We start from the raw sequence: 60948 nt of genomic DNA, 5'->3' as shown, positions 1-60948 counted from the left end.
CAAATTTTTTTTTAACAGACAATAACTTACCAACATTATTTAACAAAAGAAATAGTGAAATCATTAAAATTTCTAACTGGTTTAAGTCAAACAAACTATCAATAAGCATAAAAAAAAATAAATGGATTCTTTTTTACCCAGCTTCAAAAAAAAATTTTATTTCGAATATACCTTCCTTGTACATTGATAATACTGAAATAAAGAGAGCTAAAGTTGCTAATTTCTTGGGTGTTTCCATTGATGAAAACCTCACATGGAGAAATTATGTTAACAACCTAAACAATAAAATTGCAAGAAGTATAGGAATGCTATACAAATCAAGACCTTTTTTAAATAAATATACTTTAATTCAATTATATTACTCATTTATTCATTGTCATATTAATTAATTAATCCTGCATGGGGTGGTGTACATAAAAGTATACTAAAACTTCTTTATCGTCAACAGAAGCATATTGCACGTCTTATAAACTTTAAAGACAGTTTTACTCATGCCAGACCTCTTTTACTTAAAATCAATATTCTTAATGTATATCAACTTAATGTATATTAACTTAATGTAACCTATATAATATTCCTTGCTTTATGTATAAATGTATACTAACACTTTCCCTTATCCTTTTTATAATTTATACTCGCATAAAAAAAAAACAAATACTGTCTTCGAAATTAAAACTTTATCCAATAACCTTTTTTGCATACAAATTTTGGTAGATCCTGTATCTCTTATCGAGGAGCTTTTTTATGGAACAAATTAGTTTTGAAATATTTTGATTTTACAGATAATTTTATCTATCGATAACATACTCTAATGTTTTTAATTTTTATAAAGTAAAATTTTTAAAATTCAATTCTTAGTATATACATATATGAATGTTATATATCTTTTACGTTTATTTATTTTTACTTTCAAAGAGAATATATATATTTAACACAATAAATGTAACGATGTAGTTGAAAAACAAAGCGGTTCTTGACAACAAGATCTTAAGGTCTTTTACGAGATCCCGCGTCCTTCCTTACAAACTTAATTAATCTTGTAATCATTATTATTTATTAATCATTATTATATTGAAATTATTATAATTGTAAAACGACTAATGTTGTAAAACATTTAAAGAAAGAACAAAAAATTAATTATAATAGAAAAAAAAACATCTCAGCCATCTCAGAAAATTAAAACCTAATGTTCAGAAATTTAAAGCCTAATAAAAAATAAAGCCTATGCTCATGCTGCAATTTAAAAAAAGAAGAGCCAAAAAAAAAGAAAAAGATTATTACGAGAACCATTGAGCACTAAACAAACAGTATATACTTTGATGTTATCTAAAGCAACCAAGCGCTGTCAAGAGTGTCAAAGGATATTTAACTCAGATAATCAACTGTGAAAATTAAGAGCGCCTCTTGAAACTCAAACGTTCCAGGAAGTAAAAACCGTAAATTTTTAACAGCGACAACGAAATCTAATAACAGTTCGAAAACATTTTTTTTTTAAATAATTCAAAACATTTGTAATATTAACTGTATGATGAAGCTAATTTTTATTGATGTCATTCTGTTATTGTTATATTTGTCATATTGTTACGCTCTTTTAAATTTTTTCTTCGACGTTTTCTGTATGAAATTTTTTTGACGGTTATACGTAGGTTTTCGATTATACTTATGTCTGATGACGGTTGTGCAAAATTAATTAAAATATTACGAACACAATAAACGATCATTTTATTTTTAACCCTTATTAATTATAATATAAATATTTTTAAATATAAATTTAAAATTTTTGAGAACTTGAAGTCAAGTTTAAATACCAGAAAGCTTATACAAAATATTTCGGACGCTATTAATTCACAAAAAATTAAAAAAAAAAGAACGATTGACATTTTATATAAATATAAAGCAGTTTTTGTCTTATTTAAAATTAAATAAAAACTCAGTTATATATTTCAAATTGGATTATAAATTCTTAACAATCAAAGTTAATCTCTCATAGATTGCGATCAAGACTGAGTCCTGGGTAACATTCTAATGTCAATGAGCTGAATCAAACTTTATTATTATCAATTCTGTAATAATAATTATACAAAAGAAAAAGCATTAATGAAAAAAGATTCTAGCTGTACTAATGGGATTACAACATAATTAAGAAAATCAATGCGGAAACTTTTTTGCCACGTCTACTGCAAGACAAAGCATTTCTTAATACAATCAATCTCAAAGTGGTATAAATTTTTTATTTGATAAAAATACTAGAATATTTCGAAAGAAAGAAAACAAGTAAAGAAAGAGTAAGTATTATAAAGATTAAGCATTGTAAAAAAGAAGTAAAAAAAATATAAACAAAAACGTTAAAGAAAACTTTACGCATACTTTAGTATATATATATATATATATATATATATATATATATATATATATATATATATATATATATATATATATATATATATATATATATATATATATATATATATATATATATATATATATATATATATATATATATATATATATATATATATATATATATATATATATATATGTATATATATATTTAATTTTTTATATATATATATTTAATATGTATATTTATATTTAATTTTTTTAATTTTAAGTAATTGGAAAATGAAGGAAATATTACTTATTTTTGCTTTACTTGTCTGCATCCACGGAAGAAGCATAGTAAAAAAAATTGATATGGAAACTTTTGAAGGTAAAAAAAAAATTAATAAATAAATTATTTATACAGATTTAAACATTTTTTTATATTGTTTTAAAACCAATTTGTTGTATTTGTTTTAAACCTTTTTTTTTATTTAAACATTTAAATATTATTAAATCATTGAGCCAACAAACCTGGTTGCTATGATCAAATTGGTTACCATTTCTAAAAAGGGAACTATTTATTTATTTTTTTGTTTCTATTTTTTTTTCTATAAAGTTGCGGTTAAAGATATTTTACAAGAAATGACAGAATAAGTATCTATTAGTGAGTACCCAATATTTTGGACTAGGAGGTATGGGACACTATGTTTGAACTTACCTAATTTCTCAGTAGAACTTGCAAAAAAACGTATTCCCTATCTCAGTCTCAGAATTTACCGAACAATAAATGAAATTATAAGAAAACCTTACATTTAATTAGGAATTTTCCGCACAACAATATGAAATATAAGAAAACCTTACATTTAATTAAGAACTTACCGAACAACAAAATGAAATATAAGAAAACCTTAATTTCAATTAAGAACTTCTTAGCTTGAGTTCGTGCTTTTATATAATAAACATTATCAAAGTCTTCAATAACTACCCCTAAAACAATTTTTAAGGGTTGTTAATTTTGATTCGATATTATTTAAAGTATTGAATCAATATAAGTTAAAAATTTATATTGCTCCAATTTTGAAATGTTAACAATATAATATAATTGCCAATTATAAGCTTTACAGTATTGCATTTCTTATGAAATTTTTATAAATTATGAAGATGACGAATAAAACTGATAAAAAGTATATAATTAGTAATAAATATAGATTTCGGTTTTATTTTGGTTGAATAAAAAAAAAGCAATTGCTACAATAAAAATTTGAGCGATGTTGCTGTAAATTTTTATTTACGTGAAGATAAGCAATTACTGGGTGAATAAAAAAAAACAATTACTTTTACACTGCATTTTTGGAGTTATTGTTAAGCTTTACTAAATTAAAAATTTGAGCGATTTCGCTCAAATTTTTAATTTAGTAAAGCTTAGCAATCACTCCAAAAATGCTGAGTAAAAGTAATTGTTTTTTTTATTCATCCAGCCCTATTTTTATATTTAAATCTATTTTAACTTTTTGTTTGCATTATTTTCTTTTAATAAGTAACATAATTTTTTTTTCTTTTTAATCTTAATACAATAAAAATTAAAATCTTCAAATATGTAAAAGTGATTTTGTTCGAAAACACGCGAACAGGGATTATATATTCAAAGATAAGAGATTTTTTAAATAAATTTTAAACATTAAAAATATTTAAATCAAACTTATAGCTTTTTTAATAATGGGACGAAATGAGTTCCACAAATGTGGCCCTCGATATTTAATTGAGAACTTAGATATTTTAAAATGTTTTGTACTTGATAAATATGTAATCAATACTTTTTTGGTATTTCCGATCTATGATTTCGACATTTTACTTAATAGACTAAAATTTTAGACAACCTGGGCCAAAATGAAGACTTTTTGGAAGGAATGTTCATATTTTAAAAAGAATCAAGTTTTACAACTGTTGCCTTACCGTGTTAATAATTTATTACTACTTTTTGAAAGTTTTCAATTCGTCCTCCATTTTCACAAGAAGTATTATATATACAAAGTTAAACTCCTCTAAAATTACTTATAGTTAAAAAATCGTTAATAATTACTTTACGGTAAACATAAATTACTAATGTGACAACTAGAACGTTTCTCTTGACAACAAATACGTAAAATATTCATTCACCAAATTCACATTAATCTTTACTTTTTTTCTTTGGATGTCTTTAATAGAGTATCCAGAATCAGTTAATGCTTTTCAAAGCATTTTCGTAGTTTTTCTATTTTATGATGGCAATGTTGTTTTCGGTAGAATTCTGAATGCCATTATTTCCATGTAAAGCAGACTTTAGCTTGGTTCTTATGTAAGCAGGTCTTGCATGTTGCCACATAGTCCCGTGCGTAATCTATAAATTTTCCATAGTTACACATTTTTAACTAAATTATACGCCAATGCACAGATGTCTGAAAAACTTGATTTTTAGCCACAAAAAAAAAAAAAATCTTTAATATATTTATTATTATTATTTCTAAAAACTACATTATCCGAGCTATTCAAAAATATATAAGTTTCATATTTTTTTCTTAAAAGTCATTAACAGTATCAAAAAGTGATTAAAAATCGATGACCTATTTCTACTGAAAGTACAACATTTTTTAATTTTTGTATAAATTTATAACTATATAGATTTTTTTTTTAAACAAATATATAGTATAGAGTTTTTTTTTTTTTTTTTTGTTAATTCACCTCCTCAAGGCCGAGAAGGTCACTACAGACAAGGAGGCTACTTTTTGTGGTATAACCTTCTCTCAACTCTATAACTCCGAAACACGATCTTTGACGAACAAGGCCACTGCGCGTAGAAACGAGTTGAGCGCGGTTACTACCAGGAACGTGGTGGGGATCGAACTCATAATCATATATATATATATATATATATAAATCATATATATATATATATATAATCATATATATATATATATATAAATCATATATATATATATATAGGGGAGAGTGGGGTATTGGCGAACACCTAAGCGGGAATGCAAATTAAAGACACCAGTTATACAAAATTGATCATATTTATTGCTTATCAATTAGTTTAACTACTCAGTCACAAACCCTCAAAAGGAATTTTTAAAAATCTTATTATAAAATAAAAATTTATGCCAGAAATAAAACCATTGGTGTTCGGAATTACCCTGCCTACGTGGGGTAATTCCGAACACATTGGGGGGCAATCACAAGCACTGTTGTGTAATAGCGAATAAAAAGCTAATTGTAATAACTAAGTCTAAAAACTATATTATGCAACAAAAACAAAAAAAAGGAGTGACTTTATTTCCATAGAAGCTACAACAGAGTGTTACTCAAGAAAAAAGTTGCATAAAATTATCAGAAAAATTTAAAATCAAATTATAGTGAACAACATCCGCAGCTTCATTACACTACTGCACGTCTGGAACTGAGCATAGGATCCCTTCTCAGCAGGTAAAAAAAAATTGTCGAATTTATTTTTTTACAATGCTGTTTTGACCATGTTCGGAGTTACCCCGCGTTCGCCATTACCCCACTCTCCCCTATATAAATCATATATATATATATATATATATATAATCATATATATATATATATATATATATATATATATATATATATATATATATATATATATATATATATATATATATATATATATATATATATATATATATATATATATATATATATATATATATATATATATACTTGAGCTTTAAGGTCAAGGCCAAGAAAAAGAGTTTCAAGGCCAAGGCCTACGCAAACATTTTAAAGACCAAAAACTTAAATTTTTGCCTTACGTTAAAGGCAATTATTAACAAAACTGTAGGTTACAATTGCTGTGACATAAAAACCATATGTTATAAAAATAAACCAAGGTTATACGCTGAATTCAACGCTGAAGTCAATACGAAAATATACATGTAGATATATATGAAAGGCAAAAACAAAAATAAATAAACATAAAGAAAGAAAACTTTACTTTTGTGAATTTTTTTTGAAGGCTAAGGCCAAAACAAGGCCAAGGCCAACAGGTTTAAGGCCAAGACCAAGACCAACAGTTTTAAAGAAAAGACCAAGGCCAAGGCCTGAATTGTTGGCCCTAAGGTAGAGCCGAGGTTAAGGCCAAGGCTAAGGACTAACACCTCTGCATGGGCCACAACGTAAAATTATAGTCGGGGGAGGCCAAGGTTGTAAAATTATAGTCGGGGGAGGCCAAAAAACCTACCCAAAAAGAGTACCCAATGAAGGACTACTATAAACTTACTTTGCAAACAAACAAACAAACAAATTTTTCAAAAAGTTCTGGGAGAAGAAAAGTTCTGCAGGATCTAAACAACAAAACCTTAAATCAAAAACTGTTTTAAGATTCAGATTTAGCATGATCGATTTAGTACAAAAAAAGTCAAAATTTTTTTAGACCACTGTGCAATGTAGTGAATCTTTTAACATATTATCATTTTTTGAAGCTTGTTTTTAATACATCTACTTTGAATTTACTTCTGATAGAGTATTTCTCATGTCATCTTTGTTCCAGTTATTAGCTTTAACATGTAGTTTCTCATTTAAAAATTTTGGTTAACAGAGATTCGCTTTATATGAATATTTTATTTTAATAATTTATCTACTAAAAATAAAAGAATAAAAAACTATTTTAATCAGAAATAAGTCACTGAATAACACCATAGTTTATTATTTATATAAAAATATATTCTTTTAAAATTTCTTATAATACTATGTTCCACTTTTATATGTAATTTATAAGTTTAAACTATTCTTTAAAATGACGATTACAAATTTAGAACGTTTTTTACGAAATTTAACTCAAATCTCTTTGACGATCTTTTTTAGTATTACTGATGAAAAAGTATTACTCTTTAAAGGAGTGCTATAACACGTAAGAATGTAAACTCTACTTTTTACGGGCTACAACACTCGTTACTGATAGAATATGTAATCTGTTACATAAATATCTTTCAAGCAAAGATGACATAAAAAACTTTGAAGCAAAACTTACATAAAAAGATAATTGGCAGCTATAAGACATAAAATAAATGAAGTTTTTAAATGAATAAAAAATTAAAAGTTTAATATTACATTTTTTCTGAGGTTAAAAATCTGGACGAAGTTTTTGCTAAAAAAAAAATTTATTTGATGTCAAATTGACACAATTCGTAAACTTTAAACTTTTCTACGTCATATAATAAGAATAATATTTCAAGAAAAATATATTAATCAATTTATATTAAAAAATATATATTAAGAAAAATATATTATGAAAAATATCATGGATATTACTTTAAAACATGAAAAATACGTGAAATTTATAAAGTTACATAAAAAAAATGAAACGCCTCGGTTTAATAATTTCTAATCAATCTAGGATAATTTTGCAACTTTTACATGGTGAAAAAAAGTCTTTTCCTCAAAAGTGTTAAATGCATATATATATAGAAAAACGCATTCTAACGAAGAAAATTCAGGTGCGACAGTTTGCTAACATTGAGGAGTCATAACATAAAACAAGACAGCTCTGACGTTGACAATATTTTCTAAAACTTCTGTGAAAATTTGAAGAGAGTTTTTTTTTACATTTAAAAAAAATGTCTTTGATTTTCTGATAAACAGTTTTTTGTGTATGTTTGCATGCTTTTAGAAAATGGTTTCTTAAAATGCGTTTGATGACAGTTCATAACAGCTATTTAAGCAACTAAATTTTTAGGAGACCTACTACCTAATAATAAGAAAAATATCAGTGGTTGTACAGTAAGGTCAACAAATTCGTATATTAAAGTATTTTTTTACTAAGAATCTATAAAGTACGTTTGCCAAAAATTTAGAAGTTTGACCCCCTCCACCTTGTTATCCTGTGTACTTAAAAGTCTCAGCCCCCCTCCACCCTAAAAAAAATGTATGCTTTTGAAACACCTCCAGCCCACACCTACTTTATGAATTAATAAAGGTAAAATTTAGAATAAAAGCACAAAGTACGCCAGCCCTGAATAAAAATAATAAGTCATCAAAAAGTAGCTTTTTACTTTATATTTCATAATTTATATATTTATATATTTATGGAGCATAATTTATAGTGGGTTACAAATCACATGAGACAAAGCCAATATTTTTAATGTTTGTTAAATGTGATGTTCCGAATTGTTGTAAACCTTAGCGAAGTTTCTGAAATAAGTACTTTCCTAAACTTTTTTTTCCAGATCCAGTTTTAATATCTCATAATGTTGAAGAGATTTTTATTTCAGAGTAAAAGTTAAATAGCACGAAGTATTCCTAAAACCTATTTTTCTTCTCCAGCGCAGCGCTTGGGATATATAGGTCAATGGAAGCTTTCTTCGATTTGTATTGTTCATCAATTTTACAACAAAAAATGCAATCAAAACTAGATTTAATATATAAAAAACAGAAACAAGGTTGCCGTATATTAACAAACGCAAATAGAAATGCCAATTCTAAACATTTAATAAAGGAATTGAGAGTTCTTAATATCTACGAACAAAATATCTATTGCATTCTTCAGTTCATGTTTAAACTCAAAAATGATCTGGTCCCTGAAGTCTTCCATAACTTTTTTCGCCTTATTAATCACAAATATCAAACAAAATACTCTATCAAGAACTACTATATTCCGAAAACCTCTTTAAGACAATCTAAATTCTCAATATCTAGCAGAGGACCCCAATTGTGGAACTCATTTCTAACAAACAAAATAAAAACGATAAACTCATTCCAACATTTTAAATGCGTTGTAAAACAACAGCTACTAGACGTCAACATTAAACAATCTCTTATTTTTAAAATTTTTTCTTATTTTTAAAATTTTTCCTTTTTCAATTTAAATCTTCACTTTTTCTTGAAATTCTATTATATTACTTGCTTGTTTATTTAATGAGTTCATTGTAAAAAAAAAAAAAAAAAAATTATATGTGTTATAAATATTTTATTATATTTGTATTTGGTTTATATTTTTGTTATATTTTGTCAACGACAAAATGGGGCAAGATGATAAGACTAATGTCTTCTATTGCTCCAGTCATATATTTCACGGTAAAATGTTGTACAAACTTATATTATTAATGACGAATATATATATATATATATATATATAAAAAAAAAAAATTTATCGAACAACTCGCAAAATTTGTAAAATAGTTATGCTTTCTATAGCAAATCTTAAACGTCACAAACGCAAAGAAGACATTTTTTTTTGATCACCAAGCCCCTTAAGCAACTTAAAGTAGATGTTTGTTAATGCTTGTTGGAAATCTAAAGCAATTTTTACACTACATTCTTGGAGCAGAATTTTGAGCTCATTTTCACAAAGAATGTACTTTTAATTTTGGAAATGGGTTTTACGCACAAATTTTTAATGAAAATTTTCGAAAATTTGCTTCAAAATATTGAAAAATACTCTAAAGCATCAGTTTGAATAAACACTAGCCAAGAAACACTTTAGCTTTAAATAAACAGCATAGCAACATATGACAACATATGTTGCATAGCAACATATGTTAGGTATGCAGAAATCGCGTTTTACTGAAACGAATTTTGTGCTAAAATTCTGCGCTACATTTTTTGAACTTTTTTCTTTAGGGAGTCTCAGATAAATGTTTTTTTAAGTGTTTCCTTTTAGAAACACAAAAAAAGTTAATTATTTTTGAAAATTTGAAAAGTTAAACTTGATTTTTAGGTAACAGTTATGTATGGTTGGTAAATTTTTATTAAGTTCATTGATATTGAAAGTTATGTTGTTGTTCTTATATCAAATTATCGTTGAAGAAATGCCCAGATAGCTTTCAAACCTATCCAGATAGTTTTTGTTTAGTCTTGCGAAGTTTGCATTTTCTTTCCTTATTATTTAGAATATTTCATCTCAGATTTTTTTTTTAATAAAATATTTTCAATTTAACATTGATTTTTTTTTTTAATAAAATATTTTCAATTTAACATTGCTTTTTTAGATAGCCTTAAATTTTCTAGCTGACTCTTGAGTTCCTAAAAAAAGGGGAAGGGGACGTTTATTAATTTTTAGAAAATTTTTCCACCTACCCAAGCTTATTAAGAACCTCCCCCCCCCCCCTTCCTTCGTTTATTAATTTTTACTTGTTATAACAAAAAAAAAAAAAAAAATCAGTGAAAATTTACCTTAAAAATTAAAAAAAATAATCATTTCAGTCATCGATAAAAACAAAAACTTACAGTGTGAACAGGCTTTAAAAATCGCGAACCAAGTCGATTTGTCGAAAATGAGCTTTTAATTTATTTCTTATCAAAGTATAAAACTTATATCAGCATATTAAATCCTACTGAAATTGTTATAAAACAGCTGTTAGAAAATGCGCATTTGACCGCAAGCCAGGCTTGCTTTAAATAGTTTTGATTTAAAGCCACGCTTTGATTTAAATAGTCAAGCCGCGCTTGATTTAAGTAGTTTTATGCATGTTTTGTAAAAAAATATTTGTTTGGATATGTAAATTGAAATTTTTTATAAAAAATACATTTATTGTAAAATAAAAGAACTGTAAAATAAAAGCCCCCCCCTCCCCCACTCGTTTATTAGATCTGTACTAAAATTCTCTCCCGCCTCCCCCCGTTTTATTCCCCTTCTCATATTAAGGACTCGAGAGTCAAGTGACAACGCTATTTTTTTTTTCTTTACAATTTGACAACGACAGTTTAAGTTTTAACAATTTAAAAATAATAAAAAAATCGTGACGTAACGAATAACTTTTAATCATTGATCTTTTTTAAAGTTTTTATTTTACGCGAAGGCTCTAAAGCTTGGTCTCCAATAGCTGTAAAAATGTTGCGCAACAGTTTTGCGTTTATGTTGTACAACAATTGTTGCCGAGATTGGTTTGATTCTGTTTCCGCAACCTTTGTTTTACAACATAAATTTTGTTGTACAACCGACGTTAAGTTGTGCAACTTACGCAAGAAAATGTTTCCATTATAAAGCATTATTGTTGTGCAACTGTTGTACGACATTTCTACAACTATTGGAAACCAAGCTTAAATAAAATCAAAAATTAATTATTATGATCGTTTAAAATAAACGCATTATTTGTAAATTAAATGTTTAATAAAAATTTTTTTTAGTAGTGAGGTATTTTTTATGATAAATTTAAACTTTTCAAATTTTTCCATGTCTTTCTAAGATTATTTTTTAAGTGACTTTAAATTATAAGTTAAATTAAATCTTCCCACAATTTAACTGCTTTTTTTGTTTCTAGTTTTACAAAGAATTGTTTAAAAATTTTTTTTTTTAATTTAAAAATTTTCAAAAACTTTTTAACATTTATTTTTCATTATTTAAAGTGGGAGAGAAGGGGGGTGCAAACATGTTCTCCTATTTTTGTAAAGCATAATTTAAATTCTTTTAAAACGTAATTTTGATTGTATGTATTTTAAATTCAACATAAACTTTTTTTTAAAATAAATTTATAATTTATTCATGAGTAAACATTTTTAATAGTAAGGTGTCTTAAACCATTATCACCACATACCCCTCCATTTCCAAAACACATATTTCTTTGTGGTCTGAAATATAATTTTGGTAACTTTCATTAGTAAATAAAAAAATTTTAATTTTAAACATTTTTAATTTTAAATTTATATTCTTAATCTTTTATATTTAAGGAGGATGGAGTAAAGAAGAAAAGGGGAGATGGGTACACTCTCCCATATAACATATTTTTATGTAAACTTGTGTTATAGTAACAGATTTTTTGTAACCTTGTGTTCAAGTAATAGATTTTTATGTTATCTTGTGTTCTAGTAAAAGATTTTTTTGAAAAAAATCTTTTACTAGAACAAAAGAAATAAAGTTTTTGTAAAACATTTTTATTGTATGCATTGTAAATTGTATACTGATTTCACTCATTTTAATAAAGATAAAGTTATTTGTAAGAATTCAACATTTTTGAAAATAAGGTGTCAACATTCAATTACCCCCCACCCCATCCCCCAACCCAAAAAAAAAATCAATATTTTGAATAAACTAATTTTTGAATAAACTAAAACAAAAAAGATATTAAAAGTATTTAGTGAACCATTTAAAATTACAACACTTGCTCTGAACATAGTGAATAAAAGTAAAAGATATAGAAAAAAAAAAAATTAAACTTTTAACTTAAGAATATATTTCCAGTTGTAATTACAAAAACTTACTTCGAACAAAAAAATAAAGATTAAAGGGTTCGCAAAAATGTATAGACCTTACACGTTTAAATTATGAATATATTTCAAATTAATGCAACACTTCAATGTGCAAATTCTCCTTACTCTAATTTTAGACCTAATTCAAAAAGTAAAAGCCAATTATTTCCAATAGAGGTTAGTATAACAAAAAATGAATTTAACAAATTGTATAAACCAGGGATCGGCAACTTATTGAGATAGAAGAGCTAAAAGTTGCAATTTACAATGTTATAGTCCGCTTAGCAAACAAAAAGAAATATATAAGTACATGATCTACATTATATTATCTAAACATTTATACCAGAGGTCGGCAACCTGGGGCTTTCCAGCCTCTTGTGGTTCTTTCGATGTCAAGATGCGCTTCTTTAGCTCCATGCACGAATATTCATATAATATTGAAATAAAGATGTTGGCAGCACTTTAAAAGCATAATTTTTGAAAAGCTACCAACATCTTTATTTCAAATCTTTTTTCAAATCATCTACCAAATCTTTATTTCAATATTATATTACAGGGTTATTCATTTTTATATGCGTGTTTATTCATTCTTATACGCGCATTTATTCATTTTTATATGCGTTTTAAGGAAGCAGTTTTTTCAGAACAAATGGCTCTTGTTTCCTGTAAAACGAGGTTAAAAATACTTAAGACCAAGACTTTTTACATTTGATGATGGTTATTTAAGGTACAAACTTTACCCTCAACTGTACCCTCTTTTTCTTACTTATTATTATTAGGACTTTATTTAATTTTATTATTAAATTTATTTATTGATTAAGGTGGTCCTATACTTATAAAATCAAATTTTAAAAATGCACTCATGTTTTATAATTTTTATATAAGAAATAGTATTTCATATTTAAAGCACAGAAAGAAAAAAAAATTAAAATTTTTTTTTTTGGTCAAAATTTTGGGTCCATGGGCCCTAAATATGGGCTACGCGCTGCGATAAACAGCCTGTAAACTAATAATGGTATGATCATGAAATTTTCACAGCTTTTTAATATCAGATGATTACTCACCCTGCCAAAATCAAATAATTTAACAAAATATTGAAGCTTTTGTGAGAAAACCGGTTTAAGGCTCTAAAAAAAGCCCCAAAAAGCTTAGAACTTAGACCTTATTTTTAGAACCAGTTAACTAACATGAATTCTTTTGGTAAGGGGAATGTGCATATATCTAATAAACAACTCCTAAAAATTTCAACACAATTAGACAAACCAATCTCAAGATATTTATTGCAGCGTGCAAAAAACTCATGTATTGAGAAAAACAATAATAAGGGTTTTAAATGAGGAAAAAATTTTTCATAATATATAAAAAGGTCAAAAAATTGAAAAACAAAACGACTTGAGCATTACTGAAAACACAGAAAAAAGAAAAAAGTGAAAACTCTAATATTTGAAAAACAATTAACCAAATAGAATTATTCAATCAACAAAAAAAAGCTTGAATATAAAAAGATAATATACAATAACTACGTTACAAAGTTTAATAACTTCCTTAACATAAATTTAATTTAAAAAATAACAAAAGACTAATATCTAAAAAACTCCTGCTTCATAAGATGCACCTTCACTTTCATTTACGGTATCAGCAAAAACCTTTTCATTTTTCACAAAGCAGCTTTCTTCTTTGTTTTATTGAGTCAAGCAACTTCTTTTCCATCATCTTTGTTCTTTCTTGGTCTATTTTGGTACAGTACTGAGTAGCAAATGTACCTGGTGTAATATTTAAGTATTCAAATATGTTCAATATACCAGAAATACCATCATTAAATGAAATTACTGCTGATGCAACACTTATTTCTAAAGTTTCCAAACAATAGCATTAATGGACTCATTTGAGTTTTGGGTTTTGCCATGTAAACATCTACTAAGAAGCTTATCATCATTAAGGTCAAGATAAATGGGTTCAATTTTATCCCTTATAATAATTGGTATTCCAGGTTTTTCCTTGTAAGTTTTTGTGCTATTAATTTTATCACACTGATATTTACACCAAGAGTCATTAGTTTGAGGACACATATAGTGTCGTAATTCCAATTTCAAAGCATCTAAGCAGTGAAACAAAACAGCACCAATTGTTTTTTTTATTTGGTAAACTGTTGAACCAGTACTTTTCCCCATCCCAATGTAATGAGTATATCGAAGTCCCCTTTTTTTTTAAAAGATTTTATAAAACAATCTACAATACCAGAAACTTCCATAGATCCAGCAGAACCTTCATGATTATTTAAACAATCATGGGTTTCCAAAAAATTTTCATAAAGTTCTGGATCGCTATTTTTTCTTGATTCCCATGATGTACATGCATTGCATATTTTTGAAAGAACTCAATAGTCAACACATTTCCCTGAGTCACTAGCAATGACAGTAACAACACCATTAATAATATTCAAGATAAAATTTATATATGATATGAATTTTATCTTGATTATCATTAAATGCTTTTATGTTTATTGGTATGTTAATTAGACCACAAAATTTTTCCAAACTAGAATGACCTTTTCCTATCTCTCTCATGGCAACAACAAATCCATAATTTATTTCAAATGGTGACATTCCTGGACCTTGCTTTTCAATCTCTTTGCTAGAATAAAAAGAATGTTTTAAATTGCACAAAGATGTTGAACAAGAAATGTTTAAAAACACAGCCAAGCCTTTCCTTTTTGATAAATCAGTTGAGATTTTAATTTAATTATTATGGTAATGAGGACTATGTCCAATCAAAGTAACAATTGATTGTAAAATGTCTGTGTCAATAAATATAAAGCATGAAGGCAATTTATTTGAATCATTAATTTTTGTATTACTATTTTTACGGCTATGTGATAACTTTTTTGAAGATGTTGATGTCAAGGTTTTTGATTGAGTTAAGTTAGTGATTTCCGATTAAGAAGTTAAATTAATGCTGACTGTTGATGCTGAGGAAAATTGGTTTCCTCTAAAGTATTTTTTTTAAAAAAATCCTGTTACCACCTGTTTTCCTTCTTAAATTTGAATCATATTTATTTTTTCCCATAATGAAAATAAGCACGAGGCAAATAAAGTAAAATACAAGGCTGATAGTTTTTTTTATAAGTAGTATATGTAAACATAGTAATCGTTCTTAAAAATCATAGCTTATTTAGCAAAATAAATATGAAACATTTACTGGCATCAGTGTCAAAAACTAAAAGTAAATGGCGCAATACTTTAAAACACCTATTTTCTGATATAAACAACCCGTTGCTAAGGCCAATGCTAAGAAAATTATTTAACTTTACTGGGAAACTTGCTATTTTAGAGCATTTTTAAATTCACTCCCAATAATGATCTATATATATTCGGAATGTAGAATGTTGTTGCTTCGAGAATATGTAGTTTTTGAAAATTGATTTTTTTGACTTTTTTCAGTATAGGACCACCTTAAATAATTATTTAATGATTTCTAGATTTAAATTTAATAAAAATAAATAATTATTTAATGATGTCTAGATTTAAATTTAATTATTTGTAAATATTAATATACAATTATTAAGGTGGTGTTACAAAAGAGTTTATTGAAATGCATAAGCATTTAGTTGAAATAAATAAATCTACAACAACCATTTCCACTTCTCTAAATTTATCTTAGAGCACATTTCAAAATTTTATTTTAAGTTAAACAGAGGAGAATTTGACGTCATGACTGCATTTAAATCGCTTTCTAATAAAAAACGAGGTAAAAGACCTATAAACGCTCATATAAAAAATGTTATTGAATTATGCGTGCAAGAAAACAATCAGTGTACTTAAGAAGCAATAAAAGAAAATCTTTTTGCAGCAGGCTTCAACATGCCTGAGCTTACTATTTGAAGAAAACTCAAACACTCGGATTTATCAAGAAAGCGTGATGTGCATGTGCCAGAAGAACATTTCAATGTTCTTCTGGCACATGCACAACACGCTTTTCAATGGAAGAATTTCAATGGAATCTCAAATGAAAAACTTATTTATTTGGATGAAACTGGATTTAATGTGCACACTAACAGCACGTATGATTATTCGCTAAGAGGTGTACTAGCAATTTTACAGTTGTCTACAAATCGTGGCAAGAATATTAGCTTGATTTGTGCTGCTTCATAATGAAAGTGCTGGCTTATGAAATAGATACTGGAGGCTGAAATGCAGATTCATTTTTTACTTTCATTACTACAATGTTGCCACTAGCAATTAAAAATGCATATGTGGAAGCGCCAGTGCTTGTTATGGACAAATGTAAGTTCCACTGGAGTTTCTGTTAGGCAAACACTAGCCTCTCATGGCTTTGCTGTTAAGTATCTACCAGCATTTACGCCACAGCTTAATCCAATAGAAATTTTTTTTCTTCTTTAAAGCATACTTACAAACAAAAAAGAAAATACGAATGGGGTAATATGGAAACTTAAAAATATAATGGATACTGCAAAGTTTAATTTAATTCCATTTTACAACCGTATGCGTAGTTACATAAATCCAGAGCTGGCTCGGCAACTATTTTGAGAATAAATAGCCTTGGCAACAACATAATTTATATTTTGAATATGTTAGTATAAAAATATAAAAGTCTATTTAATTTTTATATAAAATTATAATAGAGATTTTACGGGTAGTTGATTCGCATATAAACACGTATGTAAGAATAAATAAAAACGCATATAAGATTGAATAAATATGCATATAAGAATGAATAAATATGCATATAAAAATGAATAGATACGACAATGACTAACCAACAACAACTTTGAAAAAAGTAATACTGTTACAAGCAAACATCTCGTGTGTGCTTATTTAGAACGTGTCAGGTCTTTTTAAAACGCAAGACGGTTTTTAAAAAGTAGGAATATAAATAACTTTATTAAAATACAGAAGGTTTAGTGCATATGTAACACAGGACTGCAAACGCTGCCTAGTTTTCTTTTTTTTAAGTAACTAAATTTATTTAAAAAAAGTAACATTGTTGGCGTCAACTTGCCATGACCTCCCCCTCCCCCATATCAACATATGTCAAAAAAAGTTTGACCCCCCATCCCCCTATTTTGTTGACGTAATTTATGGACAGCCCCTAAAAACACTTTTATAGTAAAAAAAATGCATTTTTTTACAGTTAAGGTGGTTCAGCACCCATTCTAGCTCTTAAGAGAAGCCGGGTGGTGAGAAACTAATACAAATTTGTAGCGCAATGTTACACCTAACTTTTGCTACCAAACTATATTCGATAAGAATTAGCAGAACAATTTAGAAAGATAAAAACAAATTTTAACTACAGTTTATTCAACAAATCCATATATTAAAAGTTTGGTACTTAAGACCTTATTACTTTTTGTGGAAAATTTTGATATTTTTTCATTATTAAAGTACTATATTAAAAGTCTTTCAAATGAAATATATTGCTATCTAATATTTGAGCAGTTTAAAAATTTCAATCTACTTACTTACATATGTGTTGAAAGAGCTGTCAAAGTAATGCAGGATTTGTATATATAATGCCAGATTAAAAGAATACTGTGTTTGTGCTTTCTTTTGAGTAACTAATAACTGATTTCAATATTATATATAATCTTATAACATAAAATATATAATAAACCATATAAATATAATATACATGTATATAACATATATAATGTATATTATATTATGTATAATATAATTTTATACATTTTATTATATTTTATAATATTAGGGCTGATGACACAAGGGAGGTCGCCTCCCTCCCTTCTTTTTTTTTCTAGAAAAATCAAGACAATTTTTAAAAATCGACAATTGTGCCCCTCCACTTCAAAACCTGTGTCGTCAGCCCTGAATATAATATTGTATATATTTATATATTTTATATTATAAATTATTATAATATAAAATATGTAATTGGTTAAATGTACATTCATGACAATTTATCAAACTGGCACAATTTAATTTTTTTATTTTAGGACTGTTATATGTGCGTGTGTGTGTGCATGTATACATATTATATATATACATTTTATAAGTATACAAACACATATCTATATATTTAATATAATATAATAATATAATACAATAATCTGCAATGAGAAAAAACGAAATTTCTCATGAAGTCTAGCAGACTTTAGCAGATGCCTGTTCAGCAACAATGAACTTGTCAAATTGATTCTTGTGTTTATTGACGCTACTTGAGTCAATAATTTGCTTAGTTAAACTTTTCCATTAGAGTACAATCCTGTTTTTAAAGAAATTAAATCTCACTTGTTTTCTTGTAAATTATCTCAACAGTCTTAGTTTAGACCCTCTAACATTACTTTTATATATATATATATATATATATATATATATATATATATATATATATATATATATATATATATATATATATATATATATCTATATATATCAGTGTGTGTTAGTATCATTATTTATTTATTTTTTTGCAGACAATCAAGTTGAAGAGCTTTTGAATAAAGTTAAAAATGACATAAAAAATGTCATCAATGCAGACAAATGTATGTATAATAGTTTTTTATAGTTAAAAATGGTTTCAATCTTTTAAAAAAACTTATATATATATATATATATATATATATATATATATATATATATATATATATATATATATATATATATATATATATATAAATTACGTCAGTGTATTCTACAAATAGAGTACTCAATGTTCTTAAAAAACAGAACAATAATAAATTAGTTAAAACACTTACCTAATTTTTAGTTTTCTTCGACAGCTTGTTTCTCCATCAGTAGGTTCATCAGGAAGTATGTCTAAACATTAAAAAGTTCAAATTATAGAAAATTGATTTCACAGGAAGTTGGGAATTGTTATAATTAATTATGTAATAACTGTAGTATTTTGCAACCAGGAAGTTGCATCAACTACATTAGTTAATTAAAAAATCATGAAAAGAATTCTTTAGAATTAGGATTTTAGACAGGTCATTTGTTTTTATAATTTGTTAAAAGAAACTCATCTAAATCACCAGGCTGATACATTGCACCCAATAATATTTAAGAAAACTTGGTTTCAAATGTCTAAACATCTATCTACTATTTTTAACAAAGTACTTGAGAGTGGATCAATACCCCAAATATGGAAAGACACAACAATTACACCCGTATTCAAAAAAAAAGACAAACCAAAAGCACTTAATTATAGACCTATCAGTATAACTTGTACTTTAATAAAAATCTTTGAAAAAATTATAAAAAATCATATTATAACACACCTGATTAACAATAACTTATTAAGTCCACACCAATATGGAATTCGTCCAGATCATTCCTGCTTAACTAACCTTTTAACTGTAATTAATTATTGGACATCATCACTTGATAATAATGTTCCCATCGACAACATTTATCTCGATTTTGAAAAAGCCTTTGACAAAGTTCCACATAAATTTCTTATTTCTAAACTTATAGCTTACGTTATAAATGGATTATGCTATATCGGATCATCAAATGGATCAATGGATCATCGGATTAAAAACTTTTTGAAAAACAGTAGACAAAGAGTTGTTGTTAATGGTAACTACTCAAACTGGGTACCCGTTAAAAGTGGAGGTCCCCAGGCTCCGTCCTTTCAGCGTTACTTTTTATTATATATGTCAAAGTTATTCCTTAAATATTCAAATACCAAAATTTTCCGTTCTATTGAAAATACTCAATCTGCGCAAGAATTACAAAATGACATCGAAGCTCTTGTTTCATGGGGAATGAAAAATGGGGAATGAAATTAAATTTTTGAAAAATGAGTAATGAAATTAAATTTTTTAAATTTTGGCCGAAATTTTGGTTTTGGTTTCGGCTATGGCTTCACTGAACCGAAATTTCGGTACTTTTGGTTTCGGCTCAAATTTTGGTTTCGATCGATCACTAGGTATATTTACCATTATTTTAATATATTAAAGTAATGGTAAATTTACTGATATTGCAGTTGCTAACTATATTAAAACTATTTAACTCAATTATATAATTTATATTTAAACCATTATTGTTATTACTGATACATTCTGCCCCCTCTTCCTGGCCTCTGTGAAAAACATTACTAAAGCCTAAAATTGTTACCTAATTAGGTTTTTAGTTTTAAGGTGTGCTTTTTTTCAATGAAATTTGGCAGGTAGTAAGAAAAAAGGTTTTTAAAGGTGAGAGGCTATATTAGAGAAATGATCCAGCATTTCTTTGATATATAGTTGATGCCCAAACAACAAGTTTTTAAAAACAACTATGTTCATCTTAAATAAAATTTTACATCAAAGAAATCCATAATTCTACTATTCAAAAAAAGTCTATGTTGGTACGTATTTCTAAGAAATAACACAGCAAGAAACAAGTTCATACCATGCAACTTGAAAAAACGTATCACAGAATTTGGTCGAAAAAAGCAGTTCCGTAAAATCCGGAATTACATGTACCTAATGTAATCACAGGAGCTCTTATGATCCTATAGGAATTGCAAGGCAATTAAAATCTTACGAATCCTTTAAGATATCCTATAGGATAGTATAAGAATATTCCAATCCAATAAGACTTATAAATTGTCTGTAAGATAGTAAACTAGGGTAATTTGAAGAGTTGGATACTTTTATTCTCATTTTCAGTAACAAAAATTTCTGAAAATGAGAATGACAGAGACTTCAGAACTTTAAACATTGTGTAGGGTCTTGTAAAAAATATTTAAAATGTTTCTATAGTATTTTATTCAAGTAATCGTTGTATGAAACCATTTATTCAAATATGCTTGTGGTTTATGAACATTTATTAACATTTTCATCTCACAAGTGAGCTATGAATGGGCCCTTAATAAATTAAAAAATGTTAAAATAAGGCTGCATTCTTCACAAGATAAAGACAGGCTTGAGACGTCAACAGAGAAGAGACGTCAACGGAGAAGGACATTTTTGTTTCAATTGCAATTGATGACGTAAAAGCGGGTCAAACCGATCACCGAACAATAAAAATCAAGTAACTTTATTATTTTTTTAAATTTTTAAATTTTTTTTAAATAAGATAAAAAATACCAACAAGCACATTATTTATTTATTTTTTTAATTATATTTGAAAATATGAAAACTAGAACAAAAAAAATGATCGCTTTTGGCAGAAAGTCTGTTAAAACCAATATAAAATACATTTAATAAATTTAACATTTTATATATGTAAATGTATATATTTTTATATAGCATACAGAAATATGCTATATATTTTTTTATATAGCATGCAGAAATAATAAAAGATTTAAGGTTTACATTTTTTACAACAAAGAAAATCTGAACCCATTACACAATTTTTTGGCAAACATGTTTTGTTGCAGAGGCAAGTATTGCAATTTTGATTCTCGTATGAGATCATATCCGAATGTAATTCTTTTTGACACTTTCTGAATTTAATAACTTTTCTTCTTTTGGCTGAAGGTGTTGTAATTGGTTCTATATTTTGAGTTACTTCTTTAGCCGCAGGGTTTGCCAATGGCATTATGAGTTTGCAGATAGTTTTACGCTTTTTAGCTTGTTTTTCAGCTAATTTGAGTTGCTTAACTTCTCTTTTTTTGAGATAATCTGCAACACCGTGTTCTGTAATACATTGGCCAGCAATTTTTGGAATATTAGGTTGCCTCAATTTTTTTACATGAGACTGATTTTTTTCTTGAAAAAAACTCTTTAGCTCATTTTCTATTTCGATTTTCATTCTCTCATGTAGTGCTCTGTACTTGTCGAACCTCGAAGCTGCTATTGCTGGCTCAGAAGATAATGCTATAGATTTTATTGTTCGCAATGGCGTTGAAGACGTTGGTTGATTAAATGTTTCGGAAATAGCTAATGCCTATTGATTAATTTTGTTTTTGTTAAGTGGAAATAACCCAGTATATTCAAAACCAGCTATAGCGTGCAAACGTGTAAAACACTTACCGCTCTCATACACCTGTTTGAGCAACGTAGAAAAATTTTCTTTATCTAAGTTTTTGCATTTTGTGTTTTTGTAATATTTGGTAAGATTTGGTAAGAACTGCCTTCCATACTTGCTTAAAATGACAATAGACACCTCTGTCTAGTGGCTGAAGAATGTGAGATGAGTGGGCTGGTAGACAAATCAAAATTATATTGTTTTCCCGACATACCAATACAGCTGCTAAACTGACATGAGACGTATGTCCATCAAGATGTAAAATATGAGTACCACTAATAGCTTGACATTCTGGTATACACACTTCCTTCAACCATTCAATAAATGTGTCATGCTTCATCCAAGATTTAGAAATTGAATATTTGGTGCCAGTCGGACCACCTAAAGCCCGCTCAGCTCTAAAGTTTCGTTTTGCTTTGTATACTACAAATGGTGGTGTAAAGTATCCATCAGCATTACAGCAATTGTTCACAGTATAGTGGATTTTTTCATTGTTACCAGTGAGTTTCAAAACACGCTTTGCACCTTTTCGACATACTACAGTTGCTTTGCCTTGATCACCACGGAAACCCGTTTCATCTCAATTCCAAATGTGACAACCAGAAGTTATCCCAGACAATTGATATTGTTTAGTGACAACTTCAAAACAATTATCAATTATTTCTTGCGTACAAGAAGCGACTCTGCCAGATGCCAAAGTGTGAGTTTTTCTTGTGGAAATTTCTTTAGACCATCGGTTTATAAATGCATAAAACCAGCTTTGTCAGGCCTAACGTTTTTAAATAGACCTGATTGATTTGTACAAAGACGGTAACCGCATACAAAGTCCATGACATCATTTTGTATTAAACCATAGCCCCAATCACATAGGAACTTAAACGCATGCACCATAATTGACTATATTTGCTGTGAGAGTACGGTTGTTGATCCTGATCCCTTGAAGCTAGCATTGTTATTGTTCTTGCGACCTATTAGAGTTGAGAATGGAATGCCATATTTGAATGCAGCTTTTCTGATTGAAGTATTTTTTTCTTTTATATCATTTAACACAGCTTATATATATTCTTCATTGTATGACTTTTTACTTGTTGTCATCTTGAAAGTGAATAATTAATAAATATCATTGAGTCATTTGTGTAAAATAACTTTATATAGGAAGAACCCGGAACTAAGACATGAGAAAATCCAATAATTTAATTCACCTAAGTACCTAATTTAAAAATTCACATACTACTTAATAAAGGAATTTAAAGTAAATATGTGAATGATCGGTTTTACCAGAAAAAATTTAATATTAATTTTTCTTACTTTTTTGTCTAATTTTTAACTATAAAATGAAAAAAAATGTATTAAAATTAAATTTTCTACAAGAGGTAAAATTATTTTTAAACGAATTATGGTTCCCGAATTATTACGATAGCAAATAAAAGAAAAAAGCAAATTTTTACGACTCTCTTTTAAACTTTTATAAAAATAAAATGACTGAAAAATGACTTGGATTTTATTTGGGCACATTTGATTAGAGGAGATGATTCTCTTTCTTCTGGTGTTTTTATTTTTTAAATATTCCTATCAGTTCCAGTTTTATTTAAATTTTTCGTTCAGTGATCGAAAAAATCGTATGATCGGTTTGATCCGCTTTTACTCTAGTTAGCTATTTGAGTAAAGATTCAGTAGAAATATCAAGGTGTTGCTTCTATAGATTATGTTAAGAAATTGTAATCAGTTACATTATAAATACCAGTTACACCACATGTTCCACACCCCACTTTTGATTTTTTTTTATCTTAAGTGGTTTAAAAGGAGTGTTATTAGTCCTTTATTATAATAAAATTCATCATGTTACAAGCCTTCCCAGGAAGTGCGTGCTTGTTCATCCATGTTTAAAGTAGTTTTTTTAGACAACTTGAGCACGTTTTTATATAGTAAGTGTCTTAAGAATTTGCCGCAAATAAAATCTACAAGAAACTACAGAGAATAAAACAGCAAAAATTAAAGAAAAAATATTTGTCAAAAAAATAATACAACTAAATATTTTACTGTTTTTGTTTTCTTTTTTTTTAGGGCGTTTGTTATTTTCTACTACCAAAATTAATGCAAGTTGAGGAAAAAGGCAGATAAGAATATAACGAAAATAAAAACCTTTTTTTGATATATAATTAATTTGCAACTTTAGTCAGTATATTAAGGAAATACTTAATAATTTGTGCTAGAAATACATCAAATTTAATTTTTTTTTTCAAATGTTTTTGCTAAACTTGACTGTTTTTATCAATGCAGAGGAAAGCAAGAGAACTAATTGCTATTTATTTGTAAAATTTTTATTTACAAATAAATAGCAACTTTTTATTTATTTTAACAAGTTTTTTATAAAAAAAAAAATAAAAAGTTTCTAAAACTTAAATACTAATGTTCAAATATAAAATACTTGGTTGTTTTCATTACCCTCATTGAAATAGTCTGCCTTTTCGTTGGATTCTCCAAATTGTGCATTTAAACCAGATAGTTTATTCCTGATTTCCTGATATCCCTATTGTTCTTGACAATGCTCAAAAAGCTTGTAGGCATTGTTAATTCACTGAGCTTTTTAAATGAAATTTTTTAATTTAAAACTTCTTTTTAGATTTTTAAATACATTTTTTCAAACAGAGCAATTGTTATGTTCATTATCTCCAGCAATTGGTATTAATGTTGGATAGTATAAAGTTGGATAGTATAATTGGGTAGTATAAAGGGAACATTTTAGACAGGCATTAAAGTTGGTTAATACATTTAGGTATAATTATAATTATTTATATTAAACATGCTATTCTTTTATTTAATTTCTTCCGTCATAACAAAATTTATTTTTCAAATAATATATTTTATAAATAAATAATTTATTTTCTCATTTTTCTATTATATACTATTGAGAAAAAACATCAAGTACAGCAAAGGCATTTTGAAATCCGAAAAGACTTGAAAACGAATAAACATAATTAAAAAAATTTCTCATAGTTCTAGCGTACATAGCAAATAGGGCTGTTCGGTTTCGCTTTCTAACCAGGAAACTGGTTAGAAAGTGAAACCTCTCAGAAAGTAGTTTCCTCTGAATTGGAAAGTGTTTGCAAATTAAATGTATTTATAATGGAAATCTTTTATCTAATTATACTTTATTTATAAAGTTTATTTATATAGTTTAAAGTTCATATACTTTAGTTTACATACTTTAAGTTTATATACTTATCGTTTATAAACATTACTTATATAGTTTAAAGGCAAAAAAAATGAAAATTTCCAACTTTCCGGAAGTGGAAATGAATTGAATTCAATCTATTTCCAATTTCCGGGAACTATAAAGTATTTAAAAATTAATTATTTTTTTTAGATTTTTACATGATATTAAATTTCTAAAATTACTATTAATTAAATTTGACCTTACTTGACCCTTCGCTTTCTAATCACTTTCCATTGGAAAGTCAAAAAAAGATTTCTTTTTTAATTCCGTAATTTCAAAATTTATTTTTCAAATAACATATTTTATAAATAAATAACAACTTATTTTCTTATTTTTCTATCAGGAAATCAGGAAGTAAATCCTAAGTTTTTTGATGAAAGGCTACTTCTTCCGTTGAATAAAGTTTGCTTCACTAGAAGCAGATTCTACTGCGACAGAAGATGCTGGTATAATGCAATAATTTCGAACCGCACTAGCTAACATAGGAAAATCTGATGATTTTTTTTCTAAATTTGACTAAAACTTGAAAGTTTATTTCTCCCAGTAAACGTTTATCTTGTGAAATCACTACCGTTTTTGGTGTGTAAAATATTCACCTTAGACAAAGGATAATTTAATATTTCAACGCCAAATGAACTGGGATCTCACTTCCTATAATTTATTTGAGTAATAGAATATAACAATGAAATATTTTTTAATGCGTTTAAGGTTTCCTTAAAAAGAAATTTCATTATTATATTCTACTACTCAAATAAATTATAGGAAGTGAGATCCCAGTTCATTCGGCATCTGAAATATTTTTATTTTGAATTCAATTTAGAAAGAGAAAATAGTAAAAAGAAAAAAATGCTTCTATTTTCAAAATACCAGCCTTTATTTATTTTATAACTTTTTTTTTGCTTTGGTGTTAAAATGAGAACTTTTTAAAATTAAATAAATAATTTCTATTTAAATATATAATTTAAAAGAGATGCTTATGTATAAATGTCTTTGCGTATTCAAGCAGGCGCATTTAACAAATAGTAAAGACGGTTGGTTGTCTTTCTTAATTTTACATTAAAACTTTTTTTGTTTTTTAAAATAAATAAACTGGGACAGGTCTTAATTAAGATTTGATATTCTGTTACAACTTTGTTTCCTTTTTTTAGTATTGTTTTTTTTTCAGTAGATAAGTTTAGCTTTTTGCCATGAATCGTTGAAACGCTTTAAAAGTTAAAAGGTATGAACTGCCGTGGTCAGCATGTCTAAAAAAATTACTTTAAATATGGATGAACAAAGCATGCGACCACACACACTTCCTAAAAAGTCTTGATGTTGTTATTATTATCATTTACTTTTGTTATTATTATCATTTACATTTTAATTTTGATTATCACTAAGATCTTTGTATTATTACCATAAGGTTTTGTTATGTTTTAAATGCAAACAGCAAGTTATTAATGATTATCAAAGTTAATAAATAATAAATAATGTAAAGAAAAGAACTTCTTATTTGCCTCTTTGCATTATGTTAAGGATAATAATTTTTTTTTATAAGAAAAATTTAAAAACTTTATTTATTTGTTGTGATAATGATTTATAATATTTATTAAAATACAAAAGTATATAAGCAAAAACATGAATTCACTTAGACTGTATGGAACTGTATGAAATAGAAGTGATAACAGTTTGTTTGAAATGCAGTTAGTATTTTATACAAACTGTTTTCTATACAGTCTACTTAATTTTTATAATGTTTTAATTAGATGTTATGTCTTCACACTAAATAAAATTCATTTACATTTTGCAGATATTTTCGGAAGTCCGGATATTTTTTGTCAATGTTAAGTTATTTTTTTTCGTGTTATGTCTTCACGCTATATAAAATTCATTATCTTTTTCCAGATATTTTTGGAATTCCGGATATTTTCTTTCAACTTATTCCAGATATCCAAAACATTTTCCATAAATAAGTTTAGGCATTTATTTTTGCAATATATTTGTTTTTTTTAGCTTTTCAACTCATCATTCATAGAACAAAATATGAAAAGTTAAAAAAAAAAATTTAAAACAACTGAGCTAAAATCAAAAGGAAATAATGGGAAAACATATTCTAGAAATTTTCCGGATATTTTATCCAAGCGATTTTCCGTGTATTTAAAATATGACCTTGGATGATCTATGATTTTGCCTTTATACCAGTGAAAAAGGAATCAGATGATGATGGGGGCAGTAATGATTCACCGCTTCCAGTAGCAGTTGTAAAAAAGAACAAGAAGAAGATAGTGATGATACTTGAATAAAGCAAAGAGTAAATGAGTTTTATATATATTTGAAAGCATAATATCTAAGTAAAACATTAAAATTGATGTTATGCAAAATCAAAATTTATCCAAAAATATATTAACATATAAAAATATAATTATCCATTGCAGAAATAATAGCTTTTTTAAAGAATTTATCATAACTAGGATAATCTGAAATGTGGAACCTCCAACTCCTTACGGTTCTTGAGATATTTAGAAATCAATTTTCTTTTTATGCTGACTCAGCATTTTTTTTGCAAATATTTCTTGCCGTCAAGTAACTATATTTTACAAACAAAATGAGGTATCATTGTGAATTTGGTGCATAGGCAATTTTCCACATGGCCAATACAAATTTTAAAAATTATTTAGACCACCTTAAGTACATGTAAATTGAACAGTTAAGGCATATATTTTAGGGTATTTTGACGTTCAAAATAGTGTTATCACCTTGATAATTTTTTTTAAACATTATTACAACTTACAATATAGGTATCAAACATCAGTGTTAAAGAAAAGTATATTTTTGCATTTTTTAACTTTTCTAAATACAGTCTTTTAAATAAAGCTTAATTTTAAGTTGTAAAAAATTATATCTTAATTTTAAGTTGTAAAAAATTATATCTTAATTTTAAGGTGTAAAAAGTTATTTTTAAAGTTGTTTTGAGGGAAATAAAAGTTTATAATTTATTTCTAATTTTTTTGTACTTAAATAAGACTTAAGGTAAGGGGGGGGGGGGGAGAGGCATTTTATCAAACGCTGTAAGGCATTTTACCAAACCCCTAAAAAGTACTTATTTGTTTTATAATTTATTACTGTTTGAATCATTCTAATCATTTAAATAATATAAAAATTTTAGGATTTCCATGTTTTTTGAATAAATTACAGCATTTTTGAAAATTTCTTTCCAATGCAACTAGAAAGTATTCTCTTTTATAATAGCAAACTGTGGTAACAATTTTCCACATTCTAATAAACCAGCCCTCCATAATAACTCATAATTTTCATCACTTAAAGTGTTGATAGGTCTAAAAGACTTTGTCTTCTTGTTACACCTTGCTTGTGACAGTCAGCATTACATTCTAATCCAATAGAACAGTTTTCTATAATTTAAACATTGAAATTTATTCAAAAAATCTGAAATTTATGTAAAATATTATTGATTAAATGTATTACAAAAAAAAATTGTTTTTAGAAATACCATTCACATTATTTATACATGGAAAATTATTTATACATTTCATTTGTTTGGATGGTTCATATTATATGGCTTCTTCTAAATGGTTGAAAGATAATTGAATTTTATTTAAATGTTCGATAAGTAGTAATATAAGGCAGTTGTACGCCTTAAACAACTACTTTTATTTATTGCGATGCAAAAGAGAGTAATTTTGACACTTTAACACAGCTTTAATATTTGCATAGTTAAAAGTAAAGTTGCATCATTAGCATGTTTCAAACTACCACTTTGTAATTAAATTTAATTTTAAACTGTGTTAATGATCATTTAAACTAATATAACATAAATTACAGATGAAATCTAAATTCAGTATTTGAAAAAGATTAGATTTCCTTTATAATTTTTTTCTTAAAACATTATTATTTTACTTAATATAATCTTTTGCTTGTTTATCACAATTTTTTTTTTTTTTACATATTTAATATAATATTTGAAATAAAGATTATAAAAAATTTATAGATAGATTTTATCAGTCACCAATAAGATATTTGTAAATGTAATTTACCTTTATAAACAAATTATGCCAAAAGAACTTCTTAATTTTGTTTCTTATTAATTCAATGATATTGAAAAAAATAAGAAACAAAAAATTTAAACACATTTTTGAAATGAATACATAAGTAAAAAAAAACAAAAAACAAAAATACTTCTCTTTATTTTTATAAGAAAGAAAGTTTTTTATTTTCATTCGTATATAATATATGATGGAGAGACTTATGTTTTACGTAATGAATTATTTGGCGAATAAGAAAAACATTTCTTTAATAAATATTACAAACCTATTTAACATTCCTTTAAAACTAAATTTTATATTCTACGTTTTATTATTATGCACTCCTTCAATACTAAGTTTAAATTTTTTAATCGCCATTTCATAGGTAAAATACAACCTGCAAAACCCTTTATAACAAACCTTGCATTTAATTTTTTGTTTAGATAAGTTGGCCAAGACTCTTTGTAAGTTTTAAAATCTGAGCGTTTAAAAAATGCGCTGAATAAATAAATGTAAATTTCAACTAAAATTAAAATAAATCACAACAAAACTAAAAAGAGAAATGAAAAATAAAAAAAAATACAAAGCTAAACTAAAAGAATAAAAATTTGAGTCAATGACAAAATAAAAGATAAACTAAATAAATGAAAGCATAAAATTAATATTCAATTATCTTCAATTTAATTTAAAAGTATTTTGCTTCAGAGAATTTAGAATAATTGTATAATTACTTTGTTCTTATACTTTGTAACCTCATAATTCTATAATTATTCAAAACTTAATTGTTTAAAATTTTGAAACATTGATACTCTCTAATGTCTTATAAGAAAGTACAGCAAGATAAACAAAATTATCTGTTAAAAAAAAAATTAACTGGTGTGCTTTAAAAATATTACAATAAATAATCTTTGGCGCTATACTTCAACATTATTTAGTAAAAGTTATTAATTTTAAACTAGTATTTAGGATGCTTGAAAATTTTTTAAAATTAATTATTAGGTTTATTTGCGATGTTTCTAAATTAAATAATATATTATTTTTATACTATTATTTTCTCTGGTTTATTCTTTATTTATTTTATCATTCATTAAGGTTGTTTCTATTTCCGTTATTAAATATTTATTTTTAATTTCATATTAGTTTAGTTTATACAGTGCATTTTTAAATACGCAAATTATCAAATAAGCAAAAAATGTTGTCAAGTTGTAAAAAAAATGTATGTATGTGTGGTCACATATAGCATGTAACCATACACTTTTTCTGAAAAGTCTTGATAAAGTCAATTTTAAATCTTTTAATCAGATGTTATGCTTCCATGATATATAAAGTTCATTTACATTTTCCATTAAACCAGTTAAAAAGGAATCAAATGGTGATGAGGGCGGTGCTGATTCTTCATTTCCAGTAATACCAAAAGAAGAACGCAATAAAGATTCTAAAGATATTCATGAAGCATCTACCCCTGGTAACTATTATATTTCTTTTCACATATTTTTAACATTAACTTTATTTTTACTATTGTTTTTAATTATATGTTGATAAATCAATTGTATTGATCTATTCAAGCTACTATTAACTTTGTTTTTATTATTGTTTTTTGGCTTTTAATTATATAATGATAAGTTGATTATTTTGATCTATCGAAGATAGTATTTTTGTAATCGATTGTTACATTTGATATATTGCTATATATTTTGGCATAAATTTTTTTGATTTTGCATAATGTCAATTTTAATAATGTTTGAATCAGGTGTTGCGCTTTCATAATACATAAAATTTATTTACATTTTCTTTTAAACCAGTTAAAAAGGAATCAGATAGTGATGAGGGCGGTGCTGATTCTTCATTTCCAGTAATACCAAAAGAAGAACGCAATGAAGATACTGAAGATATTCATGAAGCATCTGCCCCTGGTAACTATTATATTTCTTTTCATGTATTTTTAATAATAACTTCATTTTTAATATTGTTTTGTGGATTTTAGTTATATATTGATAAATCAATTGTATTGATCTATTCAAGCTCCTATTAACATTGTTTTTATTATTGTTTCGTTGCTCATAATTATATAATGATAAGTTGTTTATTTTGATCTATCGAAGATAGTATTTTTGTAATTGATTATTATATTTGATATATTACTATGGATTTTGGCATAAATTAATTTGATTTTGCATAATGTCAATTTTAATAATGTTTGAATCAGGTGTTGCGCTTTCATAATACATAAAATTTATTTATATTTTCTTTTAAACCAGTTAAAAAGGAATCAGATAGTTATGAGGGCAGTGCTGATTCTTCATTTCCAGTAATACCAAAAGAAGAACACAATGAAGATACTGAAGATATTCATGAAGCATCTGCCCCTGGTAACTATTATATTTCTTTTCATATGTTTTTAATAATAACTTTGTTTTTAATGTTGTTTTGTGGAATTTAATTATATATTGATAAATCAATTGTATTGATCTATTCAAGCTACTATTAACTTTGTTTTTATTATTGTTTCGTTGCTCATAATTATATAATGACAAGTTGTTTATTTTGATCTATCAAAGATAGTATTTTTGTAATTGATTGTTATATTTGATATATTACTATGGATTTTGGCATAAATTAATTTGATTTTGCATAATGTCAATTTTAATAATGTTTGAATCAGGTGTTGCGCTTTCATAATGCATAAAATTTATTTATATTTTCTTTTAAACCAGTTAAAAAGGAATCAGATAGTGATAAGGGCGGTGCTGATTCTTCATTTCCAGTAATACCAAAAGAAGAACGCAATGAAGATACTGAAGATATTCATGAAGCATCTGCCCCTGGTAACTATTATATTTCTTTTCATGTATTTTTAATAATAACTTCATTTTTAATGTTGTTTTGTGGATTTTAATTATATATTGATAAATCAATTGTATTGATCTATTCAAGCTACTATTAACTTTGTTTTTATTATTGTTTCGTTGCTCATAATTATATAATGATAAGTTGTTTATTTTGATCTATCGAAGATAGTATTTTTGTAATTGATTGTTATATTTGATATATTACTATGGATTTTGGCATAAATTAATTTGATTTTGCATAATGTCAATTTTAATAATGTTTGAATCAGGTGTTGCGCTTTCATAATACATAAAATTTATTTATATTTTCTTTTAAACCAGTTAAAAAGGAATCAGATAGTTATGAGGGCAGTGCTGATTCTTCATTTCCAGTAATACCAAAAGAAGAACACAATGAAGATACTGAAGATATTCATGAAGCATCTGCCCCTGGTAACTATTATATTTCTTTTCATATGTTTTTAATAATAACTTTATTTTTAATGTTGTTTTGTGGATTTTAGTTATATATTGATAAATCAATTGTATTGATCTATTCAAGCTACTATTAACTTTGTTTTTATTATTGTTTCGTTGCTCATAATTATATAATGATAAGTTGTTTATTTTGATCTATCGAAGATAGTATTTTTGTAATTGATTGTTATATTTGATATATTACTATGAATTTTGGCATAAATTAATTTGATTTTGCATAATGTCAATTTTAATAATGTTTGAATCAGGTGTTGCGCTTTCATAATACATAAAATTTATTTATATTTTCTTTTAAACCAGTTAAAAAGGAATCAGATAGTGATGAGGGCGGTGCTGATTCTTCATTTCCAGTAATACCAAAAGAAGAACGCAATGAAGATACTGAAGATATTCATGAAGCATCTGCCCCTGGTAACTATTATATTTCTTTTCATGTATTTTTAATAATAACTTCATTTTTAATATTGTTTTGTGGATTTTAGTTATATATTGATAAATCAATTGTATTGATCTATTCAAGCTCCTATTAACATTGTTTTTATTATTGTTTCGTTGCTCATAATTATATAATGATAAGTTGTTTATTTTGATCTATCGAAGATAGTATTTTTGTAATTGATTATTATATTTGATATATTACTATGGATTTTGGCATAAATTAATTTGATTTTGCATAATGTCAATTTTAATAATGTTTGAATCAGGTGTTGCGCTTTCATAATTCATAAAATTTATTTATATTTTCTTTTAAACCAGTTAAAAAGGAATCAGATAGTTATGAGGGCAGTGCTGATTCTTCATTTCCAGTAATACCAAAAGAAGAACACAATGAAGATACTGAAGATATTCATGAAGCATCTGCCCCTGGTAACTATTATATTTCTTTTCATATGTTTTTAATAATAACTTTGTTTTTAATGTTGTTTTGTGGATTTTAATTATATATTGATAAATCAATTGTATTGATCTATTCAAGCTACTATTAACTTTGTTTTTATTATTGTTTCGTTGCTCATAATTATATAATGATAAGTTGTTTATTTCGATCTATCGAAGATAGTATTTTTGTAATTGATTGTTATATTTGATATATTACTATGGATTTTGGCATAAATTAATTTGATTTTGCATAATGTCAATTTTAATAATGTTTGAATCAGGTGTTGCGCTTTCATAATACATAAAATTTATTTATATTTTCTTTTAAACCAGTTAAAAAGGAATCAGATAGTGATGAGGGCGGTGCTGATTCTTCATTTCCAGTAATACCAAAAGAAGAACGCAATGAAGATACTGAAGATATTCATGAAGCATCTGCCCCTGGTAACTATTATATTTCTTTTCATGTATTTTTAATAATAACTTCATTTTTAATATTGTTTTGTGGATTTTAGTTATATATTGATAAATCAATTGTATTGATCTATTCAAGCTACTATTAACATTGTTTTTATTATTGTTTCGTTGCTCATAATTATATAATGATAAGTTGTTTATTTTGATCTATCGAAGATAGTATTTTTGTAATTGATTGTTATATTTGATATATTACTATGGATTTTGGCATAAATTAATTTGATTTTGCATAATGTCAATTTTAATAATGTTTGAATCAGGTGTTGCGCTTTCATAATACATAAAATTTATTTATATTTTCTTTTAAACCAGTTAAAAAGGAATCAGATAGTGATGAGGGCAGTGCTGATTCTTCATTTCCAGTAATACCAAAAGAAGAACACAATGAAGATACTGAAGATATTCATGAAGCATCTGCCCCTGGTAACTATTATATTTCTTTTCATATGTTTTTAATAATAACTTTGTTTTTAATGTTGTTTTGTGGATTTTAATTATATATTGATAAATCAATTGTATTGATCTATTCAAGCTACTATTAACTTTGTTTTTATTATTGTTTTGTGGCTTATAATTATGATAAGTTGATTATTTTGATCTATCGAAGATAGTATTTTTGTAATCGATTGTTACATTTGATATATTGCTATATATTTTGGCATAAATTTTTTTGATTTTGCATAATGTCAATTTTAATAATGTTTGAATCAGGTGTTGCGCTTTCATAATACATAAAATTTATTTACATTTTCTTTTAAACCAGTTAAAAAGGAATCAGATAGTGATGAGGGCGGTGCTGATTCTTCATTTCCAGTAATACCAAAAGAAGAACGCAATGAAGATACTGAAGATATTCATGAAGTATCTGCCCCTGGTAACTATTATATTTCTTTTCATATGTTTTTAATAATAACTTTGTTTTTAATGTTGTTTTGTGGATTTTAATTATATATTGATAAATCAATTGTATTGATCTATTCAAGCTACTATTAACTTTCTTTTTATTATTGTTTCGTTGCTCATAATTATATAATGATAAGTTGTTTATTTTGATCTATCGAAGATAGTATTTTTGTAATTGATTGTTATATTTGATATATTACTATGGATTTTGGCATAAATTAATTTGATTTTGCATAATGTCAATTTTAATAATGTTTGAATCAGGTGTTGCGCTTTCATAATACATAAAATTTATTTATATTTTCTTTTAAACCAGTTAAAAAGGAATCAGATAGTTATGAGGGCAGTGCTGATTCTTCATTTCCAGTAATACCAAAAGAAGAACACAATGAAGATACTGAAGATATTCATGAAGCATCTGCCCCTGGTAACTATTATATTTCTTTTCATGTATTTTTAATAATAACTTCATTTTTAATATTGTTTTGTGGATTTTAGTTATATATTGATAAATCAATTGCATTGATCTATTTAAGCTACTATTAACTTTGTTTTTATTATTGTTTTGTGGCTTATAATTATATAATGATAAGTTGTTTATTTTGATCTATCGAAGATAGTATTTTTGTAATTGATTGTTTTATTTGATATATTGCTATGGATTTTGGCATAAATTGTTTTGATTTTGCATAATGTCAAATTTAGTAATGTTTGAATTAGGTGGTATGCTTTCATAAGATATAAAATTTGTTTACATTTTCCATTAAACCAGTTAAAAAGGAATCAGATAGTGATGAGGGCGGTGCTGATTCTTCATTTCCAGTAATACCAAAAGAAGAATACAATGAAGATACTGAAGATATTCGTAAAGCATCTACTCCTGGTAACATTTATATTTCTTTTTATATATTTTTAATATTAACATTGTTTTTAATATTGTTTTGTGGTTTTTAATTATATATATTGATAAATCAATTGTATTGAATTATCCAAGCTATTATTAACTTTGTTTTTAATATTGTTTCGTGATTTATACTTATATAATAAGTTTTTTATTTGGATTTATCCAAGATTGTATTTTTGTACTTGATTGTTATATTTGATATATTGCTATGGATTTTGGCATATACTACTTTGATTTCGCACAATGTCAAGTTTTATAATGTTTGAATCAGGTGGTATTTTTGTTTTTTTATTTTAGATTTTACAATAAATTTTGTAGGCTTAAACTGCCTGTCAACCTAGTTATATAATACTTGACAATTACAGAGTTCATATAACTAATAGAAAATAAAATGTTGATTAGTCGTAGAGAAGCCGATCATTTTTTAGATGGTTTTCTATGAGCAGCTTAAACGTTTTTAGAGATAACGTTGGTACAATATCATTAGACAGAGAGTTCAATTTATTTGTTTTTCTTAGAGAAAACTAGTTTATATGTAAATATAATCGCAAAAATTGTTTTTTTAGTTTTTTTATATGACCATGAGTAATAAATTGGCTATCTATTTCATAAAGACTTCTGTCACTAATGTTATTTTTACACCATTTATAGCCTTTAATAAGGTCTGCACGAAGTAGCCTGTATTTTACAGTTGTCATATTTAATGCCAGCAATCTTTGTTCATATGGTAGGTCTTATAATCTTATGATTCGTTTCGAAACTCTTCTTGATACATTTTCTATTTGTCATTTGTCTTTGAGAAGTCCAGGGTTACAGATTGATCCACAGTATTCTAGGTGAGGGCGGACCAGTGCTGAAAATAGTTTTTTGAAGGATATTAAGTCTGGATATGATGTAGTTGTTCTTTTTATTATTCCTATTATTTGTGTGGCTTTGTTTACTTGACTAGTTGTGTGTTTGGAAAATAACAAGTTAAAATCTATGTGAACACCTAAATCTCGTTCGTAATTTGTGGTTTTAATGTTTACTCTTTTTTTTCTTCTGGATCATGCATATTATGAGTATGGGATTTGTTGTTGTTTTCTAAGTTCATTATAGAACATTTATCAATGTTAAATTTCATTCCCTATTTTTGAGACCATGTAACAAGAGCGTCGATGTCATTTTGTAATTCTTGCGCAGATTGAGTATTTTCAATAGAACGGAAGATTCTGGTATCGTCAGCAAAAAGAGCAGCATTTGATTTGATTACTTCAGGGGTATCGTTGACTTATATAATAAAAAGTAACGCTGAAAGGACGGAGCCTTGGGGAACTCCACTTTAAACGGGTACCCAGTTTTAATAATTACCATTAACAACAACTCTTTGTCTACGGTTTTTCAAAAAGTTTTCAATCCAATATAGTATTGATCCATTTATACCATAAGCTATAAGTTTAGAAATAAGAAATTTATGTGAAACTTTGTCAAAGGCTTTTTCAAAATTGAGATAAATGTTGTCAATGGAGCATTATTATCAAGTGATGATGTCCAATAATTAATTACAGTTAAAAGGTTAGTTAAGCAGGAATGATCTGGATGAAATCCATATTGGTGTGGACTTAATAAGTTATTGTTAATCAGGTGTGTTATAATATGATTTTTTATAATTTTTTCAAAGATTTTTATTAAAGTACAAGTTATACTGATAGGTCTATTATTAAGTGCTTTTGATCTGTCTCCTTTTTTGAATATGGTTATTTTTGTAATTGTTGCGTCTTTCCATATTTGGGGTATTGATCCACTCTCAAGTACTTTGTTAAAAATAGTAGATAGATGTTTAGACATTTGAAAGCAAGTTTTCTTAAATATTATTGGGTGTAATTTATCAGGGCCTGGTGATTTAGATGAGTTTAGACTTTTGAGGTATTTTTCGATAATTTCTGAACTTAGATCAATATTGTTTTTTAGTGGATTTACTTTTTTATATGTTAGGTTAAATGGTGGTGTTGCTGTTATTTTTTTGTTTAAAAAAGTATCAGGAAAATAACTATTGAATAGATGAGCTTTATGTGTTCTATTAAAGTTGGCGAATTAAAATTATTACGTATATGTGGTAAAAGTCACGTAGATAAACGTGATGAAAGTCACGCTTTCATTTATGGTTTTTAATGACTATTGTTGTTTTATAATTGTCATGGGAAATATAACTTTGTATTTATATACGATTTTAAGTAATAAAAGAGAAGGTTGAAAAACGCTCAGATAGTTGTTTTTAATATATATATATATATATATATATAAACGAATTCAAGAATGCAACAAGCTATTTCGGCTATTATGCTACCAGTATTTGATGGCAACCATCAACGGTTTATCCATCAACTGCGAACATATATTGCAGCAATGGACATTGATGAAGCAAAGAGAAAAACGATAACATTAACATGTTTGCCACCACAGATTTATTCTGCATTAGAAGATCTATGCTTGCCGGCATAGCCAGAAGACGATTCAGTGACTTACGAAGAGATCGAGGAAAATATTTCTTCCAGCTTTCCAATAATTTCAGCCGCTGTTTTGGTTACCAGTTTGCGCCACACTGTATACCCTGATGGGCCGCAGTCAATCATTGATAAGTAAAGTTCTACACCTACATGCGTCACATAGAGAGCAACCCGATTCCAATTCTGCTTTACACTCAGCTGACCATGCTTCCATTTTACGGAATAAAGATTGATGGAGTTGCACTGGTTACAACTTGCAATTACTGCTGAAACCTCCTTACGTGATACATTCTGGTTGTTTCGTAAACAAAGTTGCAATGTTCAATTGACACCAAAATGACCAATTGAGTGAACTTTCCATATGTCTTTCTGTTGGATTATTCCGGTTGGATACACTGTTCTGCACCATTTTTGAGGGATTCGTGAAAGTCGATCAGCCAGATTTAGTTCAGATGGAATCCATTGTACAATAATCTTAATATCTTTTGCTATTTCCTATATCGTATTCAGCCGTCGTTGTACTAGCATCTTGAGAAATTTGGGTTGCAGTGTAAACCTCCAGAAGAGCTAGAAAAAGGACATGTTTTAGGATTGAGAGTCGAACAAAATAAAAATGGGGAATTGATATGGAAGCAGGACAATGTAGTAAAAATTGAATCTTCAAATGCAGTCACACGATCACAGCTTTTTAGCAATTTAGGTAAACTTATTGGACATTACCCGGTGGCAGGAAGTTTGCGTTTACAAGCTTCATACGTCAAACGATTAGCCGAAAATTTTCCATGGAATGAGTATGTTTCTGAAGATTGCAAAGAAAAAATGAATGAGTTGCTACACCATTTGGAAAAAGAGGACTCGGTTGGTGGGAAATGGCTGGTACCAGTGAATGGAAAAGCTGAGCTTTACTGTGATGCATCGTCCATAGGACTGGGTGTAGTTCTTCTAATTAGAGGAATCGTTATTGAAGATGCAGCATGGCTACGAACAACGAGTGATACACACCATATTAATATAAGTGAACTAGATTCGATACTTCGAGGGCTAAATTTAGCCAATAAATGGGATATAAAAGAACTCACAGTATACAGCGATAGCAAGAGCACCGTGGGATGGTTAAACGCAGTTTTAAAAGAAAATTATCGCGTAAAGACTTGGGGAATTTCTCAACTGTTAGTACAAAGACGGCTGAATACGATAAAGGAAATAGCAAAAAATACTAAGATTATTGTACAATGGATTCCATCTGAACTAAGTCTGGCTGATCGACTTTCACGAATCCCTCAAAAATGGTGCAGAACAGTGTGTGCAACCGGAATAATCCAACAGAAAGACATATGGAAAGTTCACTCGACTGGTCATTTTGGTGTCGATCGAACATTGCAACTTTGTTTACGACACAACCAGAATGTATCACGTAAGGAGGTTTCAGCAGTAATTGCAAGTTGTAACCAGTGCAACTCCATTGATCCTTATTCCGTAAAATGGAAGCATGGTCAGCTGAGTATAAAGCAGAATTGGAATCGGGTTGCTCTCGATGTGACGCATGTAGGTGCAGAACTATACTTATCAATGATCGACTGCGGCCCATCACGGTATACAGTGTGGTGCAAACTGGTAACCAAAACAGTGGCTGAAATTATTGGAAAGCTGGAAGAAATATTTTCCTTATTAGGACCGCCAGTTTGCCTTCTAATGGACAATGAATTTTGTTCACACACGCTAACAAGGTTTGCTGACAAATGGGACGTTGATTTAGAATATCGAGCAGCTCATCTAGCTTTAGGCAATGGTATAGTTGAACGCATACACAGAACAATTAAAAGAACAGTTGCCCGCTCACGTTGCTCAATCTCTCTGGCAGTATTACTGTACAATGAGACGATTTCATCAAATTGTAGTAAAAGTCCATCGCAGCAATTTAAGCAAAAACCAACGTTGTTTATTCCAGGTGTTGATACACGTAAGAAAGTCAAAAAATATGAAGCAGACAACATATTTAAGGAAGATGACAATGTTTGGGTAAAACCAGCTCAAGAGACAAAATGTGATTGATCTTGGATACCTGATATCGTACGGAAGCAAAATGCCTGGTCGTTTGACGTCGAAACCGCAAATAGGGTATTCCCACAACATATCTCACACTTGCGTCGCTGTATTCCGGACTCTCATAATAAAAAAGAATCATTTAACGATGGTCTTGATTTACCAAAAGATGAGGTTGGTAACGGTAAAGAAAGATATAATGACAATTCCGTTGAAGTTCGAAATGATTGCAACGAGCAAACGATAATGCGCTCCGGACGAATAATAAGAGCCCCACAACGATTAGACTTATGAGTTAATTCACCAAGAGGGCATGTTCTATTAAAGTTGGTGAATTAAAATTATTACGTATACGTGGTCATGTAGATAAACGTGATGAAAGTCACACATTCATTTATGGTTTTTAATGACTTTTGTTGTTTTATAATTGTCATGGGAATTATAACTTTGTATTCATATACGATTTTATGTAATAAAACAATATTATTGTATTGGATGTCAGGGAATGCTTCTTTGTTTTTGATTTGACATATGAGTAAATTGCATTTGGGTTTTGGTCTATGTCTCTCGCCAGTTTTTTTCCAAATTCAATAATTGCTTTTCTGCATGCTGCTTTTGTTTTGTTTTGTGAAATGCGGTACTCATTATGTTTCTTCATTTCTGTTCAATATATATTGATAATATTTCTCTCGTTTAAATTTAAGTTCATTTATTATTTGAAAGTCAATCCATTTTGAGCGTTTTATATTATTAAAGTTAGATTTTGGTATATTATTGTTGGTACTAGTTTTAAGTTTATTGAAATAGATACTCCATAGTTTAGCTGAGTTGGATGTTGGACAGAATTTAATATTTGCAAGGTCTTTATTAATTTTGTCATTGTTCCCTTTAGTGTATAAATGTTTTGTATGGTATGGCATGATATTTAAATAGATTCAATTGACACAGTAAAGTAGAGTAGTTAATGATAACTTTTGCCAATGGGTGCTAGATGAATTAAAAAGGAAATCATGTTTTCATCAGAAGTAAATAAGAGGTCAATTATAGAAAGATTTTGATTTTGTCTGATGTGTGTTGCTTTTGAAATATGTTGAGTTAAAAAAGAATTGCGAATATTTTCAGTAAATTTAATTGATTTAGAGGCATTTGTAATAGGTTGTTTTGGATTTTGCCAGCTGATATCTGGGTAGTTATTATCTCCAATAATAAGAATGTTTGGATATTTGTTTGAAAGTTTGGCAATGTGTTGATTTATGCAGTTAGTGTTTTCATTGTTACTATTTGGTGATCTGTAATATAGGCTTAACAATAACTTAGAAGTTTTCGTTGCAATTTCACAACTGAGCAATTCAGATGGAAATTTATCTAGGTTTATTAGGGATGACTTTAGTTTGCTATGTATAAATATTGCTAAACCTCTTCGGCAAGAACTATTGTTGTGATTTGTATGTAGTGAGTAATTTTCAATAGCAAACTCGAGATCATTAACTTCAATTTTTTTATTTTTAGACAGAGTTTCTGTTAAAAAAATAATTTCGGGTTTCAGATTGTTTACAATTTGTTTGAGCTCATGGCGTTTATTTAATAGGGAGTCGATGTTTGTGTATATAGCTTTGACGGATTTAGTTTCAGTAACTTTTTCAATGGTTTGAAAATTAATCCAATTTTTTATATTTTTTTTATATTTTTTGTTTACTAAAATTAAGTTTGATGACTTCGTTGCGCCTAATGCACCATCGCAAGGGTAAGTTTGGTTCATTTTTTAGAAGTATTTAGCTTTTTTTATTTCTTTCTTTTCTAAGTTAAGAATCGATTTGCCTTTTGACAAGTGTCAAATCTGGATTAATGAAGATGTTTGTATATTTTATGTTTTTGCGTAATTCCCTAGCGGCAAGTAAAACTTTATTACGTTCGCTGTTTTCAGAAAGTACTGCAATTAGCGGAGGAGTTTTTGGGTCTTTTTTGTTTTTTAATCTTATTATTTCAATAGGTTTTTCATTGCCTTTACCAATTTCCTCAAATATCTTGTCAATTATTTTTTTATCGTCGTTGTTTTTTTCAAGTTCATTTAAATTATTTGATTCTGGAATTCCAAAAACGATATTGTTCTTTTCACGCTTTTTTTTCTCTTCCTGTTCAGATAATATAGTTTTGATAATTGAGTTTACAACAATAGCTTTTTCTGCAGGTTTATTTTTGTTATAAAGATTTGACCAAAATGTAGCTGAACTGTTTTCGGTTTCTTTTTTTGATTCTAATAATTAAATTCTTTTTGTAAGTCTTTGAATAGTTTCATTTTGATCACGTATAATATCAGATAGTTCCGAACAGCTAAGTTTACCTTGCTTAATCATGAATATTGTTATGGCGTCGTGTCGATTTTATGAAATTAATAATGAATAAATATTATTAATATAAAATATGAAAATAATAACAGGAATAATAATAACAATAATAGTAAAATAAAATTTACAATTTAATAAACCTCAAAGAAAAAAAAAATATTTATTATGTTATATAAATTTTATAAAGAAACAAAAAAGTATATATATATAGACTAAAAATTAAATTGAGAAAAAAGAAAAGAAAAAAAAATGAAAAATGTTATAGAAAAATAGAGAAGTTTATAAAAATTTTCAAACAAAACAAAAAAAAGAAAAAAATTTTGAATAAAAATTCAAAAAAATAATAATAATTATGTTTCTTACGTATTCAGGAAAAAAAAAAAAATGGCTTGTCACGTTGAATGTTATTACGTAGCAAAAAAGTAATTAATGTTTTTGAAAAAGTAAATAATGTATGCTTTCATAAGATATAAAATTTATTTACATTTTCCTTCAATCTATTTAAAAAACATGGAACATCAATCTATTTAAAAAACATGGAACATTTTTAACATTCTATTTAACATCAAATGAAAAATGTGAAAAACAGTTTTTATATTATTTTGATGATTAGAATTTATATATTATATAATAGAATTATATATTTCTACAAAATAATGAAAGAACTTTTGCAATTTTCATGTAACGTAAGTTAACAAAAACATGATAAAGTTTTGTTTTTTCCAAAATTTAGTTTAAAAATTAAAGTTTTTTAATAATACATGCAAAAGAATATTCAATTTTACATTTAAAGTTTTGAATAACAATGCTTAGTTAAAGCATATTTTTATTTTAAATATGTGTGATGTAAGTTAAAACTACATGCATTTACTGAAGTTCTGGCACTTTTTCGTTAACAAAAGGAATTATATCATTAAGTAATCCTTATTTCGCCGAATTGGTTTGACAAGTTATAACTGAAACTTTTATATTAGGAGAATTTAGAAAAAAAATCTTTAATTTTTTTTTGATGTTAATTAAAGTTATTTATATTATTGTTTTTTATTTGTTTCTGTATTCTTATTTTGGTTGACATAAATAAACATAAATAAATAAAAATTAGAGTTGTATAAATATATTTGTTTAAACATTAAAAAAAAAAAGATTTATTGTTTATTCTCCCAATATAAAAAAAATTAGTTAGAACCTTTTTTATTTTTGTTTTAGTAAAATAAATCATTTGTAAATGCAATTAAGGGGGGTCATCCATAAAGCATGTCACCCTATATTTTTGTATTTTTATATATTTGTCAATTTTTAACCCCTTCCCTTCTGTCATAAACAATCACATATACCTGAGCCCCTCTCCCTCCTAAGCTGTGATAGCAGTTTTTATGTCAAAAATATTTAAAAATATTTAAATGTAAATACTTAATACCATTTTAGAAATTCAACCTAACGAAAATAAGGCAATACGCATAATACAGTCGTGGACAGGAAAGGCGTGCGATCGCACTCCAATCTTGACCACGCATGTAATTGTTTTTTTTTTAAAGCTTGAAGATGACTCTTTAGATTATTAAAAAAGCGCTGAATAAAATGGACAAAAAAAAATTATGAACACGCGAAACTAAATAGAAAGAAAGAAATCTTAACCAAAGAGAAATTTAAAAAAAATATATTTAAACCTATAGCTCTAAAAAAATTATAAATAACTCTAAACTAATTTCAAATAGATTTTCATCTGAAATGTGAGTGGTAATCAAAAATTCATTTAGTTCACATTTTTCCAATCAATTAGGTTTATATAGTCTTTTGCTTCAAAATTGATTTCTGGTGTAGAGAACTTTCGAACTTTGTTTGTTTTCATCAATCTTGCTTTTATTATTTGTTGTAATGCCAATTTCCTCACATTCGGGCGAGTTTCCGATATCATAGCAAGAAGCATGTTTTTATATTTTTTTATATACTTTTTATTTCACTACTGGCATACCTGGATAAGTTGAGGGTTAGCCATAAATGTCTAGCACCTTATGTGCATGAGGGATTTTATCTTATATTGAACCACATTTGGCAGTAAAATTTAATAACAAACTCAACTATTTCTCTCAACCTGTGTGACGGTTCGCTACTTTTGACATAATACCTCAATATTCTGTTTGTTGTGGTCACCCACCTGGCATGGTTAAGTTTTCCAGGATTTTGATTAGCCAAAGTGTTTAACCAATAACCTGTAGATATTGTTTTGCAAATATCAAGTAAATATTTTTGATCAGAACTAAGAGATTTTTTGTCTATTTTTGACAATGTGACAACGATAGGAAAGGAGTGTAGTTGACTATTGGCAAGGTACCACACAATTTAATTTCTCTTCCGATTGGTCCAGACCATCTGTTAGGTCCTGATATAGGTCCATCTTAGTTTATTAGCATGTATTTGACAGATAAACCAGTGGACAGGTCTTTTTAGTTCTAATTTGAACAAAGCAATAACACCATTAAGAAATCTGGTATTGACTGTTCCGTCACAACCCATGGCAACTAATTTAAATGTATCAATTTTGTTTTGAGTTAAAAATATTATTATGCCCTAGATACTTTGATCCTGGTTCTTGTACTAAAACTACATGTTCTTCTTTGATAGTTTTTTGTATATTTTTCTCCTTGTTTGTATCAATAACTTATGTTATATTTTTTCTTCCATCAAAATACAAACATTCTAACATTTGAATATTTTCATGGTCTAAATGTTGCATTTTAAGTCTGTTTTTCTTTCATTTTCTTTGAATCTTATTTTTATCAATTACTTTAGCTTGGTGTCCTTTTGAAATTATGTTCATGTCTTCCAGCTCAGCATGTGCTATAAATGCAGTACCTCTGCTTGAAACACCTACTCTATTGCAGGCTTGTGCTAAGGATAATAACGGTGAGCTCATTTGTTCAGTTTTATCTTTTCTGTTCCGTTTTCGCGGCCTTCAACTGTGTCTAAATGATCAGCATCTGATTCTGAGTCAGTATTCCAAATCACTGAATCTTAAAATATAGAATAAAAACTTGAATTCTGAATGCAGGTTGTTAATATTTGAGCTTCAATATCTGTAATAGCATAAGACTGTGTTGATGGGTTAGACAGTAAGGGGCTGTTTACTCTGTTTTTTCTTGCTTCTTTTTATGTCAAATACTTTATTTGACATTGCATGCTGCAATGTCAAATAAAGTATTTTCTGCATGCTTTTGAAATGTTATTATTTTGGAGTTCAATTTGTCTGTATGTTTCGTTTTGTTAATGGACTTTATAATAGTTCTATACTTTTGATTGTAATTAAGAATCATTTTAACAATGTGTTTATGAGACACAGTTGGTATGGACGCTTTCCCCCACAAATTTTCTATTTTGTGCGCCAAATTTTCAGATATTTCTTTTAAAAGAGGTTGTTTAACACCACTTTCCACTCTCATTTTCTGCATTGAGAAAAGATAACTCAGCATGACATGTTTGTATGTTGGCAAGACATTTTCACATAAGTCTGCTGGTGAACCAAAGATAGAGACATAGGTGGCATATTTTTGTTGTAAGATTATAGGGTCTGCAACGTTTAATTATTCTCCACGTTAAGATAGGTTTTATGTCTTGATCTTTCAAGCTCCATACTTCCTTTGAACATTCAGTGTCGTTTCTGTATTTAACTGAAGCAAAGGATTTTAGATGATTAGCGTATCTTAATTTAAATGATGTGTGACTAATATCAAAATATACTTTTTTGTTACCTTCATTATTAATTGTAGCTTGGTAAACAATATTGTTGAACAAACACTGTTTGTTTGATGGACAAATTGATTTATTTACACAGTTACATTGCTTGGTTTCTATTTGCTTGTTGTTGTGCAATATTTTATGATTCTGTGAGTTGACTATTGATTTCAGGTTAGGCATGCAGCTGTAACTAATCTTGAAAGAATTTCGATTAAATATTTTATGAAGCTTGTGGCCTGGTGGAAAATGAAAATCTATAAGAGCCAGAAAACGGTTACCTATTTTTGTTTGGACATTTACACTGTATGGAGGGTTGTACCAAATTATATTTTGATTGCGATGTTTTTTTTGTGCTTGGATTTGTTATGGTTGGTAGATAAGCTTTGGGTTATGTCCTGATTTTTAAAGAGCTTCTTCATATTGTGGAGTAGAATTCATGAAAGTAGTTTTGTTTAACGACATGAAAGATAATCTTTGTTCAATATTGCGAGGGATTGCTTTAATTATGCTCGAAGGGTGGTTAGAGTTAGTGTGGATATACCTTAGTTGGTTGTCAGGTTTGCAGTAAGGTTGGAATGAGTTGTTATCTAGATTTAACGTAACATCAAGATAGTTTACAATTTTTATATTAGCTTGGATGGTGATGAGTAGATCGTTACTTTTAAAGATACTTGTTATATGTTTTAACTCTTTGTTTTTTACAAATTAAAATTTTTAAATCTTAATCATTTACTAATTGAATTCTGAAATAAAAAAGTTGAAAGAATATATATTTCGAATAATAATTAAAATTATAATAAATTTTAAAAAATAATTTTTTATTGAAATAAAGCCCACGCTAATATAAGTTGACCTGGATACTACCAGAGGTTTAATGGGAATCGAACTTATGTTAAAAGTAATCAGCAAAAAAAAAGTAATTGTGTTAAAAGTAATCTTTTTTTATTTGTTTGTTTCTTATTTGAATTTATTTTTCGAAATAATAACAATATTGCAACTTTTTTAAATCAGCGTCAAATTTAGTAAAATATTTAAAAGTAACGTTAAAAGTAATCGACAAAAAACATTTACACAAGTTTCTAGTTTTTGATGTAAACGATTTTAATCCGTCAATAAACCAAAACACTTTAAACAATGCTTTGATTTTTGCTGAACATCATGTCATTATAAAAAGCAAAGATAAAGCATTAATAAAGCATGCAAGAAAATCACTAATTTTCAATAACGAGACGGCGTGGATCAAAAAAAGAGGAGGATTGTTCAATGTCACAATGGGGGCATTTGATGGTGCTAAAGTGTGTGAGCTAGTGGGAATTTTTTTACTATTTCAAATTTCACAGCATTATAATAAGGAAGATTTCGGATTATATCGTGATGACGGCCTTGCCGTATTTAAAAACAAAAACGGTCAGCAAATGGACAAAATTAAAAAACATATAACAAGTATCTTTAAAAGTAACAATCTACTCATCACCATCCAAGCTAATATAAAAATTGTAAACTATCTTGATGTTACGTTAAATCTAGATAACAACTCATTCCAACCTTACTGCAAACCTGACAACCAACTAAGGTATATCCGCACTAACTCTAACCACCCTTCGAGCATAATTAAAGCAATCCCTCACAATATTGAACAAAGATTATCTTTCATGTCGTTAAACAAAACTACTTTCATGAATTCTACTCCACAATATGAAGAAGCTCTTAAAAAATCAGGACATAACCCAAAGCTTATCTACCAACCACAACAAATCCAAGCACATAAAAAACATCGCAAACAAAATATAATTTGGTACAACCCTCCAAACAGTGTAAATGTCCAAACAAAAATAGGTAACCGTTTTCTGGCTCTTATAGATTTATACTCTTATAGACTAATAATCAATTTAAGTTAAAAATATTTAATGAAGGAAAATAGAAACTCTTAAATGTTTAAATGGGGATGAGCTATGCCCAATTTTCATCAAAATTTATTTATCATCAAAAGCATAAATTGTTAACAAAAAAGAACAGTATATATCTTTGAAACTAATTTTTTTTAAATTGACAAAATGCAAATTGTTAACAAAAAGGTACAAAGTATATATCTTTTCAACAAAATTTACTTAAAAAGTAACAGTATATAAATATTGAATGAAGTATATATCTTTTCAATAAAATTTACTTAAAATTATAAATATTTAAATAATGATAGATAGTAAAAAGCTATATATCTTTTCAGCATTTCTTTTAAACACATTCTTTCAACAATATTTTTTCAACACATTTTATGATTACACTAAAAACAGATTTAATTTATGTGTTTCATCATGGCAGTACACCACTTTACTGGCATGGACAACATTCTTGCTTTCAACAAAGCCAAGTCACATTGTAGCAAAGTACACCACTTGGCTAGAAAGCAAACACTCTTGCTGTAAACTAAGCCAAGTCACAACAATTTGAAACTGTGTAAACATAATAACCACTTACCAACTATAAACACATAACATTATAACACATCACAAACATAGAAATACTTGATATATAAAAGATATTTGCACACTCACGAAATAAAAACCCATATAACTTTAACACATATAAACATATAATAAATAACACATAAATATAATTAAATAAAAAAATTAAGAAAAATATATAAATTATAAACATATACAAATACAACCTTATTTTTGTAATATTTGTTTAATGACATACCTCATAATAAATTTTAAACAATTTTAAAAAACAAACAATCAAACAAACGTGGTTTTTTATATTATAAAAGCAAACAGATTTTCTTTAATTTCTTTAAAATAAGGTAATAAACAATCTTTTTCTTGAACATGCAACATAGAGTTGATCGTGTGAGATGCAAAGGTTTTAGAGATCACCAACTTTATCAAGAGTTTGACCCTTTGACCATTGAAAAGAGCATTGCCTTCTAGTTTTTAAAAATTAAAATTACAGAGTAATATATTTTAAATACAATTAATAAAGGACTCGTGTTTTAAATCGTGTTTGAAATTGTGTTTTAAATCGTATTTTTATGAAAATGAATGAATTAAATATATTACCTGACTTTAATAGTTACTATACAAATTAAAAAATAACATAAGGTTGTTATGCTCCATTACTACAGTTGTTAAAAGTTAAAAAGTTTTAGATCTTATTACTGATTAAGCAGATATTAACAGATTATAAAGATTTAAGAATACCTCATCGCATAATCGAAAATATAAAGAGAAATATTAAAAGGCCAAGCAAGCTTAATCTTCTTTAAAAAACCCTGTGTCAAACACGCACGAATGAGTAACAGCAGCAGCTTTCAGCAATAATATATAGTGATTAAAAAAATTACGTTTAATAAATAAGTTAAATTTACTTTGTATGGTTATTTTAAACAGGTTTTAATAAACAGGTTTTAATAAATAAGTTAAATTTAGTATGTATGGTTATTTTAAACAGATCTTAATAAAACTTTTATTAAGTTATTGTAATTCCTTGTTTTTATTATTTTAAAAATCAAAACAAATATGGAAAAGAAACAAAACTTTCTGAAAAAGTTTACGTTTTGTTTTCCTCACGTAAACTAAAATAACACTGCGTAAATAAGCTATGTATACAACTGAGAATATTGAATGTGTGGAAGTTATTATTGAAGAAAGTCCTCATGCAACACATAATACAATTGAAGCCCTGACATCGGTTAATCGTTTTACAATCAACAAAATCATTCACAATACTTTAAAAAAAAAACTTACATTATGTTGGATACCGCACAAATTAACCAATTAAAATCGCAAGAATAGAATAGAGGCATGTATCGAAAATTTAATCCTTTTCAGAGACTGCTAATAGACTGTGATATTATTACACGAGATGAGTTGTGGTTATATTTGAGACAAGTTGGATAACAAGTTGGATATAGTTTACTGGTTCTAGTTGGGTCAGTGAAAAAGGAAAGTTTAAGAACTATTGTAAGATGCGACAGAATTGAGCTAAAAAAGATATTCTACATCATCTTTAAAACAACTAGTGTTGTTCATTTGGGTTATGTTGAAAACAAAGACACCATTACTAGTCAATATTATATGAGAAAATGTTTGAAACCTCTTATATGCAAAATAAATAAGCAAAAGACCTAAACAGGTACTCAAAATTTTAAATTTCTCCTTGATAACACTCAACTCCATGTAACTCAAACCGTCACAAACTATCTTAACCAAGCTGGAATCGCAATAATTTGCCAGTCAACATACTCACCAGACTTAGCTCCATCTGATTATTGGCTGTTCCATTTGAGGAATGGCTTGAATGGATGCAAATTTGTATAGAAAATAATGGAAATTTTTTTAAACGTTAAATAAAATGAAATTAAAATTTTTTTTTTTTTTTTTTTTATAAAGGAGTTTTAAGAACTTTCCTAATGATATTAGTATAAAATTCATTTACTTTTTGCATAAAATCAGATGGCATAGATAACAGTGGTGATTCACCACAACCATGAGTTAAAAAAAAAAAAAAAGAAACTACAGAATCTACACCTGGAAAGAATTATATGCATTTCAATTTTTTATTTATATTGACATTAATTTTAATATTGTTTTGTGGTTTATAATTATATTTTGATGAACTGCTCACATTGATTTATCCAAACTAATATTTTTGTAATAGATATTTATATTTTGGTATTTTAAAATGGATTTGCTATATATTTAGCGTCAATTTTAATAATGTTGTTATTAAATACTTTTCGTTCATAATATATAAATTTCATTTGCTTTTTGCTTTTGCAACCAGTTAAAAAGGAATCAGATGGTCCTGATGGCGGTCCAGGTCCACAAATAGCAATTGTAAAAAAAGAACAAGAAGAAGAAACTGAAGAATCTACACCTGGTAATTTTTATCTGCTTTATTTTTTTTAATAACATTGCCATTGTTTTTAATATTGTTTTGTGGTTTATAATTACATTTTGATAATCTTTTTCTATTGATCTATTAAGCTAGTATTTTTGTAATGGATAATTATATTTTGATAGGTTAAAATGGATTTTGCTGTATATTTAGATTTTACTAAATTTTTTATTCTTTTAACTACATATTATTCTTTTATAATATATAAAACTCGTTTGCTTTTTGTGTTAAACCAGTTAAAAATGAATTATATGTTGATGATGGCAGTGGTGATCCACCGCAACTAGTAGCGGTTGAAAAAAAGGAACAAGAAGAAGAAACTGAAGAATCTACACCTGGTAATTTTTATCTGCATTCTTTTCTTAATATTACCTTTTTTTTAATATTTTTTGGACTCAAAATCTTTTTTAGAGGACAAAACTCATTTATTTACTGCAAAAAATTTTTGCAATAATGTTGGTTTAATGTTGCGATAATAATGTTGGCATTCTTTATTGATAAATAAAAACTCTCTTATTCTCATACAATATCTAAAAGCACATCGGTAATGTTATTAGACCTGCTTTATCTGTCAAACTTGAGTCACTCTCCCATTGTTGTAAGGTTGCATTTCTTTCTCTTTTCTACAAATACTATTATGGTCAATGCTCAAACAAGCTATCCTCTCTATTACGATAAACCAAAACTCATACTTGCTTGGACCTTATTCAACAAGTTGCATCCTTTTTTTGCATCTGTTCTTTTCATGCTTTAAAAACTGTTGGTAATCCAATTTTTTTCCTTTTTTTACATCAAAAGAAACATAATAACTCTTAGCCATCTTCATGATTTTCTTTTATATACAACCTACAACTTCAGTACAAGTCTTCAGTTAACCATTTCTTTTATATACAAGCTAGAAATTTTTAAGTCTTAAGATAACCATTTCTTTTATATACAACTTATAACTTTTCAAGTCTTCAGATAACCATTTCTTAGTATCTTTACTAGGGAAAGATACTAGGAAATAAAATATTATTTGTTGATTATTAAATCAACAAATTTTGTTATTTATAGTGTGTTTGTTCTAAAAATATCATTGTTTGTTTACAAAAAGCCTTACAAAATGAAATTTGGAAATATTATGAAATATTTAGTGAAGATAATATACTAGTAGTTTGTTTACTATGTAGCACTAATATCGCAAATCTGATCATGACTTTTTAAACAATTTTACACCTGCTTAATGAGAGTTAATGGAACAATGTATAAAACTTCTCAATTTGTTCAAGGAGATTGCATAAACATTTTGGATATTTCCTGCTGAGGTAGTTCTGCATGTTATCATGTTGTTTAAATATCTGAGAAAGGAAGATATAGCACATAGAACATCAAATTTATTTTTATTATATTTATTGAAGCGCAGTTTTAGCCTCAATTTTATTAAGGCTGAACTGTACTGTAAGTTCAGTGTTAATAAAATTAATTAATATCTAGTTGCCAATTTTTTTGACCCAAAAAACTAATTAAAATACAAAGAGCAAAGCAAAGAATTATTTTAGATAAACTCTGAAAAAGAGTCGTGATATGTTTAGTAGCACCAGCATCGAATTATCTCCACTTCTAAAGAAAAGAAATGAAACATGAAAATAACAAAACTATTCGCCTTGATCGGACAGCAGACCCTTCGTGTCAACAACAAAAGTCGTGGTCAACAAATGCAAAACAATATTCAAACCTATCAGAATTTGCAAAGATTTAATTATCATTTCCTGGAAACTGTGTATAGGAAAAGGATATTTTCGAAAGCAAGTATAGTTTACTTGAAAAACGTAATCCTTTGCAACCAATAAATGTTGAAAAATTCTATTCATTTATCATAATTGGATTTCATGTGTTATCATAATTTTATGTTAAATAAAACGATTTTGTGAGTAAAAGAATATACTCTGTATACCATATTAGTTATGAAATTAACATGATCTGAACATTAGGTATGAGACTTTTTGATACCTCCAGTTTCCAATATTAAAAACACATGAAGTTTGGTTTGAAAGTAACTGAAAAGTCATTGGTTTTATTTAATTTTTTGAAAAGGTTACCCACCATGACCCTTAATTACACACTGGCTCCCATATACAAGTGAATTTTTTTTATTCAAATGTATATCAACCTGTGTCTCAAAACCTGTGTCTCAAAACCTGGGTCTCAAAAGAACTAGAATTTCATAGAGGTTTCAGAAATAATAGTTTCTAATAAAAGTTATATGCTTAAATTATACATACAAAAAATAACAATTTTTAACTAAAAATTAATTTGCAATATTTTTTTTTAAAAGTTTTAGTAGAAAAGATTATTAGTTCTTTTGAGACCCAGGTTGATATATTGATATATTGGAGAAGAAAAAATTCACTGATATATGGGAGACAGTGTGTAATCAAGGGTCATGGTGAGTGACTTTTTTCAAAAATTAAATAAAACCAATGACTTTTCAGTTACTTTCAAACCAAAGTTCATCTATTTTTTATATTGGAAACTTGAGATGCTAAAAATTTACCAACAAGTCACATTCCTACTGTACATACCGTATATGTACATATAGTGGTATTCATTATACATTTTTTTTTTATCATTATTAGTTTTCTATAATTATTTGTAATAATTGGCACCAAATTGAAGTGGTTTTAATTTGCCATCATGTTCCCTACTTTTTGTACATTTCTGTTTGATAAAAATAATTTTTATTACACTATGTGGGCCAACTGAACGCTTAGATAACTTAAAGACTTTTAATTAATGAAGATGTTTTAATAGACTTTTAAATACTAATATTAATAGACTTTGAGAAGAGACTTATATAAATAGACTTTCAAATAATAATATGAATAGACTTTTAGAAGAGACTAATAGAAATAGACTTTAATAATAAAGAAGTTTTAAAAGTTTACCTAATTTATATATACTACATACACGATACACAATGCACGATACACCATACACAATACATATAAAATCTGCAAATTTAAGTTAATGAGGTTTACACTTACAAATTTCTTGTATGAATGAAATGTGTAATTTACATAATTTTGAATTAACAACATTCATTTATATATTCGCTTATCTATATAAAAATAAAAATATAAAAATTTCAAACACTTAGAAAAAGGGTTAAAAAACTTTTCTTTTTTTTTTGCTTTTATGAATATAATAGGAATTTAAGTTAAGTGTTTTTTCTTTATAACAAAAAGTTCAAAAAAGAATTGCGGATGGCTATCGATTAATTAAAGAAATCGACAATTACATAAAAGAATTCCGAAAAAATTAGGAATAGGTAACTTTCACTTTATGCTAGATTTCTTTTCTTTTTTTTTTCTTTTTTTTTTTTAAATTAACTTTAAGTTAAATATTATTGAAGCTAAGTTTGTTTCTTTTTTATGAATTGTTGTAACATTTGTTTATTGTTTGCTAGGAATTGATCAAATTAAGGAAGCTTGCTAACCAATCGAAGAATTTATTGAATAATATTTATATTTTTTAGCCAATCAAAGATCGGCGAATAATATTTGAAATGTATTAAAAATTTGCTTGCACTTTGAAAAATATTTTTTGTTACTATTCCCGATTTCAAGTTTTATGTATTAGACGTTTATTTTGTACAAATATTTTTTGTGTCGTGTATTTTTGGAAATGCTTTTTTTCTTGATGACACTATAACGTGAAATCACGTGATACTTGATTTCTAAGATGATTATACTTTATTGTGGTCCATAGACGGAGTCGAATTGCAAATAAAGAGCCTGTAATGATTAATTTAGGGATCATAATAAGTGGAAGTAAGATTGAGGGTAGGTTAAGGTCTCCCGGGCCGCATTTTTCTTTTTAATTAGTTGTATTATACCAGAATGAGTTACCTACTTACTGAATGATATATACTGACTGTTGTGAGACACCCACAAACGGCGTAATTGTCAATTAATGCAATGCAAAAATGTTAAAAATAACTTATTCTATTTAGAGAAATTATTATGCGCAATATGAACTAATTTTAAGAGATATAATGCAAACAAAAAATATCGAAAATCTATCGAATCATAAGATTTTGATTCGCAAAAAATTATTAACTAAGAAATAAATAATTATTTCAATACTTTTTAACAAACCTGATTCAGTTTTACGTGTCAAACCTAATCTTTTGCTTTCATATAAAGTTCTATGGGATGTTGGACTTTTTGACAAATATAAACCTTTAAAGATTTAAAAATTATAAAGTATATCGCATATTTATATCCAAGTATAGTAAAAACTATATACACTCACTGTTTGAAATTAAGGAGATGTCAAATTATATACACCAAAACAAAATAAATCTATTCATCCGCCTTTTAAGGTGGATAAATAGATTTATTTTGTCATATACAAATAAAATCAAAATTTTAAAAATGCATTCATTTTTTAGGATATTTATACAAAATATAGTATTTCATATTTAAAGTAAGAAAAATTTTAATTTTTTTTTTGGGGTCTAGATTTTGGGTCCAAGACCCGAAATATGGACTACGCGCTGTGATAAAAACCCTGTGAATGGTATGATCATAAAATTTTCACATTTTTTTAATATTAGATGATTACACTCACCCTGCCAAAATCAAATAATTTAACAAATTATTTAAGCTTTTGTAAGAAAACCGGTTTGTGGCCCAAAAAAGCTTAGAACCTAGAACTTTTTTTTGGAACGAGTTAACTAACATGAATTACTTTGGTAAGGTGTACATATATATAATAAACAACTCCTGAAAATTTCAATACAAACTGACAATCCAATCACAAGATATTTATCGCAGCGTGCAAGAAACTTTTATTTTGAGAAAAACAATAGTTTAGATTTTTAATTAAAAAAATTAAAAAATACATATAAAGGTCAGAAAATTATTGCAATACAATATGTCTTTATTGAAAAAATAGAAAAAAAGAAAAGTGTGAAAACTTTAATATTTAAAAACATTTAATTAAAATAGAATTATTTTATTAATAATAAGAAGTTTGATTTTAAAATATAATTTACAATAACTGTTACAAAATACAATAACTACGTTAATATAAACTTATATAAAAAAAAAAAAAATCTAAAATCTAAAACACTCCTGCTTCATAAAATCTTCACTTTCATTTACTATATCAGTAAAACTATGTTGCACAAAACTGCTCTTTTCTTGTTTTATGGAGTCGAGCAACTTCTTTTCCATCAACTTTATTCACTCTTGGTATGTTTTGGTTCAGTACTGAGTAGCAAATATACCTTGTGTAACATTTAGACATTCAAATATGTCTAATATAGCAGAAATGCCATAATTATTTGAAATTACTGCTGATTCAACACTTATTTCTAAATTGGTACCACCAACAAATACTTTTTTTTAGGACAACACTTCATATTTTTATAAAGATCTGCATCGCTTTTTTTTCTTGATTCTAAAAATGCACACACATTGGATATTTTTGAAAGAACCTGATAGTCAATACATTTTCTTGAGTCACTAGTAAAAAAAGTAACAACACAATTAAGTAAGGAATGACCGCTTTTTTTCCAAGTTCTATCATATGAAACAACAACATTAGCTACTGTATTAATATCAAAATCATTTTTGTTGTATATTGATGTTAAAATATCAAAATTCATTTTCTACATTTTTTATTTTCACATCTGCTACTCTTTGTTATACGAGATAAATTTTATCTTGAATACCATTAAATGTTTGTATGTTCATTGTAGGAGGTGAGTTCATTAGACCACAAAATTTTTCTAAACCAAAATGACTTCTTATCTCTCTTATGGTAACAACAGATCTATAATTAACTTCAAATGGTGACATTCCAAGACCTTGGGTTTCGATCTCTTTGCTAAAATGAAAGACTACTTCCAATTGCACGAAGATTTTTTCAAGAAAAAAAAGCGATGCAGATCAAGAAAAAAAAGCAATGCAGATCTTTATAAAAACATGAAGTGTTGTCCTAAAAAAGTATTTGTTGGTGGTACCAATTTAAAAATAAGTGTTGAATCAGCAGTAATTTCAAAAAAGGATACTCTTTATTATGTCTCTTTTTTTCTTAGTTTGTATTTTTATCTTTAAAATATATTTTACAGAGGATACGGTGCATAGGAACATACTCTAAGACCTTGCAACACATCCCCACAGATTTTATTTTTGATTACCATTAGAAAACATTTCCTCATTCAAAAAATGTAAACGACAACTTTTTTTAGAGGGGGCCTGGGGAGAAAACACACATTTTAGGGCAGTGCCCAGGAATTTTGTTGTTCAAAATAGGTAACCAACCACGCCCTGATCCCTAACTGCCCCCTTCCTAGAACTACGTCTCCTTTAATCGTAAATTTTTTTTTTGTTCTATCATAAAGTAGATCAAAATTCATCGACAGATTTCAAATTTCATCAAAAAATCTCTTTTCGTTTAAGATTTATAACAATGCAAAGCCTAAAATTACCCCCTGAAATAACCTTAAATGGTCTCAACTTTTAAACGAAAAATTTTTTTTGATGTAATTTGAAATCTGTTGATGAACTTTGATCTAGTTTAATATAAAACAAGCAAAAAGTTGAAAAGTGTTTTTTGGAACCATACCCTAGGGAGGGCTATAAGGGGTCGAGAAGGGTTTGCTACAATTATTTATTACAGTAAAAAAAAAAACTCTGATTTTTATGGTTACATTATGATTGATATTTTACATTTCAAAGTCATACTAAATGTTTGTTCAGAAGAGATTTAACACTACATACTACATTCCAGATTTCAGTCCACAAGAGATTTTACATACTACATTCCAGCAAATAGAAAGCTACTTTAAAAGTGCTTGTAGTTGTAAGCAACAACCGCGTTTTTCAGCGCCTCTATATAGTTTGGGCTGTGCTCTCCCACTTTTCTCATTCGCCAAAACTGATTGAAATCCTGATGAATGGATTCGAGAGCTTGTTCAGTCCAGTAACCTAATAGAACAGTAGAAGTACAAAAGAAATCCAAGTTTATTTAATAAATATTCGTCGTAAATTATGCAAATTTTACGATTCAACTGTTAAAATAGAGTATTTAATTACTAAGATTATAAATTATTTTTAATCAAATTTAAAAGTTATTTATCATACCAAAGACTCCACCTTTCATGTTGATAAATTCAATAACATGTTGCTTAATTATGTGTACCTTCAAAGGAATTGTAGCCCTTAGATTTCTATAGCTCGTAGAGAACTCCTCTAGATCTTTAACATACGTGGAGCTTAATGATTTTCCAAAACAACCATGGACTATTTTTTCAAAATCTCTAAGTACCTTAATATATTTGGCAGCGGAAACTCCAAGACTAAACTCTTGAAAAAACAGTTCAAAGCTGTCTATGTTTTTAAGCAATTTATGACAAGCATTGCCTTCCAAACGATGCTGCCCTTGGTAGGACACTCTGCAGATGTTTATTTTAGACAGATATTGATTAACAAACTGTAACCCACACTCCTTGTTTTCAAATAAATTTTTTTCAATCTCTTTTAAAATTTTGTCTACAACACCTTGCAGTATATGTAGTCCAGGAATATTTACAAGTTCTAGTATTTTTTTGTTTTTGTTGCCTGTTAATAAAGGGGAGTTAACAACATTAGTGTATTTTTTAGCTTTTTTTAAATTTGCACCATCAGCCATCCATTGGTCGTACAATGTACACAAGGACTCTAGAGTATAATGATCAGCTTTTTGAAAGTCAGGAGATGACGTCATGCAATACGGACAAGGGTGTTTTGATGTTGCAGTTTGTTTTCTAACCATTTGAAGCAAAATCTTTAGATCTTCAGATACTGTGTAATCTAAAGATGAAATTTTTAGCTTATCCAATATTAACCGCAAGTTATGGTATTTTCGTTCAATGAAGGCAAAATGGCCAATATAATAGTTTTGTGGACGCTTGAATCTTTAAAATCTTTGCACGCATATCCGTCACTCTTGCTCAGTTTCTCTGGAATTTTATTATTTTTAACTCTGGTTTTAGGGTTATTGACAGTGTAACTTTTAGGAATCCCTGCCCTCCATCTACACCTAATTTGATATCAACATCATTTGTTTCTTGACTTCTGTGATGAAGTACCATTGCTACGAGTTCTTCAATGTCATTGCAATACACAATAGCAGTATCTTTTTCTACCAACTATACATTCATAAAAAATCAAAATGAATAATACAAATTGCAATCTAGCTATAAAATAATTTTTTTGGAAGTAGTTTACTTACCTCTTCGCTTTCTTTTAATTTTAATAGCAATGGGAGTTTATCACAATTGAATAAATTTCCAATTATTTCGTTGTTCTCAATCAGTTTAATATTGAAACCGGATTCCACACTTTTTCGTCTTGCCTCACTTCTCAGAAATCGTGCAACTTCAATCATGTTGCGATTACTTATAAATCATAATAAAGTTATTACAAAAATTGGCTTTAAACTCATAACAAATTTATTTTTAAAAGTATTTTTAAGCAACAAAAATTTACCTGGAATGTAGTTTTAATTGAAGTTTGTTCAATTTATCTAAAGAAAAGAAAGGTTTCTTAACCTCAGTCTTTCCGAAAGAGACAGTAAGTTGCTTCGGACCAAAGGTTTTCAAAACTAAGGTGTTCTCTGTGTCATTTGTGCTGAAATCTTTGATAGAGCTGGACAGAACTTTTCCTTGCGTTGTTGGGGATGTTGATTTTAAAATGGCAGTCAAATTCTTTTGTCTTTCTAATTTCATACAGGGATGTGGAATTCCCTGTCCCACTTGGGCATAACAATGTTGACAAACTAGTCTTTCTGCAGTTTATTTGAAACATCTTCAGCGCCTTGATAAACAAGCTTTCCCGAAACACAATCAACCATTGGGGCCAATATTTTTTCCATTTTTGATTTGCGCCCATTTTCACAAATAAAACATTCACATTTTTTCCCTCTAATAACTCTGGTATTCAGGTCTAAATTTTAAAGCACTTGTATGACAACTATAATAACTAAAATAGCGAAACTAAATTTTAAATGAAGTAAATTAAACATCAATATAGTTATAATTTCCTTCATAACACGGCCGCATAATGAAGTAAGGATCAGTCCCTGCAAGCTTTTTTCTACATTTTGAGCAAAGCATGGTAGGAAGGTCAGGATTATCCGCTGAATAATCTTTCCAGAATATAGTTTTGATAAGGTTTGAGTAGTCATTTTTCTTTTTATTTAGATTTAAATAAGTTGTTTCAGGGTTATTTATTGGTCTTAAATCCGTGC

The 60948-nt window shown here is 27.3% G+C and overlaps 1 protein-coding gene across 10 annotated transcripts; it reads left to right on the top strand.

Moving 5' to 3' along the window:
* The first annotated feature begins 2053 nt into the window (after nt 1–2053).
* Nucleotides 2054–55323, top strand: LOC136082232 (ABC transporter F family member 4-like). 10 transcript variants are annotated; one of them, XM_065800800.1, is made up of 19 exons: nt 2054–2285; nt 2613–2710; nt 18956–19024; nt 31027–31137; nt 31475–31585; nt 31931–32041; nt 32387–32497; nt 32843–32953; nt 33299–33409; nt 33755–33865; nt 34211–34321; nt 34667–34777; nt 35118–35228; nt 35574–35684; nt 36030–36140; nt 51553–51648; nt 51903–52004; nt 54894–54976; nt 55115–55323. In XM_065800800.1, exons 2-18 carry the CDS (start codon nt 2623–2625, stop codon nt 54968–54970), a joined length of 1764 nt encoding a protein of 587 aa, XP_065656872.1. In that variant the 5' UTR covers nt 2054–2285; nt 2613–2622; the 3' UTR covers nt 54971–54976; nt 55115–55323. The 10 variants fall into 10 exon arrangements, with proteins under 10 accessions (XP_065656872.1, XP_065656878.1, XP_065656879.1 ...); XM_065800799.1 differs by having other exon boundaries at nt 2085–2219; XM_065800806.1 differs by lacking the exon at nt 32387–32497 and having other exon boundaries at nt 2083–2285.
* The last annotated feature ends 5625 nt before the right edge of the window (nt 55324–60948 follow it).

The sequence above is a fragment of the Hydra vulgaris genome, chromosome 07, assembly GCF_038396675.1.
Source record: "Hydra vulgaris chromosome 07, alternate assembly HydraT2T_AEP".
In the NCBI taxonomy this organism is placed as follows: Eukaryota; Metazoa; Cnidaria; class Hydrozoa; order Anthoathecata; family Hydridae; genus Hydra; species Hydra vulgaris.
The sequence above is the reverse complement of the archived record's forward strand: the minus strand, read 5'-3'. Positions and strand labels throughout refer to the sequence as shown.

Excerpts from the sequence above, each read along its gene's own strand:
- LOC136082232 (XM_065800799.1), top strand. The coding sequence starts at position 2,152 with ATGCGGAAACTTTTTTGCCACGTCTACTGCAAGACAAAGCATTTCTTA. Across the intron at positions 34,322-34,666 it reads TCATGAAGCATCTGCCCCTG|TTAAAAAGGAATCAGATAGT; the intron begins GTAACTATTATA and ends CTTTTAAACCAG. Across the intron at positions 52,005-54,893 it reads AACTGAAGAATCTACACCTG|TTCAAAAAAGAATTGCGGAT; the intron begins GTAATTTTTATC and ends TATAACAAAAAG.